This window comes from Equus quagga, chromosome 21 (assembly GCF_021613505.1).
Source record: "Equus quagga isolate Etosha38 chromosome 21, UCLA_HA_Equagga_1.0, whole genome shotgun sequence".
In the NCBI taxonomy this organism is placed as follows: Eukaryota; Metazoa; Chordata; class Mammalia; order Perissodactyla; family Equidae; genus Equus; species Equus quagga.
Window position 1 is genome coordinate 15,868,397 of NC_060287.1, and position 72,089 is coordinate 15,940,485.

General features: G+C 38.4%; 1 protein-coding gene across 2 annotated transcripts; it reads right to left on the reverse strand.

The window, feature by feature from the left end:
* Positions 1-4,715: 4,715 nt before the first annotated feature.
* On the reverse strand, positions 4,716-37,154 carry C21H21orf91 (chromosome 21 C21orf91 homolog). 2 transcript variants are annotated; one of them, XM_046648101.1, is made up of 5 exons: positions 37,059-37,154; positions 36,039-36,172; positions 12,086-12,622; positions 10,996-11,058; positions 4,716-9,456 (listed from the first exon to the last, which is right to left on the reverse strand). In XM_046648101.1, the coding sequence occupies exons 2-5, from the start codon at positions 36,163-36,165 to the stop codon at positions 9,290-9,292; spliced, it is 894 nt and encodes a 297-aa protein (XP_046504057.1). In that variant the 5' UTR covers positions 36,166-36,172; positions 37,059-37,154; the 3' UTR covers positions 4,716-9,289. The 2 variants fall into 2 exon arrangements, with proteins under 2 accessions (XP_046504057.1, XP_046504056.1); XM_046648100.1 differs by lacking the exon at positions 37,059-37,154 and adding an exon at positions 36,409-36,494.
* Between the last annotated feature and the right edge of the window lie 34,935 nt (positions 37,155-72,089).

The window sequence follows — 72,089 nt, forward strand, 5'->3', positions numbered from 1 at the left end:
ACACTGCCATTGCACTTTTCATTTTCCATGCACGGGGGAAATGTCTGAACTAGGCTTCAGGAGCTGAGCTGTAGGTGACCCAAGTTCTGATTGTGCAGGAGAACCATCCCACTGTTAATCCTAAGAAAGCAGCCTCCTCAAACATTTTGATATGAGAATGTGGGAGAGTGATAAGGTGTCAAGACTTATGGTCCCTTTATCTTTCTGCAATCTGGGCGCTCTTCAGCAATACACAGAGAAGCGTACAGCTGTTTATGAGCCAGGAGGATTCTGCGGTCTCTTCTCTTTTGTTACAGATGGTCACAGAAACAGCTTGCTGTAAAAGCGCCTCGCAGGTTCTTCTTAAATGAAGCCACACTTCCTTTATGTCCTCTCAGCTCAGTTCTGCTGTTCATACAGCGGCTGGGAGATTTTCCATTACAGGTTTCTCGAAATTTATTATCCTTACAGAGTGTTAGAGCTGGAAGTTCTCCCAAAGATCATAAAGTTCAATTCCATTTTTTACAGAGGAGAAAACAGAGGCTAAGAGCGATAGATCAGCGCCCAGGAGTGGCAGAGGAGGGGTGAACCCAGGTTCCCGAACGTTGTTTAGCAATCGCCTTGCTCACTGTGACTTCTTCCTCTTCTGCCTTCATCACTTTCAGTTCAGTTGCCTCGTTCCCCTGAAGAGCCCCGTCCTTTTACGTTGCCTTTTCTTGGTTTTGAAGATACAGATCCCAACCTCTGTGTTCAGCCATGCCTTGGCTTTCTTCCACATTCTGAGTCCTGCCTGTCCTCGCACAGACCTCCTTTACCTAGGCTAGACACTTCCCCACTTCCCGCTGCTGAAGCTTGACGCAACTCACCTATAAGGGCTTGGCCCTCAGGGCAGAGTCTTAGTCCACTCTGACCTGTAGGACCAATTCCTGAGAGGACAGATGACAATAACTGCTTGGAAATTATTGCTTAAGTTAAACCTACAGAATTCATTTTTGTCTTCACGTTACTTGCAATAGCTTTTCAAATGTCTCATTTTTCCTACACTTGAAGTTTTACCTGTTAGGTAGGGTTTCTGTGAATTTTTGAGCCACAAATTTATCTGAGTTTCAGCTTCTAATCTATTTTCAGTAGTGCTCTCAGTTTAATTTTACTCCAATTGCAAAAATACTCCTTCTCTGTATGTATTTCTAGCAACAAAATCTGAGTGCAAACTCAGAGAAACTCAATAGGTGGTGAGTCACGGACCCCAATCTGCACCTCTTCTAAATGCAAGTCCAGCCACCCCTCCTGGTGTAGCCAGGGCCTCTCTCATTCCTCCGGAAGCATCTGGTTAGCACTTCACCACTTCCCTCGAGCCTCTGACCTCATCATCTTTTCCTTCTCTCTCATAGAAAATAGAAGCAGCCAGGTGGGGACTTTCCTAGGCGTCTTCAAAGACAAATCATTCTAGCTATGCTATCCTGTTCCGCCTCTTCAGTATTTTACTCCTTTGATTACTGCTCTCTCTCCATATTTAGTCTTTCCACTAGATCTGTCCTCTCAGTATTTATTCATGTTCAAGTACTTCCAAAAAATAATCTTGTGCCCACATCTTGACTTCAACTTCACTTTACGGTTAAACTTCTTAAAGCTCACATTCCAAATCCACTATCCTACCTCCCCACTCACACCTCAATTCATTCTGATCGATTTTTGCTCCCATAGGTCCATTAAAACTGTCCTCCTTGAATTCCTAGCTGCTAAATCCAATGGACATTTTTCAGTTCTTATTTATTTAATCTCCGGGCAGAATCCTTTTCGGTTGACCAACAAAGTCTTGTTGGCTTTTATATCTCTTGGACTCAAAGCCTACAGGGCTTGTTAGAGTTCCTGGCACATAGCAAATTCTCAGTTTGATGGAGAGATTAAAATGGAAAATAGGTAGGTGGGAGCCAAATGGTGAGGACTGATTTTTATTCTCTGGGCAATGGTAATCTAGAAAAATCTTTGAGCTGGGAAGTAGTATTATCACATCTTTTGGGAAGTAACCTCTGTGGCAATGGATTGTTTGGAGCAGCGGTTTGCAAAATGCTGTGTAGACCAGCAGCACCAGCATCACTTGGGAATTTGTTACATGGAAATTCTTGGGTCCCACTCTGACCTATTGATTCAGAAACTTCTGGGGTTTCATGAAACTCAAAGGTAGAGAACCACCGGTTTGGAGGAGAAATGGAGACAGAACAAGTGCAAGTTAGCAAAGGCCTGAAATAGAATCATGGAGGTGTGTGGAGTGAATGTGTAATATTCAGTCACTGGATGTGAACCTCAGGCATTTTTTTAGGGTAGCTACTGATTTACTTTGAGAGGACAAGCAATCCTGGTGCTGCCTCTGAAGTTTCTCATTCGTTCAACTGATGTTGACTGAGGCTTGGGAACGAGGCAGGAACGAAGGGGATTCATCAACCGGAGGTCATTTAGTATCAGCAGGGAGCACCCAGGCCAAGCCCAGAGCTACGTTATGATCACCTTTTCAATTAGACCACCTCCTCCAAGATCCTGGTAGATACAAACTGTGAGCACTTTCAGTGATTAGTGGTGGGTAGTGGGAAGTGCTCCAAAGTCAGCCCACCTGTGAACCATGAACACTTCCAACAGAACAACTGACATCTGTATTACTGAAAGGTTTAATTTCTCTTCAGAATCTTACCTATTTGTTTCAGCTCACCCACCAGGCAGCCCGTGTGGTCCTGAGGGATAGTTTAGATAAGTGGTGGCTCTTAGCAGTTCACTTTTGGAAACCAATTTTGTAAGATCTCTGAGCAGGAGAGCATTGGATGTGGACCCGGGCATTAAGTGAGGGGTAACATTGACTTAAGCTGAAAAGAAATTTATTCAATGGGCAGAGATGGCCCAGAGGATTGGAAACCAGGCAGGAACGAAGGTAATTAATCAGCTACTAAGTTCACAGCCAAATTCACAGAGCAAGGGCTGCTCAACACCAGATGCCAGGAACTCATCCATTGCCCCCACCAGATGCGGGATATGGGATGTTTCCCCCATCGATCATTAGACTCTGCTGCCCTCAACACGGATCCTCTTCTACCCAATTTCTTTGCTTCACCTAGCAGGGTGAGGTGTCCCAGGTGCAAGGGAGGTTAAGATGGTGAGCATTTGCTTCTAGAGGTAAAGGTGGTCTGTGCCATTCAAACACTGGAATGGGATTGGGATTGAGATTTAGAGCACCAAAAAAAAAAAAAAAAAAGAGAGAGAGAGAAGAAAAAAAGCCACTGGGGTAAACTGCACTTGCAAGTCAGGTGAATTTGAGATAGAAGGGATCCAGGACATCATCTAGATCAGATTCCAAAAGTAAAACCTAAAACCTTTTTACGAATAATTTAGAAAACCAATATATAAATGATATAAAACGGGGTTGTCTTGCCTGCAGCTCCCTTTCCTTTCTATCCAACACACTTGCACCTACTTGCCAGTCTCTGTGACACCTGCAAAGAATTCAGAGTCCTATAATGACATTTAAAAATAAGGGCGAGCAAACCATTTTACAAATGGTTTGAGAATTCCCCAGAAGGCTGGGAAACTGGGCAGGCACAGAGGTGATGCAGCAGCACCAGGCTTCCATTTTACCAACTGCTCCGGCTCGGTGAATTCAGGCTTAGAAGTGACATATTTCCCATAACGTCACACAGGAGTTACAGCTAAAAAGGAGAACCACCTCATTTGTGATCTGGTGCTCTTTCCGGCACTTTCTCCAAACCAGACGCTCTTGGCCTTCATTGCCTTTTCTGGAAAACATAGTGGTCTGACTTAGACTGTTAGACTTTGAAAAGACCTTCAAGGACGATTAAGATTCTCTTTGCAACCTAATAAATGTTTCAATTCTCACATATCTGTTATTTTGTAATCTGCCGCTGACCTTTTGCATAACCGTCTTTCCTAAAATTTTTTATTACAAAATTATAAAAATTACCTTAAAAATCATTCATAGAAAAAAATGGTAATTTAATAAATATTCAGAGTGATAATGCTAACCACAAGTGACCTTGAATACTCTGTTATATTTCTATGTTTAATAATCTTTTGGAAGCCAATTTAAAAATACTCATAACAGCTTTAATTCATTTTAGCCCCAAACTGGGAAGTCAAATGTTCATCAAGTGAATGAATAAATAAATTATAATATATTCATACAGTAGAATACCAGTCAACAACAAAAGAAGGGAACAGAACTACAGATCATTACGCTAATATGGATGAATTTCAAAGCATCCAGTCGAGTGAAAAAAGCTCGAGGGAAATGAGTACATCCTGTCTAACACTTATATAAAGTTCTAAAGCAGGCAAATGCAAAAATGGAGACAGAGATCAGAGCAATGGATGGAAGGGAAATGGGGAGTGAAGAGACTGGAAAGGGGCACCAAGGGGTGATTGTTACCAGTTGCATACATTTCTTAAAACTCAAACACCACACTTACAATCTGTATTTATTGCATGTGAAGTATACTCGTTAAAAAGGTGCACAGACATCCAGAAAGTCACAGGAATCTCACTTTCTGCTTCTGGACTCTTGGGACAGAGAGAATATAAACTTAAGTATCAAAGAAATTCTCAGAAGAAACTATTAGGATAAGAAATTGTTAGATAATTTTAAGTACAGGCTCCTTAAATCTGCAAAACAAAATGCTTTATATAGGTCAAACTATTTAAAAAAATATAAGTACACTTAAAATATTCGCTGAAGCTAACAGATAACAAAATATTTATTTTATTGTAAAAATTAAAAATAGTAGACAAGCGTATGTAGTTACAGTTTCAAAGCAGAGCAATACAAATATATAAATTATTGCAGTTTTAAAGGAAAAGTATAACACCAAGTAATGTCTAAAGAAACTTTTTTGAAACCAACTTCGTTTTCACCACCGCAGTTTCACTTTATTTTTCCAAAGGTCTTAGCGCAACTTTGTAAAATAAATTTCTAACACCAAAGAGAGATTAAGGTCAATGACCATAGTGTACTCTACTGGGATTTAAAGCAAGGTTAACCCCCACACACAAACTGTTAAAGAAGGAATGGCATTGAACAGGGCCCTATTGAACACTTTCTAAACTGCCTCTTCTGGAGGTAGCAGAATGGAAATAAACATTCTACATGTTTGAAAGAAGAAACATTTACTAAACTTCCCTTCGCTTTATGTGCAGATGAGGGAAATTCAACTTTTTCGGAGGGAGGTTAGAAGGCAATGCTCATCTCCATGATTGTTTTCTTTGTCTGACTTCGGTAAGCTTAAAATTGTGGACTAATTCAGTATCACTAAAATGCCTTAGTCATGTGGACTCAAACTGAAAAGAATAAGGAAAGCATGTTACAAACTAGGTGCTAAAAACATCTTAACGCTAGACTTGCTATGATATGGTTCCCGGCAAGGTGGCCAAGTTGTTTACTAGTTAGACTAGATTTTAACAAGGGGGAATGCGAAAGGATGAAGTGAATGAAAACACTGGGACACAAGACAGAACCTCATTACTCCAAACCCAGCGCTACAGCCTTCCTCTGGTAAACAGACTCTCTTACCCCTCCACCACAAAACGTAACTTGACAAGAATAACCTGTGGAGTTTTACCTCCTACTTATTTTTTCACCACAAATTTCCTCAAATAATTATTTTCACCAACCTAAAGTTAAAAATGCAATTAAACACTGAAATGTTATCAATTATCTTTGCTTTACAGCCACATCTGAACAAAGATATTTAAAAAATTTTGTAGAGTACTACACTTTTTAATAAGTACTTCAAAATACTCAAATGTCTTACTTTAGCATGAGCCATAACATCCGTCAGGAAATCAGAAAAAATAACACTACAAGAACTTTACACTGTACCATGTACATTTTCATGTCATGTAACCTAATTTCATGGTCACTAGCTTGAACCTCTTACTAAGCTACATAAATAATTTATTCTTTAAAAAAGTTCCTACTTAAGTTTAGAGCATACACATCTTGTATTACATTTTATAACATTTTATAACACAAGATTTCTTCTAAAACAAAAAACAAAATCCCAACTGGTAAACATTAACACACACAAATAGATCCAAAAGAATTATTTTAAAAAAACTGGCAGAAATTGACTGACAAGCCTCAACAGTGTAAACACCAAGGTAAAAAATACACAAACAGAAAGAAAGCACTTTAAATCATTTTCAATGAGAAAGAATACGGTTAAAATGAAAATCTCAAGAAATCTCAAGATGCTTGTCAAGATGCCAACAAAACAAAATACATTTTGACTCTATTTCTTAAATCACTTTCCAACATAAACTTATTTTAAAAATAATCCTTAAATGTAAACAAAAATGGGCACTTTGTGGTGAAATGAACATATAATTTGAAAAACTAAGAACATTTTTTTGCTCTAACATTGTGCATAAAAAACTACAAAGTGGAACAAAACACTATTCTGCTGCCTGTATCATCTATTATTGGAGTCTTAAGTGCATTTTTTTTTCAAAAAAAGTCTAATTTCGATATTAAGTACTAGGATCAAAGGATGATAATCTTAACCTAAAAACAACTGTTTTTTAGCTTAATTAAAAGGCTGAACAGATTTTAAAACTTTAATCTTTAAAGAGAACAATCTTGTGTGGTCAAAATCACTTTCAACTTGAAGCTGATTTTTTAAACTCAATTCAACTCGTCTAATTATGAAATCTAACATGAAAAAATATTAGTCTTATTTCACCCCCCTTAATCACATAAGCTCTGGAAATGTGAGCAAGAGCTTGATTGGCAGTCTCTTTTTTGCCATTTTTGAAACTAAAGCTATATATGAGATTTTCTTCTGAGATTCCTCAGAAAGTACTAACAATTGTAGAGAAAAATAGCCAAGTATGGTAACCGGTATTTGCATCATCATAAATACTTGTGTTCCATACTTGTGTTCTCTCAAGTTAGAATCAACTCTGTCCCTAATGCTTATTTTAACATATACAATAAATTGCATATTCAATCAAGAATACATACGAGTATATAATAAGCTTACCAAACATTTGGATAAACTGTTGTGCAAAATACTTCAACAAAAGTTTTTTTACTAGAATATTCATCCAAATAAGAGTACTAGTGAGTACCAGCACCACAGATATTTTTTAAGAGCACCCTTCCTTTGACGAGCTTAAGTAGAAATATCTAAATGGAATAAATCAGACTCCTGGGTTAAGACCTTGGTACATGCTCAATCCCACCCAATAGTTCCAAACTCATTAGCAAAACTACACATTTGCCAGAAACTGTTTAAGAAATAAGCAAACACTTTCTTTGGATAACACTGTTGTCTTCAGGACTGCACCATATGGCTCATATTCTGGAAATATGCTTCCACTGATATCAAATGCAACACATCCCCAACTTTTATGACTGTCCCTAAGTGATCTAAATAGAAGCACAAATGTGTGCAAGCACACTGGCTGGTAATGTTCTTAATGAGTTATGCCAAAAAAGAGTAAAGTCAAATTTGAAGATGTGACCATAACAACCAAGCGCTAAGATACTTGCTGGCATATGAGGAAATGTCTGTATTCAACTTGTAAATTTACAGAGATTTTGATATTGCACACATTCGACTCAAAGCTTCTCAAAACTAAGGCAACGCATCCCCACTCTCTGGATTTTAAATTCATTTTGGATGACTCAAAAGAATCGAGAGTAATTGAAAGCATCTTTCAAAAGCTCCCTCCAAAAAGGAGTTACACCATACTTCAAAGAAAACAAAATCGATATCAACTACTATTCAAATTTAACACATCTTAGCATTACAAAAAGTTGTTTTCTATTAGATTGAGGTGTTTCTTTGCTTAGTCAAATACTGTTTGTGTTCAAGATTAAAATCTGACCCCAGCCAGGGCAGGCTGCCAAATTTAAGGCAGAAGTCATTCCTATCTTTATGCAGGAAGCTGCCAAGGTAATGGGCTATTCTGTAAACTCTCTAAGCAAAAGATCTTACCTCACAAATACATTCTAAGCACCAACTGAAAACAGAATTTCGAGCCCATTTTAACTCTGCATTGGTTATAGCTTTTACTATAATACATTATTAAAAAACTCACCTAGCTCTTTGAGACAACCTATTAGTTCAGAACTCTTTGGAAACATAAGTCAACTTATAAGCATATCTTTTAAAAAAATGGGCTTAGTTTTTTGAATCAGAGTTTTGTTTTTGTGTGTCAAGCAATCTTCTCTTTTCCTTTAAAGTTTAAAAAAATACCTCACAATGCTTTCTTTGGGCACTACTTTCAACGATGCTGATAACAGAATTTGGACAGTTCAAGGCTTCCTGGACCTTTATCCAAAGTGGCACGTAGAATAATTTTCATTTTTTTCAAAGACAGGACAACAATTTCACAGCACATTCAATCTGAAGATGGATATTACATTTGACTTAGAAGTGAGGCCTGACTTACTCTGTCTGAATTCTAACACACCAAAGTCATTAGAATGAAGGTAATAATGAAGTAGGAGAGGCCTTTACTTCTACGGAGACAAGCTGACATACAAAAAGTAGATTAGCATTTTCTTCCTGAACTGAGAACTGCTTTTGTTAGAAAAAAATAACGTATTTTATTTTCTTGGATATTTGCTTTAGAAAGTTATTAACTCTGCCTTCATTAAGAGTTATTAGAAGTCAAAACAATTCAACTAGATAGATTTCTACTCCAAAATACATTTATCTTTGGAAAACAATAGTTGTAAAAACAGTGTATTAAGAGAATAAAATGCAGTGATCTGAAATATGAGTGAACATACTCACACATGAATATACAGAGCCATTCAATACATTTATAAAGAGAATGAAAAGGTACCTAAAATAGCATTTTTATATATAAAATTTTCATATTAAAATATTGCTCATAATAAATAAGAGGTGATATTATGAATTCCATTTCCCTCTTAAAAGTTATCTTTAGTAGTTGAGACTAATCTAAGGAGTTTAACCTTCTACTGTTTTGACAGGTGAATTACATTAAAATATGTTTAATAAAAACACACTGTATATTTAAGTAGTCACGTGTGGTAAAAGTCAGGGAGGGCCATTTAATAATTATGGGAAAAAAGATTCCCAAAATGATTAACCCTAGAAGACTAGAGTGTAATGATCTGCTTTATTTGACAAGATGTTAAATACTGCCTTGAGCTTTGCAAATTTAATGACCGTAAAAAAATGGGCCAAGACTTTCTTCATCTTCTTCCAAGTCTGCATGCCTGGCAGACCAGTAACTGGTAGGGCATAAGGGTTTAGGAACTAAGTGTAAGTTTAGTTCAGTTGTTGATGGGAAGGTGTGACTTCATTCCTGTTCGCCCCACTTGCAGACATGGTAACTTGGAATAGTTCTTGAGAAGCTGTTCGATGGCAACGTGGCGGACATGGAGCTGCGAGGCCAAAGAATCTTTTTCTTGCACTTGGTGTGTTAACTCTTCAAAAACTTCTGTAAAGATTTAAAAGGTAGTTTCATTTTTAGTACAGAGAAAGCTAACCCTACAATTTATGTTTCAAACACTGTGACCCAAGTGAATGCACTGGGGGAATGTTCGCAATGCAACTGATCTGACACCAAGGAAACAGTTGCATTTTGACCATCCTTGGAAGTTGTATACTCTGCATAGCCATCTGGAATACTGCATTCTTCTTCTCCATCCAGTGCAAATTGAGAGACAGAAGCAATGACTATAGAGAGGCACAGCAGAAGTGGCAGTGACATTTACCTCTGAGACACTTTTCTCAATTTGAATATATAAATAGGTTCAATCATTGTCTTGTATGATTTACGGATAATAAGTGCTCAACAGTACTCGGGTCTGGAAACCCCTCTAAGAGGCTTTGGAATCGGACTAACAGGATTTTTGAATCCTTGTTCCTACTCTTAAGAGTCTCAGGCAAGTAACTTGAACGTTTAATCTCCTCTTATGTGATGACCTCAATGATGACAGTGCGCACCTCAGACGGCTACTGTGAGCATTACAGCAGACCGCACTTGTGAAGTACTTACCACAAAATAAGTACTTGATAAATGTAAGTTGCTATTACTATTATTATTGTTATTATTTTATTATCCTGAGAGACTGTGTGCTCAAGAAAGACCACTAGCTTTGGAGTTAAGACAGGGGTTAGAATCCTTAATCTGTTATGGACTGAATACATCATCTCTATAAGCAACTTAATGTCTCCAAAGTAGTTTCCTCAGCTAAATAGGAATCATTTGTAAAAAAAAGAAGAGAGAGAATTGGAAAATGTGAACACTAACAGTGTCAGCCTCAAATTTGATGATATTAAAGAATTACTAGCCACGTGTTTTTTTTAGGTGTGATAATGAGGTTCTGAGTGCCTAAAAAAGAAAGTTATCTTTTAGAGAAAATCCTGAAGTACTTATGGACAAAACAATATGGTGTCTGGGATTTGCTTCAGAATAATCCATGCCGGGGGTAGGGGTGAGGCAAGGGGCGTGGGTACAAGTAGAGATGAAGGAAACTAGCTATGCTTTGGCACTAATGAAGCTGGTGAAGATGGGTCAACGGGTTCACCAGGCTTTCTCACTACTTTTGCGTTTGAAATTGTTCAACTTTCCATTGAAGGTGAAGAAGGGATGTGAGGCTGAAGACGGATGCCTGACACTCAAACTAAAAAACTATTTCAAACACAAAGGGGCTGAAAAACAACAGGGCTAGTACCACCTGCCTTAGAGCTGTCTGGGAGCATACCCACAGGCCTGGCACAAGCGTAGGCAGGCAATAAAATGTTGAGAGGTAGAGGTTAAGTTGTAGCCCACATTTCCACTTAAAAAAATTGAGAAACCTCTTCCTCTTGCAGTTCGTAAAGAAGTTTTCTTATTCTTTTTGCTCTGGAAACTTTAACAGGTTCTAATCCCATTTCCAAACTTAAATGGAGAGGAAGCTAACGGTGACCTGTCAGAGGGGATTTTCTATATTGAAATTTTCACACGCAACAATCATGCAGGCTGATTCTTTACCCTGTATCTGCTGTCGGAGCTTTGCAGTCAGCTGCTTTACCTCACCAAGAGTCATCGAATTCACTGAAACACGAAAATACATCCATTATTACCACCAAACCTGGGGAAATAAGCTGCCTACATCACTAACGCAAGATCCGATTTAAAAAAATATGTGCGCTTATCTGCCAACATAACATTCAGCAGTACCCTGGGATTCATTCCTTAACTCCTGCAGTGGGGAGATTTCAATCCTGACCACAACCCACATAACAAACATATTGTACATCACTCCCAGGAAACCTCCACCTGAAACAAAAATGTCGCCGAAAAATACTATTAGGTCCACTGGATTCTGATATTGCCTATTCTATTTCAGTTTTTAAAAAGTGCTAGTCACTATCCATCAAATTAATTTTGCTTACGAACTATACAGTTCATGATCTGCACTTTGAAAAACATTACAGTACTGTTGAAATAGTTTGAAAAATCAATTTGTCTGTCTAGTTATACAACCTTGGACAATTCCTATGTAGAAGCAAGCAGTTGTATAATATACCCAAGGTCCCTTCTAGCTCTAAGATCACTTGATTTTAAGTCAATTAAAATTATCTCAGCTTCTCTGAGTTTTTGTCGAAATAGATGCAGACTAAGTCACTTTTCCAACTTTAAAATAAGTGCACACATTACCTTTGGCCTTTAGGAAAATGTCAGATTTTTGCTTTTGAAATGCCACCTCAGTTAATTAGTCTTGTAGGGATTAGCAACGTGACAGCGTGTGTTAGTCAACACTTGAGGCTGTACTTCTGAACTATATGAGCCCTGAACTTTCCAATTCAGCCTGTTAAGTCTATTGAGTTTAATAATTTAAAATGACAGATGATGGGACTGCAGAATTCCAATACTTAGGACATACTAAGGACTACTGCAGAATTGATGGAGAGTTTCAAGACATCTCATTTTTGGTAGGGTGAACATGCCATTTAAATACTGTATTTATCACATCTATAATTCTACAGCAAAATTCTTGACATACCATGCATATATAAAAACATGAAAAAAAAAAAAAAAACAACAAAACTCCAACCTTCACCTCTCCCATTTTACTTACATTCCTCTCTGCTGTAATGTGCATGCTGGGTCTGGACATTAGCCTCTGGATTAGAGACTGTCTCCTCTTTTTTCTGTGCCTGGCTGTGACTATGAGGCCACAGTACACTATCATGGCATAAAGTGGCACCTGAATCTTGTAACATAGCAAGCCCAAAGTCTGTATTTTCCCTCTGCTCCAGAATTCTTTGTGTACAGTTTGAGAGGCCACCTGTACTTCCGTCTATCCATTTTGCAGAATACTTTGGTACTTGAGAGTCAAACTGTGGGAGTAACTTTTTATCAGGTTTATGCCGGAAATTAAACAGGTGATGCTGGGGATTTTTAGAACATTCAGAATCTGAATCCAGATCCTTATTTTGTGCATACTGTACAATCCAGTTTATCTTCTTACTCAGAATGGTTTTAACTTCTTCATAGGTACTTTTTGAAAGCTTAGATCGAGGACAATCCTGGTTTGCAATCAAATGGAATTTTTCAAAGCAGTCCTTATGGCCCCTTAATGATCTAGTGTGCAAGAGATTAGATTTTGGTACCCCTATAGGAAAAAAAAAGAGAAACAGAGATTTGAGAAAATTTTGTTTTTTAAATTGCTTTAAGAATACACAAATCTTAGTAAAGCATGGAGTCACTGACAGTTTGTAAATTAGAGGAAAAATGCCAAAGTATATTGGTATTAATGATATAAAATATGGTCTAATAATTCCTGCTTCAATTTAACTATATATTCAGTGATATTAAATTCTAATGAATAGCAAAGCCTTTCTAAGGACTTCATGATTCAATTTTAACTTAGTTGAGAGAGATGTTATTGCAAACAATATAAAAAAATACTACTGAACCAGCAATTTACATTTACAGAATTCTGGCCTTTACATTAGAGTCCCTTCTTCACTAATCCTCCTGAAGTACACACTTACCAAAATTTCTATTACAAGCCTCAATAAGAGAAATGTTTGACAATTTTTTTCCAACAAAAAACAGTAAATTGTATTCTTAAATTATTGGTTATATTTCACCAGGGAAAGATAGGCCAGAAGTAGAACATACACATTAGTAAAAGCCTCAAAAAGTCAATGAACTGTTTAATTTTTTTAAGAAAGGGAAAGCATCTAAAATTTTTCACATTTCTGTTTTATACTTACTACAACTCTACCAAGATAATGTTATCTTCTAGAAGAAATGCATTACACACAATTATTTTTCATATAGCAGTAAGTTCAATCTGTCAAGATACAACAGTCAGTATAATTCTTCAACTCACAAATGTTCATTACACACAATAAATAATGGAAATATTCTTATTACACTTTTATATCTCCCAATTTTTCAGTACAGCTTAAGTATGCTATCTCAATTGTCTTTTAAAATATAGAATACATTTCAAATATATAATACATTTCAAAATACAGAACACATTCATATATTTTCACGCTCAAGCCATACTATTGAAGTCAAACAGCAGTGCTTTTACACTAAAGGTGAATAAGGGATGTGGAGCTGAAAATTGATGCCGGCCAGAACTAACCAGGCTAAATCTGCTTAGCTTTGAAAACAGAGTAAGTGGAGAGCCACTCAGGTGCTAGGCTAAAAAAAAAAAAAAAAAGTTTTAGCTGACTCATCAGAAAAAATTGCCTTCTGTATTCATCCTTTGTTTTAAAAACTGAAGTCGTAACAATTTTATTAACTGAACTCCAAATTCTGGCTAATAGTAAGATAAGGAAGTATTTGTGCTTTAGTGGTATTAAATCAGGTATAAAAGAGCTTGTGAATATTAATTTGTTCCAAAACCATATAACACCAGCCAATAGTGGGACCTGCTGAGATTGTCAAAACCAGTGCTCAATGGGCTCTCTATCGGCTCCCTCATAAGTAAGCTGTGTGGGCCTCCTCCAGAGCACTAACGTTACAAGCAGATGAGAACCACTGCTCTCATGGGGTAAACTCAAACATCGCAGCCTTGTTTCTTCCACTGAGCGCAAAACTGAATTTAAACAGAATTTCATACACATTCCATTTACCACTTTGCCACTTGTACTGCAACTGTGTGCGCGTGTATTTTTTTTTTACCAGTTATTGTCGGATTAGATCAACTCTCCAGCAAAATTAAAATACTTAAATACAAAACCTCAAAGCTCTATTTGATAACACAGTGTACACCTTCAAAACTAGGTAAATTAGCATAAAAAGGAAGTTCACAAACTTTACTTACTAGAATAAAAATATTAAAGTTTTGTTAAAAATGTTTTAGATCGTAAATAAGAGAAAAAGGCAGTACGAGTTACAGACCAAGCAGCTCCATTGTGCTGTCTGATTCTAAGCCTTACCGGGCTGGGTAAACAGTGGGTAGGAGAGAAGACTTGAAACCTGCTTACTTGACTTATTTTGAAAAATTTATTAAAGAGCTTCCTTACTCTCGTAAACTCTCTTAGGTCTCACTGCCAACAGATGGCTGGCCAACCCCCTGACACAGTGAACGGTTTCATTCTCAGACCATGGCCACAGCTCTAACCCATGTGGCAATGATTTAGCTGAATCTAAACATAGTAAATTATAAGTTTTTCTTTCAGTCTATATGAAGGAAATTCTTTAGCATATAAAAAGGGTTCAAACTAAGCTACAGAAAGTAAGCAATTTTTGTTGCTAAATTCTGTTTTTTGTATTTATTTAGAGACTTCAAAAATTGTATTAAAGAAAAGATTACAAAATTGTATGAAACAATGAATTTCCTGATGTACCCCAGAGCTTCAACAACAGGTCAATATAATAGATGCCTACTTGAAGAATAACGTGGGCTTCAAAAAATTTTTTTATCCAACATTGCTTCTTAGTAATTCACATAATAGAACATTTCTTTCTCCAGAAATAATTTTTCTTTTAATTTTTACTTAAATCCCGAAATGAATGCCAGGAACCCAGATAAACACATGATTATAGGCATATAAATAATCTGATGAGATGAACAGCAAATCAGAGAACTATAATACTCAATTTACTGTGAAAACACATAAACGCAACATAATCTTTTAGACTTTCAGGAGAAAAATTCCCTAAAAAACATGTGAAGAAAGTGTCCCGGGCAGGAAGAGTTCTGAATGCAGCGGACATTTCCATTTACATGTCCCAGGGGCTCCTCAAACTCACTGCTTAATGAAAATCTTCCTCCATCCTCCCCACCCAAACCTCACACCCGATCCTCTTCTGCGTCTGGCACGAGCAACTGCTCAAGGAAGAAACCTGGGTGTCCTCATGAAAGCTCCCCCATCCATCCCAGATGTTTTGCTGTCCATCTTACTAGAGTTTTTCCCATAAAATCTAGCAGTGAAACATCTCAAATCCTACTTCAGTCCATTACCATTCCCACTACACTATCGGGGTCATCATCATCTCCTGTCTAGCTCTCATTTCCTCTCAGAAGCTTTTCTAAAGCAATGCATCTGAGTTACTTTAGTTTATCATACCAGATTTTACAATTGCCTCTTCACTTGCCTTTATCTCCTGCTAGAAGGTAAGTTCTGCGAGAAAGGGCCCATACCTGCTTACACTCAACCTCAGTGTCACACTGCCTGGCACATAGTGAGGACTCACAAAAAAGTAGTTAAATGAATAAAGGAAAATTAAAATTATACTAAAAAGACAAATCCAAAATTATTACCAATTATCATTTAAGGTCTACCAGAAGGAAGGTGTCCCTAGTAAGGGAACTAGGAGTGCAGTTTCACCAGGCTGCTAAGGTTGATTCACACATCTCACAGTGAAGTTACTCCTATATTTAGTTTAATGGGCCATTAGTCTGACGAACTGATGAGTGGCACTAATAAAGATGGCATTCCTGTGGCATCATTCAATCTGCTAAGCAAAATCACGAACTTCTACTAAATAATGTATTTTTAATGGAAATTTACATACAGTGAATATACAAGAGGGTTGTTTTATGTAAACTGTAGCTCATTCATCCAGATCTGTACCACTAATTTCTTTAGCTCACTGAAAATTTAAACTTGACCAAGTTTTAAAGTTCAATGTGAAAATATTTGTTTTATAAACATGGTTTAAAATATCCCATGCAGTAGAAGAAACAAAAAATTCAAAAAATACATTGACTACTTCATATACTTGAACAAATTACTTTTTAATCTAGAAAAGAATGTGAGTAGCCCACTTAATTTGTATCAGCAATATATATTGTCATTTTATAAACCCTTGAAGTGATTTTGTTTTTTCCACCTCATCAGTTTGAATTAATATAAGAGAAACAACTATTGCTATTATCAGAGATCCCAATGAGTTTTCCAACTGACTTTTCAATTTTAATTGCATTTACAAGTGTAAACAGCTCTGAGCACTAATCTGTTTCCTCAGCAGCTTTTGAAAGGAAATGAATCTAAATGCAATTAAATGAGCTGATACTGTTGAGGAGCTGAATTATAAGGAATTTCCAAACCTGTTCAACAAAAATTGCACTACAACTTCCTAATAAAAACTTCGAAGGCCAATGTAACCGATATCCTAACTATTATGAAAACTTCTTTAAAACATACCTCAAAGATGTCCATGTAACTTTTTTTGTCATGGGGTCATTATTATTAGAGAACCAAGACTTTAACTGACAACCATAATTCCTAATTTTTTTGTAAATACTAATTTCTTCTGGATAGAGGCTGTTTAGAAATTTATGTAGGCAGTAGATTTCTGTATGAACAGTGGTATTATAAAAAGTTAAGCTGTTCCTATTCAATAGTTTTCCTTCTTTTTTTGTCTTTTCCCACTTTTATCTCTGATTCTGTTATACCATTCTCACATACTTTGAAAATCCTTCCACTGGCCCATCTGGCACGCTATCCCCCTTTCTATTCTTTAAGTCCCTCTTAAAATCAATTTACTTTAAGAAAACTTGGTTAAACCTATAGAAGAGAAAAAGCCACTCAAATGTAGATCTGTTTGCCTACCGCTGTCACCCTTTTAAAGTAAGACCAATATTTCCATGCTTATATTCTGCCTATCACAGTAATACAGTTTTTTTCCCTAATAAGATACTCCAAATGGCATTGAAAATAGCCACAAACCCCAAGACACTTAACAAGTTCTATCACATGTCCGAACACCCTCAGCTTTTACCCCTAACCTCTTGAAGAAGACCTTCTTTATGACTGGTGGCAATGAGGTAGGCTAAGCAATCTCTTCCTGATGGCTCACCAGCTGGCCCTGTCAAATAGCACCGTCTCTCAGCTGACTACACTCCCGCTACATGGCTTTATCCCCAACACATTCTAGCTATCATCTGACTGCCTAATGCGTGTTTACTCTCTGTCAATTAGACTTCATTCTGAATTTATTTACTACATTTCATTTCCCAGTTAAAGGAATGGCTTCACATAATTTGGTGCTCCATAGGTAGAGCAAATATAATACAACCAGTAGTTGGATGTAAAGCTGTAATACACATGTTATCCCGTCAGGAAGATTTCAAGCTCTAAGAGAGCAAGCACTTCAACGTTTTCAAACTTAAACCAGAATTAGAGAACTGGCAGTATTGGTTTTCCAAATGGTGGTTTTGAGTGTTCTTTCTTAATATTTAAATAAGGCAAGAAAATTTAGCTATGATTTAAGTTCCAGGTTGTTAACATGCTGTGAAGAAATTTTAAACATATTGCCTTCAAACATGACCAACATTTGTGCAACAATTCATGCGGTACTGCTTCAAAATCTTTCTTACGGAGGCTCACATTTTGCCCAGCCTAAAGAACTTCCCAAGGGTTGAGGAGTTTTTCTTTTTATGATGACCTTATCTCGGCTGCTGAGAACAGGAGAACAAGACCTGCATGTTTATGTTCTGCCCATGTTAAGAAGTAATCCTCTGCTTCTTCAGGCAAGTGTTAATACAAAAACGGGAGGACAGCTAAACCTTGTTGTACTAAGAAAGACTACAAGGATTGAGATGCTATTTCTTTGTTTTTGAGGATCAGCTTCCCACTTCTGATAAAAGGATAGAGGAAACACTGTAAGTAAAGTGACAGACCCACAGCCTGAGGTCTGGATCCAGACTGCATGCAAGTTTTTTTTTTTTTTCTTAAAGATTGGCACCTGGGCTAACAACTGTTGCCAATCTTCTTTTTTATTTTTTTCCTGCTTTATCTCCCCAAACCTCCCCTGTACACAGTTGTGTATCTTAGTTGCAAGTCCTTCTAGTTGTGGGATGTGGGATGCTGCCTCAATGTGGCCTGACGAGCAGTGCCATGTCCACGCCCAGGATCTGAACCCTGGGCCACCACAGTGGAGCGTGTGAACTTAACCACTCGGCCACGGAGCCAGCCCCAGCATTCAAGTTTTGTTTAGCCTACAAATGTTTTAAAAGAAAAAAAAAATTAGATCCACTTACAATTTTCAATTTCTTGGTTTCTCTTAAAAACAAAATCAGAAGATCTGGCAGCAACTGGCTAGCAATGAAAAGCAGCTACTGTCTGAAAATATTCAAACATTTCTTACCATTCCCTTCATGAGTGTGCAGGTACCTGTGACCTCGCAGGCTCCGCAGCCACGTCACTTAGTGTCTCATATATACCAAGCCTGTGCAATGAGGGAGGCCTGGATTGTTTCTGTGTAAATACTGCTTGTCCCAATGATGCCTTGACACCCAACTCGACCACACTACTCTGCATTTGACGAGCAAGCTGCAGTAGCCAAGCCACGATTCAAGAGTTATTACCATTTTATCTCTTGCCAATCACAGCCACTAAGTGGGAGACAGCTTAGATTTCTCATCCTGTCATGGGATAGACAGAGACGCAGAAAAAGATACCTAATTTCCTTCAGGTTGGAAATTAGACCAAAGATGGGAAGGCAAGGATGGATAGCTGGAGCACCTACTTGCTTCCTAGACCCACAATAAGACAGGCTTCTATCTCTTGGAAACATTTATCGGTAGTCGTATGTGCCTTAGTTTCTTACTGTGATAAACAGTGCTCCATTCCCCTCCCCCACATGCCTTTAGTTAACTGAAGAGTCACTTAGAGTCTGTCATGTTCAAGTACCCAACATACTGTTTAAAAGTAATAGGTAATTGCTTATCTCTGCATTGGTAGCAGATGGAATTATTGGCAACCACACTAAGCCAATATACAGATGGGTTCAGCAACCTCCTTTTCCACATTTTGAAAATCACCGCCCTAAAGAAAGATATACTAACAGGTGGTCTTTAGACAGGAGATTTCAGCTAAGAGACTTTATTCCATTTTAAAGTTTGTGTGCTAAGAGAAGGATTAAGCAGTTAAAGCAGTGTAATCCAATAAGTGATTTATAAGGGTAAATTTCTGTGAGCAAAGAGTTCAGAGAGATAATGTTAAAAGATAAACCTCAATCTCAAATAACCAAGGAAGCCACGGTAGAAGTGAGTTCCTGTATCGATAGGAGATGCATAAATTGCAAATGACTTGTCGAGAAGAAAACCTCTCTCACAGAATTTTACTTTTTCATTCTAACAGTTGGAAAATTGGGGAAACACACCTACATAACAACTGTTTATTACTAACAGTGTACAAAAAATAACAATCTAGACTCAATTCTATTTCCTAATTTAGCTATCTGTTTTTTAACCAGCAACGTCCAATAGAACCTTCTGTGATGACGGACATGTTCTATATCTGTGCTACCCAAGACAGTAGGCCCTAGCCACATGTGGTTATTGAGCATTTGAAATGTAGCTAGTGTGACCAAGGAACTAAAGTTTGAACTTTAATTTTAATTAACATAAATTTAAATAACCACAATGTGGCTAGGCTACTAAATTGGACAGTGTGGTTTGTCCATAGGTAATTAAATAAGCAAAAGGGTACTTGGAATGAGAACACGGATAGAGGCTCATAGCAGCACAGAATATAAAAAGCTAAATTTGCTTTTCTAGTACACTAAAATATATCAGATTTAGACTATAATTTTCTTTTTTGGTGAGGAGGAATCACTCTGAACTAACATCTGTGTCTGTCTCCCTCTATTTTGTATGTAGGTGACTGCCACAGCATGGCTTGACGAGTAGTGTAGGTCCACACCCAGGATCTGAACCCACAAACCTGGGCCGCCAAAGTGGAGTGCGCCAGACTTAACCACCTCGCCACAGGGCTGGCCCCTAGACTACAATTCTTAAGTGGTACAAACAATTAAAATTATATTATTAAAAGTTATAGGGCAATAATCCAACTGACCCAAGTAACCCTCTACTTGTACTTGTTCAATTTTCCCCCTAAATAGCTCTGTTAAATGTACTAATATTTATTCTGAAAATTTTTTTGTGCATGAAGTTGTCATAACAGACTCCCAAAAAGCCACTCAAATTAACTACAATATAATTGAGCTATCAGTTTTAAATGATTACTTACATGTGGCACACGGAGACACTAATTTGCAGGAAAAAAAAATCTTCCCTGAAGTTAGACAAGGTTAAAAAGATACATGTTACTTAAACAAAAGAGAGCCTGAAAAGAAATTCCTTTATAGTAACACCAGATGAATGTGGGCAAACCCCTATGACAAAATAAATTTCTAAGTTGAAAGTAAGAAAGGTGATAGCCATATGAACTCTTTGCCCTTCATCTCCTGGACTGCTGTCCACCCAGTTGAGGTTCTGAATGATTTATTTTGTTATCAGTAAGAAAAACAAAACAAAAGCCATCCTGCAGCTATTTGAAAACCTCAGTTTTGCATTGCAACTTTTTTGCATATATTTGAATCACTGTTCCTGAAATTTTAGTTGACTATTCCTTAAATAAATGCTTTACAGAAGCATCTAATAAATAGATAGCCTAGGTAGTGATTTTGAAGACATTTACAATTCAATTACTACTACAGGTAGTACCTTAGTCACCCCCTTATCCTCGGTTTCACTTTCTGTGGTTTCAGTTACCCATGGTCAACTGTGGTCCCAAAATATTAAGTGGAAAATTCCAGAAATAAATAATTCATATGTCTTAAAACTCAAGCCATTCTGAGTAGAATGATGAAATCTCCTGCTGTCCCTCTCTGTCCAGCCTGGGACGTGAGTCACCCCTTTTTTGTCCAGCGTATCCACACTGTATATGCTACCTGCCCATTAGTCACCTAGCAGCCATCAGTTATCAGATCGACTGTTGTGGCGTCTCAGAGGTTGTGTTCAAGTCACCCTTATTTCACCTAATAACGACCTCAAAGTGCAAGAGCAGTGATGCTGGTAATTCTGCTATGCCAAAGAGAAGCCGTAAAGTGCTTCCTTCAAGTGGAAAGGTGAAAGTTCTTGACTTAAGAAGAAAAAGAATCACATGCTGGGGTTGCTAAGATCTATGGTAACTTTTATTACAGTATATTGTTATAATTATTCTATTATTAGTTATTGTTCATCTCTTACCATGCCTAATTTATAAATGAAACTTTATCATAGGTATGTATGTATAGGCAAAAACACAGTATATACAGTGTTCGGTACTATCTGAGGTTTCAGGCATCCACTGGGGGTCTTGGAACGTACTCCCCTCGGATAAGGGGGGGCTGCTGCAAACGGTAAAAATTAAGGCTGATGGGAAACAATCAGTGTAATTCATCAACCATTTGATAAGAAAAACTAAAGCTTGGGCTAGCCGGGTGGCTTAGTGGTTAAGTTTGCACACTCCACTTCAGTAGCCTAGGGGTTCACAGGTTTGGATCCTGGGTACAAACCTGCACACAGACCATTAAGCCATGCTGTGGTGGCACCCCACATATAAGATAGAGGAAGACTGGCACAGATGTTAGCTCAGGGCCAATCTTCCTCACCAAAAGAACAACAAAAAAGAAAAAACTAAAGCTTAAAAAAAGAGCAATAGGGCCAGCCCCATGGCCAAGTGGTTGGGTTTGTGCGCTCTGCTTCGGCGGCCCAGGGTTTCGTCGGTTGGGATCCTGGGTGCGGACATGACACTGCTCATTAGGCCACGCTGAGGTGGCATCCCACATACCACAACTAGAAGGACCCACAACTAAAATATACAACTACGTACTTGGGGGATTTGGAGAGAAAAAGCAGAAAAAAAAAAAGATTGGCAACAGTTGTTAGCTCAGGTGCCAATCTTTAGGAAAAAAAAGCAATAATAATCAATGACTCATATTGCACAAATGGTAAAACAAACATTGTGACTATATGTTATAATTGCATCACAGCAATTCTAGAGTAAAAAGAACTTTGATCTAAACAAACGGGTTGCAGAACTGACGTACAAAATTTTTCCATCACGAAACAGTTTTTTTTGATGGTAGATTACATGGTATTAATTCACTAATAATGGAAGACATTAAAACAAACAATAGGATTGCAAATTGGGACACGCTTCTGACCCAAAAGTCTACATCTTGGAATTTAAACTACAACAAAATGGGAATTTAATCAGACATGCGAAAAAGATGCACATAGGAGAGTGTTTTAGTACTGGTAAACTGAAAGCAAGCTAAACATTCATCAGTGAGATACTGGTTAAACAAATTACGGAACAACAGGATGCAATCTTTAAACAAAAACAACATGGTAGAATTTTACCTACTAACGTGAAAAAGATGTTCCTATTAAATTAAATGAAACGGCTGGTCATTAAATGATCTCTATAGCCTGATTTCATCTTTTAAACATACCACACATGTTCATACACACACACACACACACACACACACACACACACACACACACTCTCCTGCAGAAAATCATTTAGAAGAATATACCAAAAATATTAAGATTATCGCTAGATAGGTGAGATTATGAATCTTAACACTTTTTGCTTCCTGTATTTTGATTTTTCTAAAACAGGCATAGTTTGCTTCTTCAATGAAAAATCTTTAAAAACTGCCTGTAAAAAATACATTTTGGTTTAGGAAAGAACATAGTGTTTCTCAGTCCAAGACAAATTGGGCTTTAAGTATTGTACTGCATGTTCCAAAGAACTAAGTGAAACAAAAAAGACTAAACCATTATTGAAATCTTAAGACCCACATACCTAAAATTCTGAATTTCTTTTAAGATCGTGAGAATTTTCTTAGGCTAACAATGTATCTAGCAAAGAAAAGTATTTAACTTTCAAATGAGAGCAGTTCCCCTCCGCCAAGGCAAAGTCAGAACCATGTTATAGTTTTATCTGGCAACCTCTGTGGAGACCCAAAGGGAATGAGGGACAAAGACGCTGATAAGTGAACACAATTTGTATTGTTGATAAAAAAGAAACTGTGGTGAAAGGATTTGCTGAGCAGCTGCTACATGAGGGAAATGATGGCAGCTGGAGCAGAAAAACCTACGGAAACCAAATGCTAGAAAGGTAAACTCAGGATAAATTCAAATTTCCTCAACGTACATGAAACATTAAATTATTCTGCCAAGGGAGAAGCTGTTCAGGACAATATAGAAACCAATCATAGCAATCTTTTCAGTAGTATTTCATCTTTTCAGATGAGAAGAAAAAAAAAGGCTTCTATATCTGAATTTAAACACTAATGCTTGCATCACAGCCTGTATCTACCATAGGGCTCCTACATTCCTCTGTTGTGATCCTCACAGCAGCCTTGTGAACATAGGTAATGATATTATTTATCATCACCTCTATTTAATACACGTACTCCAAAGTTAAGCTATTGCTACCAGGAGGAAGGAGAAGTCAATGGTGTTTAGAAGAGTGGAAACTAGATAAGCAAAAGCATAGGAGTGAGAAGGAACAGGAGGGAAGGAGACAGAGAGTGGGCACATGAGTGGCTTGGAGAGTGTCTTTGGAGGGTGATGAAAGATGAAGGTGCCACTTAAGCAGATCCCTGGTCATCAAACGTCTTACGTGTCATGGTAGGGAGTTAACCTGAAGAAAATGGCAAGGAATCAATAGTGAGCTCTAAGACGATGAATGGCATGATTAGATTTGTACTTTTAAGACCTTTCTGCTGATACTGAGGGAGAACTGGAGGTGTGGGGTAGTGAATGAACAGAATGAAGTGGGTCTTGGGGTAATATTGGTAAGAAGAAATAAGGGCCTGGAGAAAGGTGTAGCAGTGGGAATGAAAAGTAGGGAAGACTGGAGAGAATCAGTAAGACACAGGGACAGATTGCGGGGAGAAGGTGGGAATTAGTAAGGGCCGCTGCTAACCCACAGGCCAACCTACCTTTGCAAACTGGAAAGCCATCCCTGCCAGGGCACACAGCCTGAAAAGCAGAGCTTAGGTAAGATTTCAGCCCTAATTCATCACTGCACCTACACAACTCGACATGGAAAGTCCTGAAGAATCTGGAACCATTCATTCACTAAGGGCAGTTTTTCAGTTTAGTCCCTGGATCACCTGTTCAAGAGTCGGCTGGGATTCTTGTTAAAATGCAAATTCCTAGACTCAACTCTCGACCTTCTAAATCAAAATCTCTGGGATACAGACCCTGGAGTTTTATGCGAAGCAAAGATGAACGAAACAGAAAATGTCTATGTATATGGAAGCAAGGAGATAAACCGAGTTTGAGAAACTTAAAGTCAAGACACCTGTAGACTATCTAAATGGAGAGGTCTGGCGGGCAGCTGGATATACAGGTCTGGTGCTTAGAAGAAAGATTTGGCCTGGTGCTCTGTTTGTATAGTTGAAGCCACTGCAGTGAAAGAAACAGATGAGTGCAAAATGAGAAGAAAAGAAAGACAAAGACAGAATTCAATGAAACACTAGTATTTTAGGGACCTGTAATAGGCTATGAAGAAGACAGAAAAGTGGGCAGAAATAAGAGGCCAGAGCTATTTTATCACAGAACCCAGGGAGCTGAGTGTTTCAAGAAAGAGGGAAATGTTAAATGTCAGATTTTGAAAATGGCAAGAACATGAAACTATTTACTGCATCGACTACTAGGAAGTCACTAGTGAAAGCACAGAAGGTTGGCAAATTGTAAGGGTGTTGAAGAATAAGTCGTAGGAGAGAGAGAGGAGACCGTGAATGAACACCGTGTTTCAAGAACTGTGGTTTACGGGAAGGAGAGGAAAGCTTGTTCCCTGGATTCTCTCTCTTCTTTTAAATATGGAGACGTGAACATTTCTGCAAGCCTAATCATCTTTTTGGTCAATGTGCCAGGTTTCAGAGAAGAGAACTGTAAGCACGCGAGATGATGAATCAGTAGAAGGTAAAATGAATGGAGGGGAGGGTCAGCAGATGAACTCAGAAGAGTGGGTGGTAGAAAGGACAGGCTGTAAGAAGCATGAAATTGTTCTATATCCAGTATCAACTAAACACAGAATCGTGAGATTTTAATTTCTTTCCCAAGACACTTATGACTGATATTTATCAGTCATATTTGGTTAATAAATACACTTACTGGTAACATAAAACTGAGTTTTCTGGAGAACTTTCTGATACAGTATGTAGGAATTATATTTTATCTATATTGTATTTATTTTACTTTGTAGTAGAAATATAGCCAAAATCTCGCTTGACATTGAATTGAAAATTGATTGTTGATATATTGAAAATAATCTGGTAAACCAAAGTAACATGGTCAAGATTATGAAGGATACTTTGATTACCAATAACAGAAATGTTCTCAGGGAAAATACTATTAACAAACAGTGTTAGTGAGCAAGCACAAAGAATACAAAAACTTTAAAATATTTTACATTGTCCCCAATACTTAAAGATACCAAAGATCCTCTTCGATGTTTGAAGACAGAAACATAAAAGTATGAGTAAGAGAGTATTTCACGTTAATTTTGAAACACTCCCTCCCAAGAATACCACCAAATTTCAATACATGGGCTCTGTTTCCAAAACAGACTAGCAATTATTGATCATTAAATTCACTGGGGATATTATTCCACCAGTTACCATGAGTTTTAGACATTAAAAATGTCATTTAAGTATATTTGCTTGGAAGATGCTTTTACTGTCTATTAAATTTAACTTAGTTATTATATAGGAAATGAACATTAAGTGTGAATTTTAAATAAGGTAATACATGAAAAATATATCACAGATTGAATTTATACCTCATAAAGGCAAATAATCCTATATCACTTCCCAATATACTATATAATTTATTCTGTTGTCTTTTCCCTCCTTTCATGTAAGCTTTATAATTGTGGCAATGTACGTTTGTTTTGTTAACCGTCTTATCCTCAGCTGCTAGAACAATTTCTGGCACATGGCAGTTAATATTGACTGAACGAATGTGTTTAAAAATTGTTATGGACTCAACCACATGGCTTTAATTCTGAGATTGAGATTTTGATGGGTACATTCAAATCGTTATTTTGCCTTACTGATATACAGTTGAGACACCAAGGGCAAAAAGCTACCAGAAACAGATATACTAGCTTAAAATTATTTGTAAAGAAACAGACACTGTCCTCTTGTTACAAACTAAATCCAAGGCTCAGTGTTTAAGGGGTTTATTCCCCTTATCAAAATCCTAACAGATGGCGTGCCAAATTGGATTACAATAATTTAAATCCACTCTAACTAGAACTATAGTTGATAACATTTTGATAATTCTGCAATGTTAGCCACTCTGATTTCAATCACTTATATATTTTTCATGTATTACCTTATCTGGAATTCACACTTAATGTTCATTTCCCATATAAAGTGGAGATTAACTTTAAGGTGCCGTAAAAGCCCCTTCCAACCTCTCAAGTGCTATGCACATATAAAGTTACGTTGTCTTTTTACTATACTCAGTAATAAACATTGGAAAATTTTCTTAAGTTTTATTATTTGATTGTCAACAGAGGGATGATATTTCTAAATATATTCTAAATATTTCTAAAATGTTCTTACTGAGTTAAGTTTAATATTATTTTCTAAACTCAGAAAGTAGAAAATTCACTTCATAAACCATCTGTTTCTTTCTCTCTTTCTAGAGAGTGCCCCAGGATCAGCTACTGAGGCTGAGGAGCAAAAGGGAGCTGGTGTACAACTCCAGGATTGCTGCTGACATTTTCACTTGTGTTTACACTGGTTGCCTCCACTTACTCAGAATCCTATTCCCTCTTGAGAGAGAGAACAATCAGGGTAAGCATGTTAGCCAGCAGTACCTAAACGGCTGGAAGGACAGAAAGCAGAGTTAGAACCACTGCTTCGTTACTGGCTGACACCTGCATAGTTCTGTAGCAAATGTCAGTCTACCGTTCAACTGGCTTGTTCCTCCTGGGTAGGAAGAGGGAAGACTGTCATGTGTGTGTCCCTTATCTTCCCTTCTCTCTGATCATCATCAATCCGATCCAGATAGTTTAGATTACAATCTAGACAAACTGCATCATCCCCCTCTCTTGGGTCATCAGAAATGTGTATTTTTTGCATATTCCACCAAATATGTATTAATCAAATAATATCATGGGTAGAAATTATTTTTAAAAATTAAGCGTGTATTGGGACGCAAATTTTGTTCCTTGCTTGAATATTCACATTTGTGTAATTCATCTCTAACTTTGTTCAAAGGTGTCTTAATAGCTCCTAAATTCCTAATCGTCCATGTAATTTTTTGGAAGCAGAAATGTTTTAGACACTTGGGCTTTTCAGAATCAGAGAATTTGTGTCTGAACTTCTAGGCTGTGTGATTTTGGACTAGTTACCCAGGCTCTCTGCTCACTTTCCTTATTCATCAAATTCGGATGACATAGCACCTACCCCATATAGCTGTATTAAGAACAAAATAAAACAATGCACGTAAAGCACACAATATCTGACAAACAATACCTGACTATTGTTTAGATAAGTCACTTCTCTCAACATGTATATTAAGAACAAAATAAAACAATGCACGTAAAGCACACAATATCTGACAAACAATACCTGACTATTGTTTAGATAAGTCACTTATCTCAACATGTAAATCCCTTATGTGTTTACTGACAGAGGAACTAGCTTCTCCCAACGAGAGAGTGATATTTCACTTCTTGCAGAGCAGAGGCATAAACCTATCTTTGTCTTCTTTCTTCTCAGGCCAATACTATTTTGCATGTAATAGAAAAATTACCTTTATTTCTGAATAGCTGATTTGTCTTTATCAGCTTTCCAGTAACAGTTATTATAAATTAATTCAATCATGAAAATTATATCCCTTTACTGAGAACAGATAATTTTGACCTAAGTACCAAAGATTTTCAGTCTAAATTTAATGTTTCCATATGTCTCATAAAACATTTCTTTTCATCTTTTGTCAACACATTGGGATGACAGAATCTTGAATGTGACGCAGAATGTCATTACGTAGTCTAATAAATCTTTTTTTATTTATAATTATGATGTTCTTATTAATAAGATATTCTGAGTTGTATATTCTGCTTGTTTTCAACTTTCAATCACTGATTTAAAGAACATAATTTTATCACTGATTTAACAAGCACTCAGGATCATCAGCTACCATGGGGTCATCATTATGGGTACACACCACTATGTTGGAGTGTCTGGGATAAGAGCAGCAGTATGTAAGACGAATCTAGAACCTCCTATTCTAAACAGAGTCATGTCAAAACTTCTTGCTCTGTGTTTGGAGAAAAATACTGTCTGCTTTTATCCTCCTGATTGCAAAACAACATTAGATATCACTGTTTGTTTTACTGGCTACATTATATTTTTCTTTTGAATACGATACAAAGTTCTTCTATTTCTAAGATTCATAAAACTTTTAGTAGACTCCAGAAAGATCTCATCAAATACTGCGAAACGGCAGAAAAAAATTAAGAGTTTCACTGTGGGCAAGTTTAAGGGAAAAAACACAGAAAGACAGTTCTTTAAAATCTCCTTTAGATTGATAGGTTTTTCACTCATCAATCAATTATTCGCTTATTACTCTTTGCCAGTCCTTGTGCTATGGATTATACACTAACCAATTATACAGTAGTAAATAAAAGACTCTAATTCATGTCCTTATGGAATTAGAAATGAGGGGCAGCACATTACACAAACACACAAGCAAATAACTACAGTAACTAATTTTAACAAGTGCCAGGAAGAAAAGGGTGCTATGAAGGAAAGAACACTGGGGTGGGCAGTGTGGTGGGGAAGGAGTGGGCAAGGGCAGGAAGAATGCTTTGAGAAGTCACTTTTTAGGAACGAGGGCAGGCAGGTTCTCTCCGTGAGCTCCTACACACACTTTCGCTAGGCATGTGAAGTCTAACTTCTCCATACTTCACTTCCAACCCTGATATTTTGGGTCGCAGGATAGAGGGGAATTCACATCCCTAATCTTATTTATTTATTCATTTTGAAAAGAGGTATGGGTAGGGCGAGAGTAATAGTTTCACTTCAGACACGTAGTCTGAAGTACGTATGGGCTATACAAGTGAAGATGTCTGAATATTAGCTGCATGTATAGACGTGTAGCCTGGGGGAGGGGGAGAGGAGGCAGAGGGAGGAGGTCTGCTAATTATCAGCGTATAAAAGGCCATAAAAGCCCAGACAGAGCGAGGGAGGATGGAATGCCTACAACACAGCATGCCAACATTAAAAAAAAAGGAAAGAATAAAGGACAAAGAAGATTAGCAGGACTCATCAGAGGCATTAGGAAAACCACTGCATGAATGCTGTCATCCTAAGGGGCTAGTCTACAATTTAAACTTTCAAAATACGGCAAAGGTCACACAGAGAAACATCCATTTCCCACAGTGGTTACAATAGCTCTGACATGAGCCACCCGATCTGAATCCCTTCTGCATCGCTTGCTTACTACGTATCTTTGCGACTTCAGGGCAACTTTACTTGACTTCAGAGCCTTCCTTTCGCTGCGTATAAATGGCGATCCTACTGCTTACCCCTCAGTCCTGAGGAGACAGCTCTATAAATGTTAGCTATGAGAGACACTCGATTATGCTTAAAAATCGGTAAAGTAAGGGTTTCCAGCCTTCCTAGTCATTTCTATAGGCATTTTAGCTATTCACTATATCACTAAATAGGAGAAAATAAATATTAGTCATTTCCTATTTAAAACTTAGATGGGCATATATATAGCTGAACTGACAGAATAAAACACATAAGTAACCTGCCCAAGGTCTCACAGTTAGTAAATGGGGATTTGAATCCAGATAGTCTGCCTTTGGAGTGTGTGCCCCCACGTGGAGTTTTTGGACCTTAGGGGCACAGAATTAGGAACTTGTGAGCCTAATCACTATCCCTCAGCTATCCTGCAGCTTCATTCTGAGCATCAAGAGCAAACATCAATCTGAGCTCTGCTGCTTAGACTACCAAGTATTCTTCTTGGCACGAATGGCAACAACTGGAGTTCGGCCCTCTTGAATCAGATTCTGGCACAACGATTTCAAGATTAAAAAATAAAAATACAAAATTGCTCTTACTAGTAACATTTCAGAACCAGTATGACACTATAAACTTAAGTATCTTGCCAGAAAAACCCAACTTTAGTGGCAGGGTCAAGATTCAAGGCCAGGCTGAGTCTAGGGCCCACAAGCTTAATCCCTAAGCAGAAGTGGAGCAGTGGCAGATGTGTCCAGACGCAGAAAAGCAGTCTTCCCTGTAAACATACGAGGAGGGTGTTAGTCTAGCATGAACACAGGCTGGGAGAAAAAAGGGAAGGGCTTTTCTAAGTTTATAATATCTAACTCATTTAATCACACACGTTCTGACAGAATAAAAAAAACGGGGATGTCTTTATGAGCAGTTGCATTAATCATTACATTTTTACATACCGAGATGGGTCAGAAACTTGAAAATTCTTACAGCTTTCTGGTAACAAGTGCCTATGAGATCTGGCTGCATGCCCATCCTCAGACCACAATCCCTCGTTTTGCTAAAATCCCTTTCAGTTCAAGCTCCAGGATTAGAAGACTCCCCAGGACATTACTTGATGGTCTTAGGTGCAGCTCAAATAGTTAATCTTCAGTGTGGTATCATCTTTAATTACTAGATAGTCTTCTCGGTGACCAACTTTGTTACCTGCCTACTCAATGTCCTTTGTCCCTTTCTTTGTAAAACGCTAATTTTATCTGGCGCAGCTTCTCTTGAATGGGCAGTGAAATATGTAAGAAATTGTTAGGTGGGACTTCAGGAAAAGCTCCTTTTTAGATGCAGGACTGTTGGCATGCACCTTTTGTCAGATGTCCTTTCTTTTTTGTCTGAGAATAGAGAAGCAATGGTTGGAATTCCAAGAGCCACCTTGGCTCAAGAGATGGCTCTGAAGATGGAAAGCGTGTGTTAAGGAAGGTGGAATCCTGATCATGGAGCTACCATACCAGCTCCAGACTCAACTTTGTTTTATATGAGAGATATAAATATCCATTCCATTTTATTTCATTATTATTTGGATTTCCCATTACATATAGCCAGACCAAATTCCTAATGGATATTTCTTCCCAAATGAAACTTGTGTATGATCCAGACTTTTAATTCATCCTAGACTTTAGAATTAGAAAGCTTAACAAAGTTAAAAGGGAGGGAAAGTCAGGAGTAACTGAAACGAGGCTGCCATAATTTAGGTAGGGATAAGAATCTAGAACCTGGCTCCTCATATATGGGTGTTAGTTAAGTCAAAAGTCTTAACTACATGTGGTTAGCCTGGTTTCAGTTATTTTTCTTGTAAACTATTCTATAACTTAAATTTATCATCAATTAAACCCATTTTCCACTTCCATCTTGTCCTGTTTCTGTCCAAACAATGAGGTTTTACTATCAGAGCCATTTTGAAAGTGTTCAAATTTATTTAAACTGACATTAAAAGGCAGTTAAGGAAAAAAGAATTAACCTTCCACCTGTATTTCCAAGTATATCAAAGATAGCTGAGCCAAAGTCCAAAAGTTAAATTAGGCTTTGTATTTAAAAGTGCTCTTTTAGTCAACAGCACTGCACGATGTTTGCCACTGTGGGACAGAGGCTAAGGCCAGACTGAGTTAGTTATATACAGCTTCCCCATCACAAGTGGCGGGCCTCTTTACTTTAGTGGAAAGATGATGGTGTGTCAGAAACAGGACCCAGGAAGAGCTGTTGACAGACTTTGAGTAGTCAATAACCAGTCTTGACTTCCAAACTCAATCAAAGATTTCATATTGAGATTCAGACTGTCCCCTGACTACTAACCGTGTGAACACCGTTTCGGTCAAAGACAGAGAATCAAGGAAGAACGAGATTAAAAGTAAGCCTTGTGTACACCAGTGCCTTAACCAAGAGAAAATACCTGAAAATTTCTGTTGCTGGAAAGACTACTAAGGATCTGAATTTGGGTCTCCTTCTAGAAAAGTTCCTGGAAAGTTCAACAAATTAAGGGAGAATGAAGTCTGAGATGGACTATACAGTCTGAGATGGACTAGTAAATATTAGTAGTGCTTACTAACCAACTAGCAAAATCAACTTAAACTGAAAACTTAGCATAAGAAGAATGGACCCCGTCTTATAAAAAAGTTTATCTCCATAGAAAAGAAAGAAACTCAATTATCAGAGGAAGGTAGAAATGCTTTAAGAATTATTTGCACAGTATTTTGGCACAAAATGAAAACAGTATGAAGTAACAGACTGGAGTCCTGGATCTTTGCCCCCTCTAGTTTCATCTGACTTTGCTACATTACAACTGAGTTTCATTCCTGGCTCCAGATCACCCTGGGCTACCTTCCTCCCAGCCTCAATAGTTTTGGGAATGGTGGTAATTTGGTCACTAAATAACTTTTGAGATTTTAGCATAATAAACTATGATGGTTATTAGAGTATTTGATCATACATGCATAAAAAAGTTTATAGTGTCCTAGGGCCAAGGAGAGACCATAAGTATTAGGAAGTTTATGCATTTCTTTCCTAGTCCTGCAAGTAGACAAGTTATCCTAATGGTGAATTATAGGTAGAAAAAAAAAAATCAATCTTGTGAACATCTTAAAGATTTGAGTCCTCAAAGTACATTTCTTAGGTCCTTGGAATATATCACCTATGGCTTGGAAGTATATAAAACGCAAATACTCTTTTCCTTTTAATTACTGTAAAGTCACAGAAAAAAGGCAACTTATAGGCATGCTCAGAATACGAAATTTCTCTGACAAGATTAGATTGTCTTGTTATTCTCTTTCTTCTTTTGTCCTCATTTTATAAACACATGCATGCAGACAGCTTTTAAACAAGAGGCCATTTGATTAGACCAGTTTTGAGTCAACGTAATCAACAATGCAAAAGGTGTAAAATATTTTTGTTTACTACAAATGTGTGGACTAAAAACTAGCCAAATTGTTACTATTCCTCAAGAGAATTTTTAACTAGTCTATTAGCAGAGAAAAAAATAGAATGCTTTAGAACAAATTTAGCAATTAGTAAACTATGAAACGAGGCAACAGCAACACTGCCATACTTCAACCAAGTTATACCAAACTAGTAAAGTTAAATGTCATATTTTTTAAAATTCCTCTTACATTGTGACATTTACTGACTGGCACTGCATTGAGAACTTGGTAGGAGAAAGAAAACTTCAAAGACACTTAAAAAAGTTTACTGACATAGACAAAAAATATACCTTATTTTTTAGGTATGTGATTATCAGTTTTTTTCACTGATATTTAAAAACCTGTATACTGATATGAAACATGAAATTTTGTGGAATTCACATTTTTATTTCCTTCCTTTTTTCCTACAATAATCTTATATTACATTAAAATGGTTATAATGCACTAGACTGTCACTGTAGTAAATATGAAAATGTATATATTTGCAAGAACTGACATCAGATAAATTGAGAAGAAATTTAAATTCTAAAATAATATTTATCACAAAGGTTTAATTGGCATTCTAAAAGATACAACCTTGAGTGTATAGAGAGTATAAAATGAAACAGTTCTAATTTAAACTGAGAACTGCTTTTGTCTTTTAAAGATAACCATTATTTCAACAACATAGGACTTAGATCACACTTATACATCGAGATAGATGTTACCAGAGATGAAATATTTATAAAGATGGTACCTGAAGAACATCTGTATATTCTCTATCAAATAACTGAGAACCAGTTAAAAAGCATACTTAAAAAAAGGGCTAGAAAAGCAATTATGAAAGTTTAGGTTTCCGTGGAAAAATTCTATCACAGCATGAACACCACTAATGATGATTTAGCAGGAAGCACTGCTTAGAAAAAGTTGGCTGACCTAAAAGCAAGGATAGACAATTAGGATTCAGGAAAACAAGCTGCTAATATTAGCCCTAACAATTAAAATAACTACTGACAGTAGATCAATGGAATTGAGATCACATACACCAGAACCAGATGGTCAGGCTTCGAAGCTCAGCTCTGTCAATTACTGTCCTGCTACTTCAAAGCCCATGTCTTAGGTCTCGGAGGTTAGGTTCCATTACGTTTAAAATGGATAAGCTACCCCAGAGCTATTTTGAGTTAAATAAGATAATCCACGTAAGGTGCTTAATACAGTGCCTGGCACAGAAGTGCTCACAGTAAATGCCTGGCACACAAAAACAGCTTGCCATCACCACGAGAGCAGCTGTGAGCAGTCCTACTATTCAGCCTTCAGTTTCCTTCCATGTAAAACACAGGTTTGGCTGGATCATTAATCTAAAATTAAAATCCACAACGTAAAAGAATGCACAGGGCTAACTCTACTTCCAAAGAACATAAATTTAGATCTTTCCCTCAAATGTGATTAAGGACATGGTAATTTAAGTGCTACAGAAGAATCGTGCTTTTAAGTCATCCCTTTGAAATTAGTTATCCATTTATTAAAGCCAAAGTTATATGTATTCTATGTAACCCATAGGAAATCCATGATCTCCCGTCAGTTATGTTCACCAACTACAACTCTTCAAGAGAGTATATAATGGCAAAACTATCATAACCAATATGATCTTAAATGGAAAGATGAATGTCCTGTAGTAATTAACTCTATTATGTTTTTAGTGGTCTACTTATGGCTATTATTTGACTTTTACTATAGAATATCTAAAGATACTAATTTGGTGCCTACAACAACTTCTGAAAAACAAGTCCTTATAGGAATCTCAAGGCAGATAATCCTAATTTTTTTTTTTACTATAAGAACATTTCATATCTCCTACTTAATAAACAAAAAAGTAAAGATAATAAAATTTTTCAAATACACAATCCAGGAAAAAGAATGAAATGCTGCTTTGAAACTGTCCAAAATCTAAAGGTCTAACAAAATTTCTCTATTGATACACTACAATTTAAAATTCAAAAGAAAGGCAAACTTTTTTATTGCAGGAATATTAAGATTCTTTTTAGTGTGACTCAGAAATATTTTTTAAAAAATCAGAGTTTTATCATCACAACATCGAGATTAAAGAAACATATCCTACTTCTTTCTTGGGGGCAAACTACTGATACCCATAGACTGATGTTAATATACAGCTACGCACACCAAATCCAAACCAATACATTCAATACAAACACATTCAATGACAGAGATTTCTAAAAATGTCTGACGAACACTTCTTCATATACTCTTAGAGATACTATCAAGAAATTTTAAAAACCTTCTTAGTTTTTAAAAATTATTAAAAGTGTGTGTGACCGCTGAAAAGAGGTTATCTAAAAACTTAAAAATGGTTTTCCAAATAATAACATAACCACTGGGGAAAAAGAGTTCCAGCTCACCTCAGTCAGGTACTAGTGTGGTAGGCCAAAGAGAAGAAATTACATTTGTTCATCAGTGTAAATGTCTGGTTACCATAGTTCTTAACATGGAAAAAAACCAAAACCATACACACACACAAAGGTCTGTTAAACTCTGACAACTTAATAAGCTCTCAAACCAGAAAACATGCTTACCAGTCAATACTCATACCTCATTTTTCTATTAGCAAAAATGGGTTTAGTACTGTGGGAGTTAAACAACAACAAAAAAGATATGTCTTAAATTCATAGCTTCATTTCCAGAAACGCTTAACAGATCTTCACATTTCACACGCTTGGCACAATTTCCAATCATTCAAGAAATTTTAGTTTTACCTTAGAATAGTTCAGCATAAAGTAGTTGAGTAAGGTTCATGCATAACATGAATCTATACTGTGTCCTTACCGTCAATATTTAGCTCAAAACAAACGTGGCAGAAGGAGAGTGTTTCCTCGTCTGTTCCCAGTTTACAAACACTGCAAATGTTGTCATCATTCAAATCAATGTTTACAAACTGCTCCTCTTCGTTCATAGTGCCCCTATTAAGAAACAGAAAAGGAAAGTTACGCAGTTCCAAGAACTTGCCATTACGGCAATATCAGGAACTTCTAGGAAAAGAGAGATGCTGTTCAGTTGACCTAATACAACCAGCCCCATCAAACAGGCATCGCCATACTTGCACCTCAATATCATACTTTGTGCAAAGACACAAAGCTAGTAAAACTTAAAGCCTGGCCCCCAGGGACACTAGTGCCTTTTTGGTTCCATCTCTCACATGGTTAAGGGGATCTGAAGGAAAGCAGTCTGCAGGTATTCTAGTCCGCCCCTTCACCAGCGACGAGGCACAGAAGGAGCTCAGCAGCGAGGCCATTTCAGCAGCCGGGGGCTGTCAACCTACTTAACGCTGTTCAAGGCAGGAAGAACGACCTGCTAAGGACACCGCTTTGCTAACTTCATTGTGGGAACCTCAGACGCGTTTCGCTAACTCCGCGCAGCGAGGTTTCCCATCCGAGATCCGGGGCTGGAAAATGCACGTGGAAGAGCGACCCCCGGAGCGGCCGTCCCAGCGGCATCCACAGCACCCGCACGGAGGGCCGGGCAGCGCCCCGGCAGACGGCGCGGCCACGCAGGGCCGGGGGTCCCGGAGCCCGGCCGGCGGAGCGCCGCGTCCTCCCGCCCCAGGCTCCCTCCCTCTCCGGGCGAAGGCGTCCGCGGGCCACAGCGGCCGGTCCACCGGAACCCGGCGCCTCGGGGGACCCCGCCCCGTCTCCGGCGTTGGGGGCGCGCCCCCGCTCCTCAGGGTGCCGTGGACCCGTGTCCGTCTCTCCGTCGGGGAGCCCCGCGCGGCGCGGAGGAGCGGGACTCAGAGCGCGAAGGCGGCGGGGCCGGGGGCCGGGTCGGGGGCCGCGGCGCGGGGGTCTTTACCGTCCGGCTCCGTGCCCGCCGCAGCCGTTCCGCGCGGCTCGGGCTCCTCCACTATTGTTTCCGGCCGCAGCGGAGGCGGCCGCAGTGGAGGCGGCTGCCGCGCGCCGGGCCCCGCCCCCTCCGGCCGGCGCCATCCCGCGAAGGCTCCGGGGGGGAGGTGGCGTGGCCGAGGGCAGAGCTGCGCGTTCGCACGGCGGCTGCGGGCCCGCCTCCTTCCTCCCGCACCGATGCCAAGTGCCTGACTCGTCTTTTCTCGTGATGCCGCCTCTCTTGGTCCGGGTCTTGTCCCGTTCTCTGGAACATGGCTCCTCATCCCCCCCTACTCGAGGCACGAAGATGGAGGAGTCCGTTACCACCTCTCCCTTCAGCGTAGTGGAAACTACTGCCCCGGGGTGGGGGCCGCGAGGAGCGGGGCAGAAGTGTCGAGTGGGTGTCAGAAGGGGACAGAGATGCGTGGGTAGGACTTTGAAATCTTGAGACTGAAGCAAAGTAGTATCACTGAATGTCATTAGGTGCCAATTGAAGTCTTTAGTGAGGGAAAAGTTCATGTTTCAAGTTGCATAATTTAGAGGTAATTTTAAGTACAGAAGCTTATTTTTTACAGATTATTTTTAAAATGGGGCACCCCTCCCCTATAATATGGCACATTCCATGCACGCTCTCGGGTATAATCCCAAAGCTCCACCTCTTATTTTAGGTCCAGCTCCTTTTAAAAACTTTGGTCCTTAGATGTTTTGCCCACCTTGCTTGACATTGTAAGCTGTTTTTTTTTTTCCCCCTTAGTTTATGGTTCATGCAATACTTTCACTTACGTTTTCCATTGTAATCCTCACAACAGCCTAGACAGGAAAAAGGGGAACAGTTCTCTCATTTTGAAGTTTAGGAGCGACTAACTCAGATTATCAATTGGTTAGCAACAGAGCTGAACCTAAGGTTGCTAGAATCACTGTCATTTTCCAGAGCATCATAAGCACCTGTACTGGTTACAGTCACAAATAGGGGACAACGTTGTCAAGCTACGTGTAACTGATGGTAGGAACGGATTCTATAGATCTTAGGAATTTCTACACCAAATTGGCGTTTGACATAAACCATCAATACCTCAGAAAAGTGATCTGCGTTCTTGCTACTCACAGCGTAGTAGATGAACCAGCAACATCGATAGTGCCTGGTACCTTGTTAGAAATGTAGAGTATCGAGTCTCATCTAAGACTTCCTGAATCAGAACCTGCGTTTTATCAAGACTTCCAGGTGGTTCCTAAGCACATTAAAGTTTGAGAAACGCTAATTGAAATAGTAAAATCTGTGCTTTCTCTTTCAATATCTCATTCCAGGTAAATATGACTAAAATGCTTTGCATCCTGGATTCTAACCATTTTTTTCAATAAATGTTCTTTCTAAAATCACTAAGAATTTCCTTGTAACAAAATAGTTCTTTTCAGTTCTGGGTTCTCTCTCTGTGGCATTTTACCTTGTTAACTCTCCTTAAAACTCTCTCCCCTGTTTTTTTTTTAAGTGAACTTATTGAGGTATACTTTACAAAAATGATATTTTCCCATTTTAAAAGTACAGTCGATGAGTTTTGACAAACGTATACACTTGTGTAACCAGCACCCCAATCAAGATATGGAACATTTCCACAACTCCCAAATTCCCTTGTTCCTCTTCCCCAACATCTGATATAATTTATATCACATAATTATTTCACCTGTTTGAAAACTTCATATACATAGAATTAAACCGTATGTATTCTTTTGTGCTTGGCTGCTTTCGTTCAGCATGTTTTTGGGATTCACAATGATGTTTTCTACCGGTAGTTCCTTTTTATTGCTGAATAATATTCCACAATATGTTTATCCATTCACTTATTGATGGACACGAGTTATTTCTAGTTTGGGGACTATTATCATAAAGGTGTTATGAATATTCATGTAAAAGTCTTTCTGTGTACTTATATTTTCTTTCTTGTGGGTAAATACCTAGAAGTGGAATTGCTGAGTCATATGGTGAGTATATATTTACTTTTAAAGGAAATTGCCAAACTGCTTTCCCAAGTGGTTATACCATTTTACACAGTTAGGACTATGTCTTCTTGATGAATTGACTCTTTATCAATATATAACTTTTCTTTTTGTCTCTAGTAATATTTCTTCTCCTGAAATCTGCTTTTGCCATTATTAATATAGCCACTGCTGCTTTCTTATGATATTTCCATGTGTATCTTTCCCCTTCTTTTTATTTTTACTCTCTCTCTGTCTTTACATTGATGTGTGTTCTTTGTAGACAACATAGTTGTGTCTTGCTCTTTGAATCCAGTCTGACAATCTCTGTCTTAATTGTTGCATTTAATCCATTTACATTTAACATAATTATTGATATAGTTGGAATTAAGGTTACCATCTTGCTATTTGTTTTCCATTTGTCCTGTATCCTCTTTGTTCCTTTTCCCTCTTGTTATGTCTTCTTTAGAGTAGTGGAGGGGTGTTTTGGTTTGTTTTTTTTTGTTCAGTATTTTGTCTTCTCATTTTATCTCCTCTGTTAGCTAAATTTTATATACATATGGATCGATGGATATATTTATGTATTTGGGGGAGGTAAAATATCTGAGGTTTAGTAGATTCATCTTTAACTTCTCACAATCTACCTGAAATAATATTATGCCATTCCATGTAAACTATAAGAAGCTTACAATAATAAATTTCCCCACTCCAATCATTTATTGTTGTTATATATTTTACTTCACATGTGTCATATACTCCAAATACATTATTTTTTTCTTAATCAACTATATCTTAAATAAATTTACAAAGAGAATAAAATCTCTTTTATATTTACCCACATATTTACCAATTCCAGTGTTCTTCACTCCTTTGTGTATACCCAGATTTCATCTAGTATCATTTTACTTCACCTGAAGAACTTTATTATTTTTTGTAGTTGCACTCTGCTGGTAACAATTTCTTTCAGTTACTGTTTCTCTGAAAATGTCTTTATTTCACTTTCAGTTTTGAAGGAATGATTCTGTAGCTATAGAGTTCTAGGCTGATGACTGTTTTTACTTTCAGCTTTTTAAAGGTTTTCTTCCATGTTCTTTGGGATTGCATTGTTTCTGAGTAGAAGTCAGCAATATTTGCTAACCTTTTCCCTTGGATATAATGTATTTCCCCCCCTCCCCTGCATGTGCTTTAAGATTTTCTCTTAATTATTGCCTTAGCCAATTTGATTATGATGTGTGTTGCTTGATTTTCCTGTGTTTATCCTGCATGGGGCTTGTTGGGCTTCTTGAATATGGGGTTGATATTTTTCATCAAACATAGGAAAAATTGGTTTAATCTTCCCTGATATTCTGGGATTGCAATTACACATATGTTAGATTGATTGATATTATCCCAGAGATCACTGAGGCTCTGTTCATTAGGTTCTTCAACATTTTCTCTCTGTACTTTAGTTTTGACAGTTTCTATTGACTAGTCTTCAGGTCGACTGATCTTTTCTTCTGCAATGTCTAACCTGTTCTTATATTTGTCCAGTGAAAATTTCATTTCAGATCATGTGTTTTCAACAAAAGAAGTTCTGTTTAGTTCTCTTTGATAGTTTCCGTTTATTTCCTCAGTATCTTTGTATTTTCTTTAAAATATTGGATATATTTGTAACAGCTATTTTAAAATTCTTACCCGCTAATTCCATTATCTCTGTCATTGCTGCCTATTTCTATTAGCAGACTTTTTCCCCTCATGGATATGAGTCATATTTCCCTGCTTCTTATCTGATATGCTTTGAATGGATGCTCAACATTGACAGTTTGATATTGTCGAGTATGGCGGGCAGAATAGCTCCCCAAAGATGTTTATACCCTGGTGCCTGGATCCTGTAAATATGTATGTAACATAGCAAAAGGGACTTTGCAGATATAATTCAGTTTATGAATTTTAAGATAGGGAGGTTATCCTGGGTTATTGGGGTGAGCACAATCTAATCACATGAACCCTTAAAAGCAAAGAACTTTCCCCAACTAAAGTCAGAGAGATGCAGCAGAAGGAGAAGTCAAAGTGATTGGAAGCATGAAAAGGACTTGAGCCACTCATTGCTCTAGGAACAAAGACTTGGACCCTGGCTGACAGCCGGCAAGGAAATGGAGATTTCAGTCCTAAAACTGCAAGGAACTGAATTGAACCAACAAACTGAACGGGTTTGGAAGTTCATTCTAACACCCTCCTGATACCTTGATTTCAGCCTGGTAGGGTTCTAAACAGAGGATTCAAGTGAATTACACTGTGCCTGCACTTCTTACCTACAGAACTGTGAGATAATACATGGGTATTGTTTAAAGCCATTAAATTTGTGTTAAGTTGCTATGGCAGCACTATCAAACTAATACGTTGAATGTCTGGGTTTTTCAAGAGTGTTGGGCTTTGTTTTGGGAGGCTGTTACTCTAGTAGTTGGTCAGCTTGGTCCTTTTGAAGCTTTTTTTTAAACTTTGTGTGAGTCTAGACTTTTTGTTACAAAGATTTTCTAGTCCTCTCTTAAGGAGTGGCTTAGGCTTTCTATTATATATCACAGGTCTTCAATGAAGTTTCTGTACTCTAGTTGGGTAAAACTCAAATGACTCCTTTCCCTGTGAGTTCCAATAGTTGTTCAGTTTATAGTTCCTCAGCAATTCTTATTTCTCTGGTAGTTAATTTTTGCCCAACCTCTTGGTGTCTCACCCAACACGCACACAGCTTAGTATTCAAGCAAAGACTTAAAGAGTATTCTGAAACTCTTTCTATGTACAGTTCTTCCTTTCTAGCACTCTTTACTGCAAGTTCCAGACATCTCATACTCCCTAAACTCAATCTTTGTCCCCTAACCCACCTTTCCTTGGCTCTCCCTATGTGGACCGTGGTCTGAAAGTTGCTCCAGGTAAAAGACTGGGGTGATTGTAGGGCTTACCTCATTTGTTTCCTTTCTGTTTGGGATCACATTTTGCTCTGCCTATGTTCCAGTGTCTAAAAATAGACAATTCATACGTTTTGCCCTTTTTTCGAACTTTTAACAGCTATTCTGGTATTCTTTACTTCATCCTGGCTAGGATCCCTTGTTATTTTGTTGGTGGATCCTTCATTCACTGAACAAGAGCTCCTTCACAGATCTCTTTGCTTCCAATGTAGTTTTTTCAGTCCATCCTTTACAGTCCATTCTGAAACAAACACGGAGGAAATCTCCTTCTCAAAAATTTGTCATGGCTTCTTGCCTTTCTCGTAACAGTAATACATAAATCTGTTTAGCATTAGACAATTACAATGGACTTTCCAGTTCACTATTTCATTTTATAAAAGCTAACTTATTTACTTGGCTAGTCCAGGATTTTCTCTTTAACTAACTGCAATACTTTCTAATCTAATAACTCAGTAAAATGTGCAAAAATGTATTATAAACTGTATGGAGATATACAAAGATTAGTTGTGTAATTGGTTCTTGATCTAAAATAAACATTACTGGGCCGGCCTAGTGGCACAGCGGTTAAGTGCGCACGTTCCGCTTCTTGGCAGCCCGGGATTCGCCAATTCGGATCCCGGGTGCGGACATGGCACCAGTTGGCATGCCATGCTGTGGTAGGCGTCCCACATATAAAGTGAAGGAAGATGGGCATGGATGTTAGCTCAGGGCCAGCCTTCCTCAGCAAAAAAGAGGAGGATTGGCAGCAGTTAGCTAGGGCTAATCTTCCTCAAAAAAAAAAAAAGTAAGTGAAATAAAACAGACATTACCTTGACTTTAGGCTTAAATCAGTTAGGAATCCCTTCAGATGCGAGTCATAGAAAACCTGATTGATAGTATCTGAATCAAGTAAGGTTTTATTTGTTTCACAGAACAAGATCAGAAGAACCAACTGCTGGCGATGGTACATAGCTCGTTGTTGTCAAGACTACCCTCTCCATCCCTCAACTAGAAGGACCTGCAACTAAGATATACAACTATGTGCGGGGGGTTGGGAAGATAAAGCAGAAAAAAAAAAAAAAAAAGAAGATTGGCAACAGTTGTTAGCTCAGGTGCCAATCTCAGAAAAAAAAAAAAAAAAGGACTGCCCTCTCCAGAACTATTCTGGCTTTCCTCTCCAGAGTGCAGAATGGCTGCCCTACAATTAAGCAACATATTTTCTTCCAGGCAAGAAGACAGAGAGGGAAGAGGTAGGGAGAAGTGGAAGAGGAAGCTGGCTTTTTCATTTTTGCAAGGAAGGAAAAGCTTTCCTGACAGACCCCAGCAGATTTCTGCTTATATCTGATCACCAGAACTTATATGACAACAGTGGATTCTAGAAAAGTGAGTATTTACTTTTTTCAGCCTCTATGACAGAAGGCAAGGAAAAGGGATTAGGTAAGTAAACCAACAATGAGTGCTGGAGAGTTTACATAATTTTCTTTATATAAAAAGTGAAAATCACTTTTATATCTGCTATGGTGAAAAAAATCCTTATTCATCATTCAAATGAATGTCTACTACAAAAATTTCTCTAATCTTCTCACTTTTCTAAATCCCCGCAACTCTTATTCATGCCACTACTATTTTTGAATTTTTTTTCCTGTTATCTTGGTATTTTCCCCTGTCTTTGCTTCTCTTCATGTGTTATCTCATTCTCTGCTGTTGTGGTGTGCTTCATCATTTTAGCCTGAAAGATTGGTACATGCAGCCCTCAAGGCTTAGAGCCTCCTAGTACCATAGCCCTAAATTCACCAGAAGCTCAAGTTGTGTGTATAATCAATTGCATTATCATTTCCACTTCTTCATACCCTCCCTCTGGCATGCGACCTTATAGTTCACTACAGTGGGCAGAATATATTTCCCCACACCAATGGAATATTAATGAACATGACATGAGCAGAGACCTTAAAGGTGCTTGCATGGTTGAGCTTGGCTTCTTGTGCGTCTGCCACGTCATGAGAAAAACTTCCCCCAGATAGTTGTTGACCTGAGGAGAACATGAGACATGGAGCAGACCTGGGCCCAATCTGCAGCCTAAAGCTAGGTAGGCCCTGCTGACCTATAGACCCCACGATAGATGTTTGTTGTAAGCGCTAAGTTGTGGGTCGTTTTGTTATGCAAAATATTGCACCGATAGCTGTCAATACAGTGGGATTCTAAATGGCCAAGTTTAATTAATATGCTCATTCCTGAATCAACTGTGATGGCTAATAGTTTAATTGGCCAGGCTTGGATTACAATCCCACCACTTCTCCAGAGAACTGAGGTTGGCTCAGCAATGGGGCTACAGGGACTAAAATGTGATCTCATGATACGAGAGAAGAGTTTCTCCAAAGCAAAGAGGTTGTTGTTACCAGAAGAAGGGAGTTGGTTTGAAACATAGTAAATAGGTAAAAACTATCTATCATAGTCCACTCTGGTGCTCTTTATACTTCAGTATTCATTGCTAAATTTTTTTTTTTTCTGCTTTATTTCCCAACTCCCCCCCACCACCGGTACACAGTTGTATATCTCAGTTGCAGGTCCTTCTAGCTGTGGGATGTGGGACGCCGCCTCAACGTGGCCTGATGAGCGGTGCCATGTCCCCGCCCAGGATCCGAACCCTGGGCTGCTGCAGCAGAGCGCGCAAACCGAACCACTCGGCCATGGAGCCGGCCCCCCTCATTGCTAAATTTTAAGCTGGTTGTGTGCTGGAACTCTGCCATGCTCATCTTATATGTATTTCAACATTTATAATATCTTACAAGTTGTGCCTGTATCAGTTAGGGTCAGGTTTCACCGCAAATAATATAAAACCCCCAAATAACAATGACTTTAAAAGACAGGATTTTATTTTTTCTTTAGCATTAAAGTCTTGAGGTGGGCAGTCTAAGGTGGGTGTGGTGGGTCCTCAGCCATGCATGCTGCTTCTAGCTTTCTGCTCTGTCACCCCCAGGATGTGGGTCTCATCTTTGTGGGCAAGAGATGGTCCCTTTTATTAGAACCACATTCCAAACAGCAGGGTGGAGAAAACTGAGAACACTGGGGAAAGGATAGAGACCAGCTGCTTTTTAAGAATATTTCTCAGAAGCTGCCACATGACATCTTTGGTTACACCCCACCCTTGCAATGGTAAGAACCTAGCTGAAAGGAAGGGTTGGGGATCAGGTCTTTATTCCAGGCAACCATGTGCCCAGCTACAAATCAGGGCTTCTAAAAGAGGGAGCCTGACAGCAGGCTATCTCTGTCACAGTGCTCAGTAAATATTTCTTGAATGAATGTGTGAGTGAGTGAATTAAAATTAAAATTGGTTAATAAACAGAAGACTAAATTTTCAATCTTAGATTCAATGCTGGTTTAAGGAACATATTTGAGGTTAAAATACCTATTTAAACTATATTTCATTGTTAGTAAGCCAGAAAGCAATAATTGATTGTTTCAGGATTCTTTTTGCTCTGCACTCAAATTGAACAGTGCGGCAGGCGTATTTCAGTTTTGTTGATCCATTTTCTGAAAGTCTAATCCTTCAAGAGTCTAGACGGAGTCTAGTGTTGCTCTATGGGAGTCCTAAAGAAAATACCTCTCTTAAAATTATGTCTCCTCTTAAGCTTAGACAGGCATCCCTTTGAGATTTTGAGATACAAATATTTGCATTAAAGAGATTTACCACCTATAGCTTCAGTAATGTTGACATTATGGGCAAGCTGTCTGCTGATCCATTGTCCTGTTATGCAAGCAGAACAAACCAAACCTATTTCCAGTCCATGGATAAATTCACTGTTGGCATTGCTGGGAAGAGATTGGGAGTTAACTACCAAGCTATTGATTTTTTTTCACTGTGGGCCAATTCACTCTTTAGTAATGTGGACAATTCCCACTGTTAAATTCAAGGTGACAAAAGAAAAGTTTAGGATTGATGTCTGAAGTTAGAAAAGAGTCTGTTTCATAATATTTTACCAGAAGTTTATTTTTATATTTCATTCTATAAATATCAGATGTCTAGGTGTGGAATACTCAAGCTAAAAGTTGAAATCCAGACATATTTCTGAGTTAGCTATTGGTGTACCCATCGAGTTAGAAATAACATTTAAGATTTCAGAATTTTAAATTTCCAGAATTTTCTGTAATTCAGAAAGGTTTGTTTATGAGAGGTGATAGATTAAGGGTAAGTGGAAAAGAATACACATTTTTGTTTTTTGAATTTCTACTGAACATGTTACTTCTCCACAAAAGTTTAATTAAAATTTTAAATATTTTTTCATTCACTCAATCTTTTGTTTATTCACTCAACAACTTTTTATTAAATGCTTATTATGTGTGACATACTGTGCCAGATATTATAGAGTAGAGAGCAAAACAGCCCCGACTTTTGAGAAATTTACCACCTAGTGTAAGAGACAGGCATGAAGTAATTGCTTTCGGAACGGAGTTTTTAATGGCATTGAAACGTATTTGCATTTTAATTGCTGTAGCACTGTAAAGATGTCTAATACCACATTGGCAAATAACATTTATCTTCTTGCTTTTTTTCCATTATTCTGCTAAATCTTACATATCAAGTATAGTAATGATTCATTTATCCATAACCTGTAGGAAATGAGGGGTTCCATCATAGTTCTTTTTGTTTTTTTAATAACTGGAAAATGATAGTTTCAAAACTTTAAAAATTTTAGCTCTTTTGAGAGAAAGCTGCAATAGATTTTTATGCCCCCCAAAATTCATATGTTGAAATCCTAACCCCACACTGTGATGGTATTTGGAGGTGGGGCCTTTGGGAAGTAATTATTTTGTGAGGGTGGAGCCCTTATGAATGGGATTAGCGTCCTTAAAAAAAAAGAGACCCCACAGAGCTCCCTTCCCTTTCTTCCATGTGACGACACAGCAAAAAGATGGCTGTCAATGAACCAGGAAGTGACTCTCAGATTCAGACACTGAATCTGCTAGCACCTCAGCCTTGGACTTCCAGCCTCCAGAACTGTGAGAAATAAGTTTGCATGGTTTATAAACCACCTAGTCTATGGTATTCTTTTATAGCAGCCCAAACCAACTAAGACAAAAGCTTTCTAAAATGTATTATATTATTTTATGCCATCTTGAAATATATAGAAGATAATTTCTGCATTAGTCAAGGAGTTAAAATTCTATGTTAGAGTAGACTAAGTTGTAAAAATAGATTTATAAAATCAGTGACAATGAGCAAGAGTATTTCTCCCTCGTGTAATAGTTGAGAGTGCTCCAGGTTGGTAGCAGCTCTCCTCCACGTGGTGATTCAGGAAACCAGGATTCTTTTATCTTGTGACTCCTCCATCCTTTAGGGCCTTGTCACCAGGGGCACTGTGAAGGCTTGGTCACCACTACATCCAGGTTTCAGCCAATGGAAAGGGAAACAGTGTGAAGGAGGCACACCTCTCTTAAAGACCCCAGTCCTGAAGAGGCAGGCACTATATCACATCTACTCACATATCGTTGCTGAGAATTTAGTCATATCGTTACATCAGTCTGCAAAGCAGACTGGGAAATGTAATCTAATTATGCACCCAGGAATAAGGGGTGGATGAATATTGGTGGGTGGCTGCTGTCTCTCTCACAGCCTGAAACTCTAACTGCCAAGTTTCTGTGTGTATTCTTTTCACACTCATCCTCCCTCCAAGCAAGGCACATAGAGCACACTCGGCCCTTTCACAAGGGAGACAACGCGTATTCCACCCAGTTGCTATATTCAGCTGAGACTCCATGATTCCTGGGTAATGTTGAGTCCTTTCACTCAGGTCCAGATGTAGCTCAAGTGGATCGGGGTGGATCAGATAATTAAAACTCCTATTGGGAGAAGAGAAAAAGGAGACACACAGCAGTCCCTGGTCCATAGCACAGATGGAAACCAGCTGAGCAGGAGTGTCAACGACCTCTACTCTGGCAGCGAAGGAAGTCCCTTGATTGGACCCTGTTTCTGCTCCCCGGGAGGAAATTCTTGTCCATCGCTCTCTGTGGTCCCTTGCTCTGCTCTCTGGAAGGACCCTCCTTGTCTATTATTATTCTTGATCACATCTGAAATGGGTTTCAGGAATATGTTCTCCTTGGGGCTGCAGATACTTTGCAGCTGTTTCCAGGCTCATAGGTTGTTTTAAGGCTCAAAGAATCACATGGCTCTTTGTTCTTAGGCCATATATTCTTTAACAACACAATTTCCTCAATCTTAGTAAGCTCCTGGTTTATTTCCTTCCAGTATGAAGGCATAACCACAAATTTTTCTGGATATAATCTATACAGTACTTCGATCTGTGCTTTCTGGCTCTTCTCCTGACATGTTCTTTCATTTTAATGGCAGTTATCTTGAGGCCATCAGAAATATTTGGCTTGGCTGGGAATGCAGCAGTTTGACCTTCTGCCATTTGAGATCCAGAATAAGTCAGTTTTTCAGGCCCAAGGGCACTTAATCTTTGGCTTTTTCACCTTCAAATCGTTGTCACTTTCTCAGGACACCTTCTCTGATCACACTACTCAAAGCTTCCACTCAGTCCCACCTTACCCTGATCTTAAAACAAAACAAAACTCTTATCACTTTCTGTATATGAAATCTGTATCTATGTATATACGAAACATATATCTTACTATTATTTATCATATTTATTGTTTCTTGTCTGTCTTCCTCCTCTAGAATGTAAATTCCACTAGGTTTGGAATGCATCCAAATGTCTGATGTATCGCAGGGATGGAGAATAGTGCCTGCCACATAGTAGGTGCTCAACAAATATTTGTTGAGTGAATGATTTGAGGGTGTGCTGACTTTTCAGGATCTGCTGTATATCACGCAGTTTGTTAGTTGTGCCAGTACTGTGGGTTATAGCCATTTCTTCCTCTAACATGTAAACAGAGTTCTCACTTTGTTCGTTTAGTAGTAGGCCAGGGAGGTTGCATTTTTATTCTCTCTCTCTTCTCTAGCCATAGAGAACTATTCTATGCCAGTTATGGAAATTCCATTCTTCTTTGTCCAGTCTAACAGAAGACAAGTGGCCTAGCCTTGGCCAGTGAGAGGTAAGCAAAAGAGAATGGAGGCAAGCAAAAACAAAATGGTGATGGAGGACCTATGGAAAGAAAACATTTTTTTATGATTACTTCCTTCTTTATTCTTGTAATGATGTGATATTGAAGCTTTAGCAGCATCTTGTGACCATGAAAACGGACATCACTAACATACTGAGGTTGGATGAGTGGAAAGATAGAAAGAACCTGGATCCACATGACATAACTGAATCACTGTACCAACCTTGGAATCACTTCTTTTTTAAGTGAGTTAATAAATGTCTACTTCATTTAATCCATTTTTGGTCTGTTACTTTTTGATTGCAGCTGAAAACATCCTAACTGATAGAGTAGCAGTATCTTCAGTAGCTGCTGACACTAATTGGCCACCATACTGCTACTCATTCAACCATTTGTTCATTCATTCATTTATTGAGTAAATTTACTGTATACTAGGCTATATGCAAAACTTAGAGTAAAAAGATTAATAAGATGCAGTTCATGCATATCCTCAAGGAATTGACAAATAATCACAGAGCTGTCTGTTTAGCACGCTATCACAGAGCAAGTGCTTATTAGCATTCACATTCAGTATAACTAGTAGAGTCGATTAGTCTTCTAGGCATACCAAGATGCATAGAGGTAGTCTAGTCTGTCATCTCTGCAATGGGTCCACCCGGATGCTACTCTCATTCACCATTTGAGGGAGACTTTCTTCTATTGCCACAGAATGGTACTAATGTGGGCAATTTGGGTCATATTATTTGTTCCTCTCTATTCAGACATAAACTCATTGGGAGAGAAGATTATAGGGTTAAGGAATCAGGTGAAACAGTGTGCCTCTTTTCTCCTTCATGCCCATTGTGGGTCCTTCTTAAACACCCAGAAGAATGGAACTAACTGTGGTTAGAATGTGTTGATCAACTGGTGGCAGCTTAAGGATGCTGCTATAGGCTATTGGTAAAATTTGCATGCATGCCTAGAAAATAAATTACAATTGCAGATTGTTAAATATTTCAGCTTAATCATCTGGAAAACTATAGTGTCTTTTTGTCTTCAAAAAGAAGACAAAGCAAAAAAGCCCTGCAGCTTTATCATCCCAAACTAGCTATCTAATCACTGATATATGGAAGCATTTTTTTTGCGAAACCGTTCAATACGTGCAGATGGTAATGTTAGCTGCCAAAAGAGGATGTGGGCTTTACACCTAGAACTCAGTAAGGGAAGTTGAGTGTTCCCAGCTCTTTTTCATAATTAAAGTTCAAATGACAAATCATGTATGCTCAGGATGATCTTAATCTCTGAGTGTGTCATTTAATGTTGGGTTCGCTGGCTTACTTTTTATGTTAGGCTCATTAAAAGCTCATGTAGAAAAAAAGTTTATATAGCAAACTCAAGAAAAGGTAGGGACTCAGGGCAGTACACTGATTTCTGACAGGCCTAACAAGTAGATTAATTTCTATGCCCATGGAAACCATTCAGGAGTCCCTCTTAGTTTGCTTTATTTATTTAATGTTCATGTCAAGTTCCTTTAATTAAGTATCCTTAATTTTTTTCTCTCTGCTTGAGAATGCTTTGGGGATTTCCGTTCTTTGTTGTTCTCTGCTCTCTGATCATCAACTTCTCTAATAGTATTTAACTCTTCCCTTTCTTTGCTTTTGGTTTGTGATACGTATAATGGCAAGGTGCAGTTAACCAGATGAAGAATATAATGTTCATTTTTGATATATGTAAATTTAGTTTTATTATTTATTTATTTATTTTTTGCTGAGGAAGATTTTCCCTGAGCTAACATCTGTCACCAGTCTTCCTTTGTTTTGCATGTAGGCTGCCACCGCAGCATGGTCTCCGATGAGTGGTATACGTCTGTGCCCAGGAACCAAACCTGTGCCACTGAAGCACAGTGTGCCAAACTTAACCACCAGGCCGTGGGGCTGGCCCTATGAACTTATTGTTTTAAAAAGAGGAATCACTTATGTGTACATCTGTAAGGAAAACAAAACAGATTATCAAAAAAGTCAGAGGAAATAAAGCTAACAACTGTGCCTGTACTGAAGCATATTTTGATTGTTATAACGCCTTTCTTCTAAGGAGATCAAACTATTTCATGTATTATTTTATGTTTGTGACATTCCTACTATTGCACAGGAATAGATGTCATCTCCACTTTATATTGTGGGATTGAAGAGTGACTTATCCATGGGATGGAGATGAGAATGACTTCAAGAGCAATGACTTTCCCATCAATCATGAAAGACATATTTATTCGCTACCGTTCCATATATGGCATCCTGTATTGTGTACTGAGTTATTGCAATGCCTACCAGGAAATCTCTAAAAATTCTGACTCATAAGACTTCCATGGGGCACAGTTGGCATCAGATTCAATTCGAGAAATATAGGGCAGGAAATGCAACTTGTAGCCATCTTCACACCAACCAAGGGACTAATCTTTGGCTTCCAAGTTGACAGTTCAGGTGCAAGGAGATGAGACACGTACACATGGTCCCTCTTGGCTATAAAGCCTCATGTCTCGAATAGAAACTAAAAAAGCCGACTTGTGAGATTCATCACACTCATGGAGCCCAAAGCTATGGTTTCCCACCAGGTATTTATAGTTCATATAGAGTCTCTCTCCTGCCAGATTCAATTTGTGATTTTTTATCATGAGAAATATTGCCTAATAGCACCCCTTCCATTCTACCTTTTTCAGGTTTCCAGGGAAACAGTGCTATAAAGTTAACCCAAGGTCAAGTTTGTTCATAAAGGATAAAAGGTTTTGTTAATGCTTTATCCATAGTTATGCAGCCTCTTTTGTACCATTAAGACCAGGTTGGAGGCTTAGTAGATCTTGGTTACTGATCAAGTGATACACTTTCTCTGGTCCTTGAGAACATGGAGTGGGTTACATTTAATTTTATAGCTAACAAAAATACTTTCTAACTTTGTTATTTTATAATAAAATCCTGTTATTACTATATTTTGTATTCACCACGATAGGTATAGATAGAATTAACTCCTGGCACTTGCCCAACGCTTTAGATCAAATGTAGCAGAGAACACAGCCCCACTGCTGGGAATTCCCATGGAGTTAAAAAGTAATTCAGGATGAAACAGCCTCCAGCACATAATCTGACTCTTTACTTACATCTAAAAAGTCACAGATGAGGACAGTTTTTTCCAGCCATTCAGGAAATGCAGGCACACCCCAACAGACGTTCTCCCAGTTTAACATTTTCCAGTAGACTGCCTGTGACTTTTAATACTCAAACATCTTAAAGTGTACATACTTCTCAGCTAAGTACATTTAGGAAAAATTTACACTTATACTTCTAAAATGCAATGTGATGTATATTTTTCGAAGTATAATTTACATGTAGTGAAATGCACAAATTTCAAGTGGACACTTCAATAATAAATGCACCCATGTAATCCACACCATTATTAAGATATAAAGCATTTCCATCACCTTGGAAAATTCCTTTGTGCCCCTTCTTGGTCAATCCCCTTTCTTTCCCTCTACCTCAAGGCAACCACTTTTCTCATTTCTACCAATATCAATTAGTTTTGCCTGTTTTGAACTTCAAATAAATGGAATCATAAAATTATGTACTCTCTTGTGTCTGGCTTCTTTTGCTCATCGTGCTTCTCTGATTTGTCTATATTGTTGTATGCATTGGTAGTTTATTCACTATTGTATAAGTATACTACAATTTGTTTATCTGCTATGTGTTGTTGGACAATTGTGTTGTTTCCAGTTTTAAGCTGTTATGAATATGGCTGCTATAAGTATTTTTGTATAAGCTTTGGGTGCACATGTTTTCACTTCTCTTGAGAAAACACCTAGAGTGGAATTGCTGGGCCATGGATTAGGTCTGTTTAACACCATAAGAACCTATCAAACAATTTTCTATTGTGTTTGTACCATTTGCATTCTCAGCAATTCATGAGAGATCTGGTTACTCCACACCCCTGCTGGCATTAGGTGTTGTCAGCCTTCATTTTTAGCCATTATAGTATGTGTAAAGCTTCTGGAAGAGAGAAACATGAGAATATCTTTGTGACCTTGAGAAACGTAAATTTTTCTTAAATGCGCATAGAAATCACTAACTGTAAAAGAAACACCTGAATAATTGAATTCATCAAAATTAAAAGGTTCTGCTCTTTGAAAGACACTGTTAAAAAAATGAAAACTGGGTAAAAATATTCAAAATACATGTATTTGACAAAGAACTTATACCCAGAATATATAAGCAATTCATCTCAATAATGGAAATGAATGTGATTGAATAAAAGAAATAGCCAAAATACTTGAACAGACATTTAACAAAGGAAGATATATAAATACCCAATAAGTACAAGAAAAAGAGTGCAACACCACTAGTTATCAGTGAAATGAAAAATCCGCAAAATACTTTCAACGAAACAACCTATGGGAAAATTTTTGAGTTATTTCAACCATGACGTAAGAGTTGCATGTTGCTATTTTGAAAAGCTCTTGAGCCTTCGGAGAGAAGGTGTTCAGTATATTACTGTGTACCAAACAACTGATTATTAGCTATATTATTTTTTTGGTTACTGAGAAGTAATGTTTTAAGTATTTTACATCCTAACATGATAGTTTGTCATTTATTTATAGGTGTTTTACCGAATTTTAGGAAATTGGCTGCAGGTTTGTGGTTGACATATGCTGCATTATAACTTTTCCCATTTAAAATCATGGTAATTAGGTTCCATGTTTTTGCATAGAACTATTTTAAGATTAAGGAAATTAAGAGATGGCTGTATTTATTTCTTGATTAATTGAATTATACATTTAAAGTAGGAAAGGAAGGTATTTAAAGAATGTAATTTAATTATTTAAGTTAAAATATTTCTTAGACCAATCTGTTGACCGTTTTAAAATGTAAGGTTTACCTTTTTCAAGGCTAATATTACTAGATGATCTAGTAATTTATTTCCTAGTATTACAGAAATGATAATATTGGGCTTCTCTCTCTTATGGACTGCTTCCCTTCCCCCTTTTCTGTCCTTGCCCTGAACCCTATATTTAAATGCTCATAATATAGAATCCAAAATAGACAGATGAGTAGATTGTTATCTGTGTCTTTCTTGCACTAAACTAGAATTAGAACAAAAGTTTCCTGAATATTATTATTATTATCGAGAGCCCTTTAAAGAAAAAAATATTTTTGTAACAATTTTAGAAGTTCTGGCCAAGCTGTCCTCAGAATGGAAGATCCTGTGAACACGGAATTTCTTATATTAACAACTCACAGTGATGGGTCAACTTTATGAGGCTACCAGGATTCCTGAGAGCGGGTAGCCTTCTAACTTACCTCTAGAGCAGGTTTCTCAATCTTGGCATTATTGACATTTTTGACTGTTGATTGTTGTGGGCACTATCTGTGCATTGTAGGATGTTTAGCAGCATCTCTGGCCTCTACCCACTAGATGCCAGTGGCCCCACCCTCAGTTGTGATAACCAAAACTATCTCCAGACATTGCCAACTGTCCCATGGGGAGCACCCTCCCTCCTTCCCCATTGAGAACTGCTGCTCTAGAGTTTATCTTAGCATCACTTCAAAACCTAATGCATCTTTTTGGAGACCTCTAGACTTTGACGCAATAATACACTGGAAGTCTTGGAATGCTCTGTACTGAAGAACATTGGCTAGTGACCCTTATCACCTTAGTTACCCAAACCTAGCATTAAATTAGAATCAGAACGTGCCTCAGAGGGAAGGCCAGGCATGAGGAAAAGAGCCATTCACTTCGTTAATTTCAATTTAGTGTTGAACCATTTCAATCAATGATTTATTATTTTTGTTTATAAAATATGTTGTAGTTCCCCAAAGAGAGCTCTTAATCCTCTTAAGAATGCACTAAACTCCTCCATATCTGTTGTAAGTATAGTTTTCTTGGGCTCTGAAGTCATACATACAAAACAGGTAACATTTTATTTTCCCATAATTGAACTTAGTTTCTATTATATGCTCTATTTCTTCTGATGCTATAAAACTATATCTAGTCATTACCAGGTGAACACAGTCTTTGTCGTGCTTCTTCAGTCACTTCAAGTTTAAAATCATGTCGGTTCTGACTTTCACCTTCCTTTCCTCCTCTTCATGGTGACACTTGTGTTCCAAGGGTTATTTATAATAATGACTGGATGGCGGTTGAGGGGAAGTTCAGGGAGGAATGCTGTCTGCTCTTTAGTGGTCATGGTATTTGGCACTCTTCCAAAAGGCCACCTCTGAAATCTCTGCAGTTCTGAAGCCTCAGTTGTACGATTCACACTGGCATTTGGGTTACAAATTCAAGTCCCCTTTGGCTCTCAGCTGTCTCCTTCAACTACCATCTGAGCCCTGCACAGGGACAAGGGGAAAGTCTATTTGTCCACTTCCCACTGGTGAGCTTAAGGTAGAATCAGAGCTGTCATCAGAGCCTCTTTGTTCTCTAATGTCACAGCCAGCCATGTCTATTTGTTGGCCCAATGTCATTATGGTGCAGAGAGACCCACCCCACCATTTCTGTCCTGATGCTGGGGTACCAAGCTGATGTGTAGGATCTAGAACACCACTCTTTTCTCCAACCTTCTCTCTTCTCAAGCTACATACCTGGCAAGGAGGGTCACGTTCCAATCCTCCCTACGTATGCATTCAACCCTTTTGCTTTCCCCCATGACTTCTTTTCATCCTAATCAGAAGGCTCTTATCTACTGGGCATAGGAGCTTGAGTGGAGAGGAAGGATGTCATCTCTTTCTGCAAGTACTCTTGCTACATCTTTGTTGTCCTAAGGACATTGCTTTTGAAGCTAAAAGCAAAGAATATGACATCCTCTTCTCCTATTCTGCAGGAATTTTTCTTTTTCTGAGTTAGAAAATGCCTCAGAATGAAGCGGAGGATGAAAAGTTCTTGGGGGCAACAAGGAAATTGCCACAATTAAAACAAAACATGTACACTTCAATTCATCTTTTTTGTCACTTGACGTATGAAAATATTCCTTCCTCTCTTCCTTCTCCACCCAGAACCAATCAGGGTCTAGCATCTTTTTAATTTTATCTTATGTGTCTGACTCTTCTCTTCCATTGCCATGGCTACCCCCTTCCAGTTGCATACCACTATTTTGCAATAGCCTGCCAGCTAAGCTCTAGTCTCACTCCCTTTTTTGCATCCTACACACTGATTCCAGATAAATCTTTCTAATAAGCAGTACTCAAACCTTCAGTGGTGCTATATGGCCTTTGAGATAAATTACCTTGACATCTTGCATAATCCGACACCAACCTATTTTATAAAATTCACGTCCTATTTCTTCCTTAGTGAAATCTTTGGTTTATTTGCATAGAAGCAAACACTGAGTACTTACTATATTCCAGACACTGAGGAATGGGTGAAAGATTTCATTCACTCAGACTGAAAGAGTCTTAATGGTAAGAACTGAGACCAATGAGGAACAAAGGAAACAATGGGAATGCTAATTACTTTGTAGGTCTCATGCCTCCATAGGTTTTTCTACTTCCACCAAGTTTGGGGAAAGGGGAAGTTGGAGATTTCCGAGGGAAGGTGAAGAGAAGTATTAAAGTCGAAAAGAATGAGGATGTGTTTCAGGTATGATTCTCAGCATCAGTAAAGCAATGAAGTAGGAAGCATTATGGTGCATGTAATAGCATTTGCTTTTTTGTTTTGATGACCCAGGATCTGAACACCCTTCCCGTGTTGAGGAATTTCTTATTTTATTAAATAGAACCCATCTCCATTGTAGAGGCTGAAGATACCAATGTGAAGCAATGGGCACGTGACTTAGCCTGCGTCAGTCAGACGCACTCTCTCCAGACTTTGAATTCAGGCTAGTGATACCAACAAACATGAATGACATAGAATCCATTCTGGTGGGCCTGGCAGCGGTGGGAGCTACGTGCACTTTCCAGAGGCACTAGTGGCAACCCCCATGTCCAGCAGTGCAAGCTGCAGTTTCTGGGTCTGCAGGCAGGGGTGGCCGAGGTTTCACTGGACCAGTCCTATGGCTTTGATTTGAGGCCATATATTATTTAGATTTTGCTGGGTAACAAACCACTCCAAAACTAAATAGCAAGTAACACTCTCTTCTTGGCTGAACTTTAGATAGGCTGCTTTGAGCCGTCTTTTCAACTAGGCCTCAACTTTGGCCTATAAAAGCTGCAGACTCTCAGCACAAATGATTTTGTCCACTCTGGCCCCCCCCAACCTCCCTGCCCTTTATTTTACTGAATGAAGTCTATTCTTACCACTTTAACTAGTGTTCAGATTTATCTTTGACACAAGCCATCTCAAAAGTTGGTTGCCTATTTAGCTTCTGGTTCTCTGGAATCAGCAATTTGGACTGGATTTTACTGGGTAGCTCTGGGCTCACTCATGTGTTTGCAGCAGCTGCTTGTCAGCAAGCCAGCTCTGTTTCTGTGATTTGGCTGATAGTCAGCTGAGGCTATGGGGTCAACTGAACTACCATGTCCCTGTCACCCAGCAGGCCAACCTGGGCTTGTTCACATGACAGCTCAGCAGAGTTCCAAAAAGGACAGCCTCATGAAGTTTCCATTCAGACTGATACAACCATTACTTCTGTAACTTCTGTTAGCCAAAGCGAGTCACAAGGCCAGCCCAAAGTCAAGAGTTAGAGAAGTGCACCCTACCTTTTGATGGGAGGAGCTTCCAAGTCCCATCATCAAGGGATGAGGATGCAGGGAGGGCAATGATGGAGCCATTTTTGCAAACAATCATCTGTAGACCCTGTACCTGGCTTTGCAGCCTCCACACTTGGTTCTTTGGATTCGGTTTTATAGCCTCCTTTCTTTAATAAAATCTTTCTTGCTTTTACAATATTAGCCTAAACTGTTTCTGTGGCTTGTAATTAAACATCTTGTTGAATATGCTGAGTAATATACACATTCTCTCTCTCTATTCACACTATGGCTCTTTCCCATAATTTCTAGAGCAGTGCTGTTCAATAAGTATAATACAAGTCATTAATGTAATTTAAAAAGTTCTAGTAGCCATATTATAAAAAGTGAAAGGAAACTAATGTTAATAGTGAATTTTATTTAACCCAATATATCCAAAATATTATCATTTCAATTAATCAATATAAAAATTATTAATAAGATACTTTACATCCTTTTTTTATTCTAAATTTTCAAAATCTATTGTGTAGCTTACACTGTCAGCACCTCTCAATTTGGACTAGCCACATTTCAAGTCCTCAGTAGCCATGTGTGGCTCGTGGCTACCACATTGGACAGTTGCATCTAGAGCATTGTTTTGCCAAGAGTCCTTGACAAGGACCAGAAAACTGATTCATCAGTGGGGTGAATGGCATTTATGAGGAAATGCAGGAAAGTGAACCATCATGTACTAACCACATATTATGTGCTGGGCTCTGTTAAAAGCACTGTACATAACATCTTAGTTTGGTTTTCCCCCAAAGCAGAGTCTGAAACAAGCATTTGGGAGAAGGTCATCTATGTGAGAGATGATTCCAGGAAGCCAATTAAAGATGCATTATTGAGCCAGTGATTGCTGTGGGCAATTGATGCTCAGTTCCACTGGGGACCCTCCAAAGTACTGTGTGGAATGGGTTTCAGAATTGTTCCTCCAAAAAACAGAAGACTGAGGCATTTGTCTACTGACTTCCATTCCTCATTGGTTGAGGGTTGCCCCTGTGGGTGTTTACTCCCCAGTGTTTCTAGAATGTCTTGCATAAAGCTGAAAAATCTATCTTCAGAACAAGTCCTGCGGCAGACAAGCTGAGCGATAAAACACACACTCCGGTGGAGTTTTGCTGTAAGCCTGGGAATTGTCTACCACCAGCTGGAATTACAGTCAGTGATGGGTCAGGCATGTGGCAAAGCTTCTAGTAAGCATACATTATACAATACTTGCTAAATAGACATTATTATTTCCAGTTTAAAGATGAGGAAACTGACAATCAGACAAATTCCAGTTCTGTTCAAGGTGACATACCTCTTAAGTGATAAAGTGTGGTTCTACACAAAAATGACTCACAACCAGGTCCACAAAGGACATATTTTTGGGAATTTTTCTTTTTTTAGGACCAATCTCCAGAGATTTTTTCCTTTATTGCTTATTATTTATTGTTTCAGATATTTAGACAAATCTATGGTTTTAGTTGAAACATCTTTAACCAGTTCTTTAAAAGGATAGCACCATAAGCTTTACGTCAGAGTCCTGTAAGAATATGATATACTATTAAAAACGTACACATTTGCTGTGTGCTTGATATATTCTCTAACCTTCAGAAAGAAATTTCCAGTAAATTTTGTAAGCTCACTTATGTCCGCTATTCACTGCTGAATTTCTAGTGCAGAGCTAATTTTCAACTCAATTATTAGTACATCAGCTTCTCCTTAAATGGAAGAGACTGAACACATCACAGACTGGACAGCTCCTATTATCGGAAGTAGCCGTAAGCGGCTTTAATGTGAGAGATTTGGTTTAAAGGATTGTCATCTTGGAAGACTGGCTGTGGTTGTTTGCGAGGCAGAACAAATTGTAAAATGATTATGGCTTCAGAGATGTATTTTTCTAAATGATTGCTTCACCAGTCCATAAAATGTTTGCTTTTAAAAAAACGGATGAAATATGAGAGCCTTAAGAGATTAGACCATTGGGGTATTATTAAAAATGTCTTTATAAAGCCTGGATGCAAGGCCATTGGGGTATATAACTTACCAGGAATACTGACAGGAAATCATCAGCATAAAGAAAGAAAAGCAAGTTTAAAAATGAAAAATGAAAAAGAAAAGCCTTCAGAACAAAATAGTAAATAAACCTAACCTAGAAAAACAGTTGAAAGGGTACCACCTAAACTGTTGATTGTTCTCTTGTGCAGAGGACTGTGGATTTGGGGTCCTCAGCAGTGAGAGAGGTAAGACAAAAGGAGCCTTTTCTTTTTCTCTTTATGCTACTGTATTTACTCGAATTTTAAAATATACAAACGTGTCATGTACAATTTGTACAACTAAAAATAATCTTAAAAGAGAATGTCACTAATAGACTTAACATTTCAGTTTTATCTTGCTATTTCTGCCTCCAATCTAACATTCAAGTCTAATAACATGCAGGAAATATTCACTAGGCATTCCCTGAAGAAGGACGAGACTCTTCAGAATTTTTGATGTTGTCAACAGTTCCATTTTGCAGTTAGGGATTCATTCCAGCTTCTCAATATTTTCTTCAAAAATGTAAATTTTACTGTTTAATATGATTTTATGGCTGTCAGATTCATTCAATGCAGTGAAGGACATGGCGCCATGTGCTAATAGGCACTCAACAGAAGCTTTTTAGAAATTGTAGTGATGAAAAACCTACCTGAAACAAAGGAGGAATATTTGACAAAAAAGGGGAAAGTAGGTTTTTAACATTTTGTATCTCCTTTTGACCTCTTCTTTATACGTATTTATTTTAAAATATTTGTTCTTATTATGTCATACATGCTTTTAGAGTTATATCCGGGGTCCTGCTTGGCCTGTTTCATTGGAGTTACCTCTCTCCCTGACATTCAGCTGAAGCAACAGGATTGGGTGGCCGCCATAATTTGACCAGCTGACTTCCATTCCTGGTTCCAGCTGATTGAACCAAATGAGTCCCAGTTCAAGCTGAGCCAATCAGCTTTGCCTCTTATGGATTTTATCTTCAGAAGACAAAGATTCATCTAGGTAATGGTGGTCTCTGGAACGATGGGCTGAAACAGGAGCAGCCATATTGGGATCCTGTGCTTGATCCACAAGCAAAGGGAATCAAAGGGAATGATATAATACCCAGAAGGAAGCAGGAGATGCTTGTGCTCAGTGAGAGCAAGAGATGCTGTGGTCCATGAGAGAAGGGGCAAAAAGAATCTTTGTTTTGTTTTATTACTTTCAGATATAAATTTCTTGTGAGACTTGGCCCTACTCCCTGCCTTTGGTTATATGGGGTAGTCCTGAATACTACCTTGTTTAAGATAGACTGAGTGAGCTTTGATTTTTGTGAAAAAATTTAGAGAATATATAAGAAATTAAAATTGCCTGTAAAACCATACCCATGTATAAATTTCCCTTCAGTCTGTTTTGTTCGTATGAAAGTGTTATTGTCGTGCTCTATGGAAAAACCTCCTATTTTTCTTTTTTATAAAATTGTGAGCATTTTCCCCTTTTGTTAATCCCAGCCCTGGTTAAAGCTGACTCTCAGCTTATCAGGGTCTACCCCTATATGGCTGAACAGGTCTGGAGAAACACACCACTTTACTGACTGGTCTCTCTTTCACGTCAATGGCACTAACCACAGTGGGCACATAATACTGTCTGGCAGTCATCCTGCATTTCTCCAGTCCTCTGCCCACCCATTGCCCAGAGACTATTTTCTTCTTTCTTCTCTCTCCTTGGTGCTTCCTTCTCTATCCTTACTCTATGCTGAGACATTGTTTCCTATTTTACTGGGATATTAAAAGCCAGTAGAAGACACCTCCATCGTGCTCCTGCCATCACATCTACCCACCTCCTTGCTCTGTGCCCACACACTCTGCCTTTTATTACTGCAGGTGAACATCCCCTCTCCTGTGTTCAAGGATGTCCTATCAGCAGTTGGCTTCTGTCTTCTGTAAAAATCATGTTTTCTCTGTTCTGGCTCATTTTCATGAGCTTATACAGTGCTATTATTTCTCCTATCTTAGGGAGAGCAAAATTTTCCAGACTCGTTATCCCCCTTCAGTTACTGGATCATTTCTCTGCTTCTGTGAAAAGCAAATCTTCTCAGTAGTTGTATCTCCTTGATGTCTGCAATTTGCTTGTCTCCTATTTTCCAATCAGGCATTCATTCTTTTGGCTGCTACAAAACAGCTCTTGTAAAATTCCCATTGACTTCCAGATAGCTAAAACCAATGCTGTATCTTAGTTTTCACCTTATTTGAGCTGTCAGCAGCATTTGAAAGAGATGATCACTTTTCCCTTAAATATTTCTTCCCTTGACTTTTAGGACACTGTACTCTTGGTTCTGTTCCTATTTTACTGGCATCTCCTTTTCTGGCTCCTTTGCTCTGTGCCCTGTGCTCTGGTCCCTCTATATATCCCCAACCTCTAAACATTGGTGTGCCCTGGACTCTGTCTCATGTCCCCTTTCTTCATTTTGTACAGTTACTTTCTAGGTAATCTCACCTAGTACAAGGGTTTTAAATACTATCTATATAATAAGGATGCTCATGTTTATTTCTCAAGCCCAGACATGTCTCTTCATCTCCAAATTCACATACTCAACCTCCTACTCAACATTTCCTCTTGGATGTCTAATAAGCATCATAAATCCCTAAATGTTCAAAGCTCCCTGGACTCAAAACTTGGAACTCTCTTTTATTTTCTTCTTTTCTTGGGGTAGCATTATTTAGATATAATTCACATAGCATACAATTCAACCATTTAAAGTGTACAATTCAATGGCTTTAATATATTTATAAGGTTGCGCAACCATTACCATGATCAATTTTAGAATATTTCATCACCCTCAAAAGAAACCCCATGCCCCCTACTTTTCATCCCCCACTCAGCTTTCCTTCCTAGCCCTAGGCAATTGCTGCCTTTATAGATTTGCTTATTCTGGACATTTCATTTAAATGGAATCATACAATATGTGATCCTTTGTGACTGGCTTCTTTCACTTAGCATAATGTTTTCCTGGTTCATCCACATTCTCGTATATATCAGTACTTCCTTCCTTTTAATTTCCCAATAATATTCCATTGGCTGGATATACTATAGTTGATGGTCATTTGGATTTTGTCTACCTTTTGACTGTTATGACTATTCCTGCCATGAACATTAGGGAACAGTATTTTTTGTGGACATGTTTTCATTTCTCTTGGCTATATACCTAAGAGTGGATTTGCTAGATCAGAGTTTAACTCTGTTTCACCTTTTGAGGAATTGCCAGACTATTTTCCAAAGAAGCTTGGAAGTCTTTTCTATTGATGCTCATTCTGGTGATCTCATTGAGTGCATGATTTTAAATATCATCTATATGCTGAAGACTTGAACACTTACATCTGAAGTCTAGAGCTTGCTCCTGAACTCCAGACCCATATGACCCATTCATTGCCCATTAACACATCCATCACTGAACTCCTACTTTCCTTTCACCTCACGTCCCTAACGTCAAGCCTGCTTTACCTCTTGTCTTTTTCTTGATTAGTAATGATTCCCTTCTTCCAGTTGCTTAGAACAAAGACTCAAGAGGCACTCTTGACTCCTCTCTTTCTGTCCCAACCCACATCTGATCTGTCAGCAAATCCTGTTGGCTCTACTTTCAAAATACTTTCCCTACTTCTCTGCGGTAGCCCCTTTGCTACCATCCCAGTCCAAATCACTGTCACTTCCCTACCACATAATTGCAACAGCCTCCTGACTGGTCTCCCCGCTCCAGCATTGGTTACTCTTCAGTCTATTTTCAACAGAGTATCGTGAATGAACTTTTAAAAACCCTCCAATGGCTTTCCATCTTATTCAGAGCAAAATTCCTGTCTTAAGACTGGCCTAGGAGGCTCCATGTGATCCAGTTCCCCATTCCTTTTCTGACCAACCTAGTACTACCCTAGTACTCACTAGTACAACCTAGTACTCACTCACTGTGCTTAAGCCATGATGGTCTCCTTGCTGTTACTGGACATGACCAGCAGGTCCTCACCTTGAGATCTTCACAGTTTCAGTTCTTTCTACCCAGAATGTTTTTCCATTGGTATCAGAATTCCTCACTTCCTTGCCTCATCTTTGTCCAAATGTTGTCTTCTCCATGAGGCCTTCTGTGACCATCCTATTCTAATCTGAAATATCTACCCCCAATCTTGGCACTCCTATTACCATTCAAAACTCTGTTTTTCATTATAGGATTCATTACCTCTAACATAAAAACAATTTGTTGATTTTTTGGCTATTTATTTCTCTCTCTCCCTTCTAGAATGTAAATTCCATAAAAGAAGGGATTTTGTCTATTTTGTTCAGTGATCCACAAGTCCTTGAATAGTGCTTTGCACATACTAGGTGTTCTGTTAATTAAATATTTGTGAATTAAATGAATTATAAAAAATTTCAAGGGCCAGCCCTGGTGGCCTAGTGGTTAAGTTCAGCACACTCCACTTCAGTGGCCTGGATTTGGTTCCAGGGTGTGGACCTACACTGCTCTGTTAGTGGTCATTCTGTGCTGGTGGCCCACATACTAGAAAAAAAATAGAGGAAGATTGGCATGGATGTTAGTTCAGGGTGAATCTTCCTCAGTCAAAAAAAAAATTCAAAAAAATGATTGTTATAGGCAATGCTTGTGTCCTCCTTAAATCCTCATGTTGAAGCCCTTATATTTATCCCCCAATGTGATGGTATTTGGAGGTGAGGCCTTTGAGTGGTAATTATGTTTAGATGAAGTAATGAGGGTGGGGCCCCTATGTTGGAAGTAGTGTCCTTACAAGAAAAGGAAGAGAGACTAGAGCTTTTTCTCTCTCTGCCATCTGAGGACACAGCATGAAGGCAGCCATCTGCAAGCCGGGAGGTGGGCCCTCACCAAGAACTGAATCTGCCAACACTTAGATATTGGACTTCCCAGCCTGCAGAATGGTGAGAAGTAAATGTCTGTTGTTTAAGCCTCCTAGTCTATGATATTTTGTTAAGGCAGTCCAAGTGGACTAAGACGCTCATTTTTAATGACAACTTGGAAGTTGTTTCTGCCATCACTGCTTCATTTGTATTCTTTTGCGTTCACTTTTCCCATACATGCTGATGGCTCCTGTGACTCTCTGCCCACAGGCTTTGTTTGGATACAGGCATATACTTGCCAGCACAGGCCAGAAGTGCCAGGGAGTTCACATTCCCAGGATCAACCCTCTCTGCTCTCATCCTCACCCTTCAGATGACACTGCAGTGAGGTGTGTTGTAAACAGTGTCCCAGAGGCCCCAGAGGGACTGAGCCCCTTTCGCCTTCTCATTGATCCACCCTTGAATTGATTTCCTTCTCTGCCTTATCTTACTTCCCCAACTCCCTACTGATGCTTCTGAGATCGTCTCATAACTGTTTACTTCTCTGTCTGCTTCTGGGGAAAACCCAGCTAAGATAAAAATCTTTGTAAAGACATCATTGCCTATATTTATATTTCTTAAGGTTATATTCCTCAACAGGGAAATACTAGGTCAAAACATAGATTTTTTACTGACTTTTGCCTACTCAATGTCAAAATCTGTACCTATATTTGGGACATTCCACTTTATGAGTCTTCGTTGTAGGTAAGAGTTTATTTCCCTCTGTAGAGACTAGAAACACCATCTATTCACTTTGTTAGCCTCTTTTGAAACTAGGGCGTAAATATATGACCCAGGTTTGGCTAAGCAGATGGACCTTTCCCAGGTTATGTTTGGGATGCAAAGAAGACAGGATAGAGAAGACTTCTTTGCTGGTGTTGGCTGTTTTAGCAACTTCCAGTTTCTGGAAACCACAGTGGTGCCAGCAGCAATTTTAACATTCAGTGTTGGCAGAGTAGGAAGTGCCAGCTGCAGTGATAAGAGTGGTGCTGTCCAGTTGAAATGTAATGTGAGCCACATATGCCATTTTAAACATCTGGTAGTCTAATTGTTAAAAAGTTAAAAAAAAGTAAAATTAATTTTAAGAATATTTTATTTAACCCAAGTATTTGTAATTTCAACATATAATCAGTTTTTAAAAAATGGTGAACTATTTTACAATTATTTCCTTTGTAGTTCAAAAATATGGTGTAGAGCATGCCTCAGTTTGGACTAGTTACATTTCAAGTGCTCAATAGCCATATATGACTGGTGACTCCCATATTGGACAGTGCAGGCCTGGAGGTCAGAGGCAGTGGGCAGCCTCATCTTTACATAGGATCAGATCATGCTCTGCTGTGATTTGTGCACTGGTACTGATTTTGGAGCCTCTGAGCCTAGTTCTTCGGTCTCGCTGTTGCATCTGTTAATAAGTTAATATTCTTTCAATATTCTCATTTTCTGAGAGAGTTGGTCTCTGTTGTTTGCAACTAAGAATCCTATTGATCCGTAAATTTAAATCAGAAGTTTGTGTAGGCACAGGCATTCAAAGAAGGGAATCCAGGATTGCTTATTTTACCTTGTTGGGGATTATGATAGTTTGGATTATTATTCAACAGATACTCACTTTCCTTTTCCTCCCACTGTGGGTGGAGTATTTTAGTCTCCCTCATTGATGTTGAGGTTGGCCATGTGACTTGCTTTGGCTAGTGGGATATTAGTCAACAAAATGTGAGTAAAGATCTGAGATATGTTTCTGCAATGGTTGTCTGTGTTCTTACATTTCTGCCGTCACTATGAGAAAAATATGCCCTAGCTAGCCTGGTGGTCCAAGAAGGATGAGAAGTATGTAGAACACCTTGAAGACCCAATTGAGCTAAAGCTAGATCTGCCAACTTCTACCCACATAAATTTACAAGAGCAAGAATAAGTGACTATATTAAACCATCTGGTTTAGTTATGCAGCATTATTGTGGCAATAACTAACTGATACACAAATAAAGGTAGTGAAAACTCTTGCTAGTAAGCAATACATCTCTGGAAAATTATGGTACACATTGGTGACACAGTATATTAAGTTATTCACCTTGGAATGTAGTGCTAATTGAAGGAAGGCTTTGGGGGACCAATTAACTTCTGCTAGAGGCCAGTAGGAAGAGCTATGCAAGACTTGTGTAGTATTTACTGTTAACGTTTCCAAAAAGCTTAAAGAAATGAATTCACTAGTGCCAATTGTACAATTTCCAACTTAAGTCATGGATTGAAAACCAGTGACTTTTTTGGACTCCACAAAAGGAACATCAAATTTCTTGCAGCTACTGGGTTGAGAGAGCCAGAAGAGACTCACATACACTACGTCTGTGTGTTGCCTAAATTCAATGTCAGTTGAATTTATGGCCTTGTCATGCATCTCATGTGAAGTTTGGGTATTGATCAGGGAGAAGTAGAATGCTGAGAAAGTAGATTTTGTTAGTGGGAGGATTTCACCGTCTCCCGTGAGTTTTTTGCTAGTGAAGCAGCCCTCCTTCTTTCTCTGATGACACTCTTTCCCCTTTGCTTGAAGACTCTTAACGAGTCCTTTAATAGGCCCATCTAAGGGATTTACCTGGCCAGGGGAGGCCAATTTTTCTTCTGTCTCGCCCTCATCTCTTTCTTTACCTCCAGAGCTTTAACTATTGTCAGATCCCAGCCTGCTCTGGGAACCAACTTAAAAGCAAATCTGTGAGATGAAAAAAATTTCCACAAAAACATTGCAAAACTTTGTTAATTTATATCACAATTTTACATTGTGTGTGTGTGTGTGTGTGTACAGATTCTGAGGGAGTAAGGCCAAAGGGGAACTAATGGTTTGAGATGAGGCTGATTTTAGCTTGATGGGGACACTCACTGAGATTCTGGATTCAATGGCTTCTTCAAGCTGGGAGTAATTCTAATTGTTTGCTTGCTCGGTTGACTTGTCTAAGAAACAAAGCCTCACACTGTGTTTGACTCAGAAACAACCAGTGGCATTATTATTCTAAAACCCAGCAGATGTTGGGAAAGAAGAACAAACAGAACTAATTTCTCCTCGCTCAAAATTCTTATAATATATACAGATTGGAAGAATATAGGATAAAAGGGAAGAGAACATAAATTGGGGGTTTTAGACAATATAGGTGAATAAGATGAGACATATTCATTTAACAATACTATTTGTTTTCGACCCATTGGATTACTCTGAAACAAAATTTAAAACTTGTTAGGACTTTTAGGGGAAAGATTCATTCACTCATTCATTCATTAAAATATATATTGACTATCCAATATGTTCACACAGTATTCTAGGCACTGGAGATATAGTGGTAAACTAGACAGAAGAAAATTCCCTTACGTAACTTACATTCTAGTGAAGGAAGACAGAAAATAAAAAAATAAACTGAAATATACAGTATATTAGAAGGTGACTGTGTAAGGAGAAAAATAAATCAGGATAAATCAAGATTATCAGGGTGGGGAAGTCATTTTAAAAAGGAGTTGTCAGGGAAGGTATAACTGAGAATGTGATGTTTGAGCATGTCCTGAAGAAGGTGCTGAAGTGGCCTTGTGCATAAGACACAAAGAACAAGAAGGGTGAAGGTTGTGAACATGACTGGCTTGATGGCGGAAGAGCGTAACTGGAGTGGAGTGAGCCAAGGTGCTAATTGTAGGAGATGAGGTCAGAAGTATCAAGTAGAGATGTTTTGGATTATTTCTTTACCAATAAGCTGAAAAATAGAGGATTATCCAGTTAAGTAGTGAAGAATTAGAAAGCAGCATTGGTGTTAGACATGGCCTGAAGACCTCCATCAGCAGGTGGAAGGGATATATCCAGGACCGGGTCCAATCCAGCTGTGAAGGCAGAAGTAAGTTGCATAAGTGGTTTCATTAACTGTCACCTTGCCACCTCCTGCTGCGTTGCACTCTACTTTCATGGGAAACTTACTTCGGATCAATTGACTGAAGAGGGAAACATTTAAGTCTGCTTCAAAAATGGGTCTGGGCACATTTGCACTAACCAGGAGTAGATTGCTGTGACATCATTTCCTCCTTTAGGAGTGGCCCTGAGGAACAGTGAAGGAAGAAAATTCTCCCGGTGGACGTAAATTCAAACAATTTATCTTACTGTTCACTTTGTCTGTTAGTAGAAAGTCTGAGGTAAGTTATTGATACTGAGTGATGAACAGTGGCTAATGATATAATTAGATTGTCAGGGACCTAAAAGAAACAGAATTGTAAGACTGATCACCAAGAGTCTGGAGGCAGACTTAAATGGATGAACCTCTCTGAACGAGGTTCCAAAGTGTAACTAAATGTATCCAAGGGAATGACTAACAAAAGGCCACTTGTCGATGAAGATTTTAATTATCAGGCAGACCAGATGACTCCCTCCATTTATGCTGCTCTGCCTCTTTCCCAAGCCTCCGTAGTTTTTGATCAATGTGGTTATGGTGACAGGCGGTAAAACACGGACTTTGCCTCCAAAATCCGACTTTGTTGGACTTGCCAGCAAAGCTACCCCTGCTGAGCTTGCAGTGTACTACCATATCCTGGGGAGGCCAGCTAGACTCCTTCCACCATGGAGGGGGCTCTGACACTCTAGATTTTAATTTGCCTTTCCTCTCAATTTATCTTCTTTCAGTATCACCATGTGTGGATTGAGTATTTTATATACTATTATGATATTCTACTCAACCTTCCTCTGACCAAGGAAGTTTATTTTATAGTGGAAGAAGTGGGAAAAATGGTAAGGTGCCCCCAGGCCCACAAACAGCTGTGGTCTAATTGGAGTCTCCAATACAGTACAGCTGAGATACACTGCCTTGTGAGGAGAGGACCATCTCGCAGTATCTTTTGAGTCAAGGATCAATCTACACTCATATCTTTCATAGATTGAAAATATAGGTTTGGAGACAATAAGATGGAAGTGAGAGTGAGCTTCTCCCAATTGTGCCTAATAATCTACTTGCAAATGTTTTCTCTCCCATTCCCATTCTTCTGGATTTAGTTGGTTTGAATATTTTAGTATTGAACAGCAGAATGTTTCCACCTGGGGTACAAATTCCATCAAAACTGAAGCTTAGACTGCCTCCTAGCCACTTAAGTTTCCTCATGCCACTGGCTAAATGGGCATAAATGAAGTAATTGTTGCTGACTGACTACTCCTATCGAAGGTTTCACCACACGGTTGGTCCAGAGAGAAGCATGGAAAGAACTAAAGTAGTCTTCTGGATTTCCTCCTAGTACTGCCATGCTCACTGGTATAATTTAATGAAAGGCTAAAGCTACCCTTTATGAGCAGAAGAGTCAATAGCTCAGTTACATTAGGACTGAAATTTTAAGTGACCCACTGGTTGAAGAGCCGTGACTGTCCGAGTACTGGTTGAGGGCACTCCATGAATGAGTCATGGAGAAGGGACATCATGAGTGCTTTCCTTTCTCAACTGAAAGCCTTGGAGTTTCTCAAGGCCTCCTTTTCTTTATGGGTCCTAAACTTCAACTTTTGTTCCCCAGCCTGAAGAGACTATAGGAAGCTCTCCTCGTCTTCTGAGCCTCTACCAAGAATTAGCAAATGCAGTAGGAGGAAAAATCACTCTGACTCTCAGGTTTGCCTCTCTGCATTTCCCTCTTCTTTTAACCCCTCAAGCCCTCACAGCCTTAGTAGCATGATGACACATTCAAATATGTTTTTTTCAGTTAGATTTTTCTAGTTTACCTGGTGGAATGGCTGGTCTGAAACAAGCTAGTCTGTGTTAGCAGACTCATAGAACCATGTTCCTTTCCTTCACAGCACTTGTCTTAGTTTGTAATTGTAAACTCATTTCTGAGATAATTTGCTTAATACCTGCCTTAATTAACATGTAATTAGATACCCTATCTGTTTTTACTCACTGTAGTATCTATAGTCTAGTATTGTGCTAGACACATAGCAAATGCTTAATATTCAGTCAGCCAATGGATGAATGAACCTTGAACAAGCTGCTTATTATTGACAACAAGCACCTATTAAGTGCAAAACGCTGGGGTCAAGATATGGCATTTAGGGTCTAAATATCTCTGATCTCAAATCCTATCATTTATCCTTAAAAACAAAACAAGACAAAATGTTTTTCCCTCTGGATCAAGCCTTGTTTCACATGGACTTTAAATGGCTCAGAAAGGAATGAGTGTTTGAAGAAATCATTATACACGGCAAATGACCATCCACTGGGAGGGAGGAGCCTGAGAGAATGACACAGAAAGAACTGGTGGCACAGACTCTAAGCAATTCAAAGTTACTCAGAAAATGGGCACTGATGATTGTTGAAAAGTTAGCCTTCCATGCCTGGAGAAGAGGCCACATGCTGTCAGTGTCTAGGTATCAACTGAATGGAGTTTAAACTGAGTCAATATAATGTGAAAATGGCCAGTGGTAGTTCTGAGGAGGGAATAAGATAAACAAGTGAGTAAGTAGTTAAAAATACAAGATATGATGCTTGTTAAGTCAGAGACCCAGAATCCAATGTATTCTTGAAATTTGTGTGCGTATATAATTGTTGTTTTCACTTTTATTTTATACTTCATAAGTGGGGAAGCTAACTCAATTAATGTTTGCTATCTGCATAAAGATTTATATCTGTGCATACATGTGAATTAGAGTACATACATAATGGTTTAGTAATGCTTTCTTGGTTGTAAATCCTTGGAAGAAGTCTAATTACTCTGTCCTTATTTCTTAGTTAGGCACTATGAAGCCCCCATGACAGTTAGTAACTGTGAATAAGAGTACTATAAAAGTTACTCAAGTAATTACCTCAGAAACTGCAACTCTACTAAAGTGACAAATCATAGAGTTAAATAACAATTGAAAAAACAAAATAGTTCACTACCATATTAAAAGTTACTCAGCCTGCCAGTTTCTAGATGCAGGTGAGTAGGGCAACAAATTTAGAAATAGACACGTGTCCATTCTACATGATCCTAATTAAGTGTTTTTTCATGAGCAATTTTAAGTTGCAATTGCATCATTTTAGAAGAAACTTTGATTCAGAGCTAGCAGCTGCCGTTATATTCAGCTTTTGGCCACAAAGACCCAGATAGGCTAAACAAAGTAGAGGTCATATTCCGTCATGTAACAAAAGTCTGAAAGCATGCTGTTCTGGGCTTGTGTGAAAGCTCCGTGGTCATTAGGGAACCACACTCCTATTTTTCTTTAGAGCATGGCTTTGTGTCTTCAAGGACACATGATGTCTCCTAGAACTCCAGTCATTGTGAACACCTTTCAGGCAGAAGGTGAGGAGGAATAAATGACAAAACTACTTTTCCCCCAGTTGAGTCAGCCTCCTTTAAAGAGGTTTCCAGAAAGCCAGCAGTGAGTTCTTACTCACTGCTCATTGGTCTTGTGTCATGGCAGGGGAAGGCGGAAAATGTAGTCACTGAGCTGGGTACGTTGTCACCTGGAATAAAATTTGAATTCAACAGAATACAAGAAAGGGCAAAATAGATATTGGGTTC

Excerpts from the sequence above, each read along its gene's own strand:
- C21H21orf91 (XM_046648100.1), bottom strand. Across the intron at positions 12,623-36,038 it reads TTTTGAGCTAAATATTGACG|GGGTACCAAAATCTAATCTC; the intron begins GTAAGGACACAG and ends TTTTTCCTATAG. Across the intron at positions 9,457-10,995 it reads GCTCCGACAGCAGATACAGG|AAGTTTTTGAAGAGTTAACA; the intron begins GTAAAGAATCAG and ends AAATCTTTACAG.